The sequence below is a fragment of the Paramormyrops kingsleyae genome, chromosome 2 (assembly GCF_048594095.1).
Source record: "Paramormyrops kingsleyae isolate MSU_618 chromosome 2, PKINGS_0.4, whole genome shotgun sequence".
Classification (NCBI taxonomy): domain Eukaryota; kingdom Metazoa; phylum Chordata; class Actinopteri; order Osteoglossiformes; family Mormyridae; genus Paramormyrops; species Paramormyrops kingsleyae.
The window spans coordinates 34,006,013-34,078,101 of NC_132798.1; positions in this window are offsets into that span (position 1 = coordinate 34,006,013).

Here is a 72,089-nt window from a genome sequence, read left to right on the forward strand (position 1 = left end):
CTAGGGGATAACTGAAAAAAGGTTTCCCAGGAGAGGGCCCAAAGGAAGGGTTTGAATGTTGTGGAGGTTCATTTGAAGTAGTTTTGTTCCAGACACCTGGGAATTATGTGCAGCTTGCTAGCTATCAATTATTTAACCTCTTAGCCCACCCTGCCCCATAATCGACCCAACTGCAGCACGACTGCTAGTTTCCGAATTTCAAAAATTTCAATAAGACACATAATAACATACAAAAACCAGCCAAAAACCATCCATCCATCTTCTGTAACCACCTATCCAGTCTTGAGGGGTCTGGAACCTATGGACACAAGGCAGGGACAACCCAGGATGGGGTGCCAAACCATTGCAGGGCATGCACGCATGCACAAACACACACCACACAAGCAGGGATGCTCAGACGTCCATCTCCCCAGCCAACTCCTCCAGTTCCTCTGGGGAAATACCAAGACATTCCCAGGCCAGCCTAGAGATATAATCTGTGCATGCATCTGGCCAGGATTTCCTCCCAGTTGGACATGCCCAAAGCACTTTCCTAAGGAGGTGACCAGGAGGCATCCTACATAGATGCTGGAACCACCTCAACTGGTTCCTTTCAAAGCGGAGCAGCAGTGGCTCTACTTCGAGCTCCATTTGAATTTCAGAGTTCCTCAACCTCTCTCTAAGGCTAAGACCAGACCCCTTACGAAGGAGAATCATTTCTGGCACTAATATCCATGGTCTCATTCTTTCTGTCACTTCTCAATGCTCATGACTATAGCTGAAGATAGCAATGTAGACCAACCAATAAATAAATAGCTTTACCTTCTGGTCGAGATCTCTCTTCACCATGACAGAACGGTACGGTGTCCACTTTACTGCCGACACGGCACCGATCTGCCTGTCGATTTCCCACTCCCTTCTTTTTTCACTCGTGAACAAAGACCCCAAAATACTTAAACTCCTTTGCTTGTGGCAGTAACCATCCCCCACCAAGAGAGGGCAATCCACCGTTTTCTGATTGAGAACCATAGCCTCAGATTTGGAGGTGCTGATCATCATACAGGTTGCTTCAAATGCAGCTGCAAACTGCCCCAGTACATGCTGCAGATCAAATAACACTGCTCATTCAAGCTCAAAATCCCCTGACTACCTCAGGATGCAAGAGAAGTTGTGCTGGAGGTACGAGAAGTTATGCCAGAGGTGCAAGAAGATCTCCTGGACAGGGGCCTCCACCAGATCACTATGAGTTAGGGTCTTCCAGGTCTTCCTGGCATCTTCCACCATCATTGGATTCAACTTGCTACCAGGTGGTGATCAGTTGACAGCTCAGCTCTTCTCTTCACCTGAGTGTCTAAAGCATGTGGACACAAATCCAAAGATACAATTACAAAATCGATCATTGAACTGTGGCCTAGGGTGTCTGGTGTCAGGTGCACTTATGAACACCCTTATGTTCAAACATGGTGTTTGTTATGGATAAATTGTGGTTAGCCCAGAAGTATAATAACAGACCACCCCTCAGGTACAGATCGGGCAGGGAATTCCTTCCAAGCATTGTTATGGTGGGGCATGAGGAAGAGATTCACGTAGCGGCTCCGACAAAACAGAAAAAAAGGGACCATGAGGGGTCAAAACTAAACAAAGGCAGGAACCAACACCAGGAACAACAATACCAAGGGTAGGAAGCAACACTGGAAACTACAACAACTAACACATGGTAACTATAACTAAGGAGCACACAGCAACACAGGAAAACATCTACAATAAACCACTAAGGAACAGAACAAGAGAGGAGGGAAAAAGTGTGAGCTGATACAGCGCGCTGTCACATCCACCACATGACAAACCACCTCAGGGATGAGAACCCGAGTGAAGCCATGGGGCAGGGTGATACCTCAGCACCACACTACTTAGAATGGAATGGATCAGTGTGAGGTATTTTCCGATGGCTGGAGTGCCAATCCTGCCAAAAACCCCCAAATGTTCCCTGGACCTGCTTGCAGGGCTGGATGTAGGTTTTCACCTGTGGATTTCAGCACATACACTGCAGCTACAGACGATTCAAAGTGTTCAATATGTAACTCTTGGACAACTTAACAAAATGCACCTGAATGTGGGCCAATGGATGAGAGCAACGGATTAAGCAAATTTGGGAGTTGCCTGATCTCTTCAGGTCGGTACACCGATTATTAGTCTGGTCACTCTGATGGCTGCCACATTGAGGGAGTAGCTGTTGCTGTTGCAGATTTGGTCCTCCAATGTCACTCCTTTCAATGAGCGAATTATGATGCTGAAACTAAGGCACTCTCTGGGTATCTTGTCTGATGTCTCAGTGTATGCTCTGACCATGGTGAGTGATCAGAGAAACATTTAATTCGCAACTTCACTTGATAGTTGATGGGTGCACACGAGGTGACACTCCTCTGGTCAAGGATTACTTCAATGCAACCACTGGCACTGAGAATGCTGGCTATGAGGATTGTGCTGGTCCCCACGTATCTGGTGACCATGGTGAAAGTGGCTCCACTATCTGCGGGGAGAATGTCAACCTCGTTGAGAGTTTCGCTTACCTTGGCAGTGACATTCATATCTCCGGTAACTCTTCCTATGGGGTCAGCAGGCAGATTGGGAGATAATGGGGGGCCATGAGGTCACTGGAAAGGGTATGTGGCGCCCCCGATATCTTTGCAAGAGGACAAAGGTCCAAGTCTTTAGAGTCCTGGTGCTCCCTGTCTTGCTGTATGGCTGTAAGACATGGACACTATCCAGTGAGCTGAAACAAAGACTGGACTCCTTCGGTAGTGTGTCTCTTCGGAGAATCCACTGATTTGACTTTGTATTGAATGAGTGGTTGCTAGAGGAGTCCCGAATGAGGCACATTACCTGCATTGTGAGGGAGCATCAGTCACAGCACTACAGCCATGTGGGGCGTTTCTCTGAGGGTGATTTGGCTGGCAGGATCCTCAATACTAAGGAACCATGCGGCTGGACCAGGCCAAGGGGACACCCATGTAGCACCTGGCTGTGGCAGTCGGAGGGTCATTTCCGGAGGGTCATTTCCAGAGGGTGGGACTGTATCTGCCAGCCAGGACCAGAGATGTTTCATCATGTGGTGGGTGCAGTAATGCACTGCATCAATGCATTCCCAACCTGACCTGACCTGAGCTGACCTGACTGCAGCATTTAGACTCATTTTGAATTTGAATTATTATCATGATAATCATAACAATATCATTTACATATAATTCCACAGGTGAAGCTGTTTTACTTAATATAAATGTTTCGACAAACCAGGGAAAAAGCCAGCTTGCTGCAGCCAGTGCTAGCTAGCTGATAGCTAACTTAACCCTATCGTTAAACAGGGATTTCCTCGGCTTTTCAGTATGCTCTGTGTACTGCCCTTTCAATGCAACATCAACATTCACTGTGGTTAACATTATTAACATTATAATTGTTAACTTTAACATCATTAATTGACCTGTGACAAAATGTTTGCCACAGACATATTGGAGAAGTTGAGGCAATGCCTTCACACTGTGCAGCTTCTGGAGATATAACACTGTTGCAGAAACATGCATGGATCCTGCTCCAGTGATATAGCCTTCCGCTGGTTAGTGTGTTTATGGATCATTATATATTTTTGTATTGACAATTGTGTGATATTCCCTTGCAAACATACGTTTTGCAATCTTCAGAAGAGTGCCACCAATTTATCCAGTTATATAACGGTTATTTATTCGGTTTTATGGCCGTTATAATTTCCTGTACAGTATGAATTTTTAATATACTGTCATACGGTAGCACAGCTGAAACGACAGCTCTAATTGTGTGTATAATATAGAAGCAATGTTAGTCTACTTCTTACTTGTGAAAGAAATAGGGAGTAAAAAAGTAAGACCATCAAACCTGATTTCAAACATTAGCACACACATTTTATTCCAAATTACTCTTTTACAAAAATATTTTGTCAAACATTTTGCAAAGTTTTATTTCAGATCTACCAAATGTTTTCCTTCATTAAGCAGAAACACAATAATATTTGCAATTAACTTCTTAAAGCTAATTCACAAGTCGCAAAATTACTACAAAAAAAGCTCAAATGTTTTGTGAACATGAAACACCGAAAACAAATTTAAATACACTATATGGGCAAATGTATTGGGTATTGGGATACCTGGCCATTACAACTACAGGAACTTTATATCATTTGATTTTATATCCATAGGCATCAATGTGGAGTTGGTTCCCACTTTCCAGCTATAACAGCTGCCACTAATCTAGGAAGGCTTTTCACTCGATTCTGGAATGTGTCTGTGGGAATTTTTGCCCATTCATCCAGCAGAGCATTTGTGAGGTCAGGCATTGATGTTGGGCGTGAAGGCCTTGCTCACAATCTCAGTTCTAGTTTATCCCAAAGGAGCTTGATGGGGTTGAAGTCAGGGCTCTGTGCAGGCCAGTCAAGCTCTTCCACACCAAAGATGGCAGAGAGCTGGCTCCGCCATGGTCACGGTTGAGATCCAGGAAAAAGTCATTAACAGAGATCAAAGACAAGGAACAGAATGGACAGGTGAAAAAGCAAGGTCAGGAAAAACAAGCTCACAAGGCACTGATGGAACAGGTAAATCTACAAAGGGAAAGTAATTAATTCAAAAGTGCAATTAATGCGAAGAGCAAGGTGAATGCAAAAACAGTGAACAGCTGAATCACCAGGGAAAGGAAGATGAGAGCAAGGTATTCTGGGTACTGTTGTCCTCTGTAGTCTGGTTTGTGACAATATCAGTCTTATCACTGATGCCTTTTTGGCATCAATTAATGAATTCAAGCATTTATTAACCCTATAAGTTACATCATGCTTTCAGTGCATGTACTGTGATAATGCTTTAATTCTGAAGCCCACATAAGCACCGCTGTTCAGAGATCCAGCAGGACTTCAGAGGACAATCTCCTTGGAAAGATTCTCTTGGCCAGAAAGTGCACTGAGCATCTGACACATCTGCTATGTACATGAGCCCGCAGATTAAATCTCCCTCAGGGACTTAGAGAGGCAGTGAGACCGAATTATTCATTGACTCCAGTGAGTGGGAAAGTGAGGCGGCATCGCTGTTTGTGGTTGTGATGGGGGAGCAGTTCCCTTTACCTCATCCCACCCGTCTCCTTTATTGACTGAAAACTGAGGCTGAATCAAAACAGCTGAATCAGAGGACACGCTGAATGAAATCTATCGATTCGGCCGCAAAGATTTGCTCGAAATAATGAATCATTTGTGAGCTACACAGTAGCCCCTGAGATTAATTTAAGCAGGTTTCTAATACTCCTGTTTTTGTGTCCCAGAGTTTCTAAATTAGTGCTAGGCACACGATATTGGTCCCGCGTGATACATAACACGGACTTTAGGTTTGCAAAGGAAAAATAATAAAATCCTTTGCTAATCTCGTATCATTGAGATAATGAACAGCCAAACAGTAACAGTCGATAGCCATACAGCTTCTGAAAAGTAAGGGATTCGGAGCTGCAATTGCCACAGTGAACACTATATGATCCAAGCTGCAGATAAAAACTGCAATGCTCATATTTTAAGGTACAGATTCTAAACTCAATATCTTGACTACTGATGAGTAATCCGCACGTCATTTGCATTTCGTAATGGCTCAGCTACTGCACTTTGGCTTATTTGTCCTGGGACACCTTATCTCCCCACAACAAAAGTGAGAAACAAATGCAGACACTGGTGCAAGGCACAGCTGTAGGCACTCTTTACTAATTTGGCAATTAGCTAGGAAGCAGGTGAGCTCAAGTGAGAGAACCTGAAATTGTTCTTTGGCCCCCTCTGGTGGCCAGGTTGACAGCAGGCTTTTATCTGAAGTCATTAAATTTACATGCCTTAACCATTTTATGCAACCACAAACCAAATGATTCAAGGCTGGTATCCCAGAAGGTTTTACTTTTGGTTCCTTCAGCATTCCACACAAATCCCAGCTCTTCATATACCCAGTAGACTCACAACAAAGCTGTACAGGTGTTGTTCCAGGATAAGGGAAAGGGGTGGGGGAGAGTAGGGTGGGGGGGGCAGTCTGCATTATATCAAAACAAAGTGTTGGTTAGATACACGCCTGTTTCGACATAGTTCAGAGTCCAGTGAGCTGGTTAAAGAAGCATGTAAAAACTGCCATGTCAGTGTTCGATGAAGCCAAGAGACATGAATCATGATCATGTGCTGGACATCCATCCATTTTCTATAACTGCTTGTCCTATTCAGTGTCATGAGGGGTCCAGAGCCTAATCTGGAGGCTACGGGTACAAAGCAGGGAACAGCCCAGGATGGGGCACCAATCCATCTCAGTTCACAAGGCAGGGAACAGCCCAGGATGGGGCACCAACCCATCCCAGTGCACACTCACACTCACACTTACACATGCATACCTATGGGCAATCTGGTATCTCCAATTCACCTTAGCATGATTTTGGACTGTGGGGGGAAACTGGAGTACCCAGAGAAATCTCCACCAGAAGACAGGGAGAACATGCAAACAACACACATGGAGCCAAGGCAGAGACTCAAACCCTAATCCCAGAGGTGTGAGGCAACAGAGATGCTACATTTCAGCATCCTGTCTGGCAAGAATCACCTTTTCCTCTGATATAATGCACGAACTCTAGGACCCGGTATTGGATAAACTCTTGGTTGATGATGGGGTAAATGGATGTATGACCTTGAAGGTCGTTAAAATATACACTCACCTAAAGGATTATTAGGAACACCATACTAATACGGTGTTTGACCCCCTTTTGCCTTCAGAACTGCCTTAATTCTACGTGACATTGATTCAACAAGGTGCTGAAAGCATTCTTTAGAAATGTTGGCCCATAGTGATAGGATGGCATCTTGCAGTTGATGGAGATTTGTGGGATGCACATCCAGGGCACGAAGCTCCCGTTCCACCACATCCCAAAGATGCTCTATTGGGTTGAGATCTGGTGACTGTGGGGGCCATTTTAGTACAGTGAACTCATTGTCATGTTCAAGAAATCAATTTGAAATGATTCGAGCTTTGTGACATGATGCATTATCCTGCTGGAAGTAGCCATCAGAGGATGGGTACATGGTGGTCATAAAGGGATGGACATGGTCAGAAACAATGCTCAGGTAGGCCGTGGCTTTTAAACGAGGCACTAAGGGGCCTAAAGTGTGCCAAGAAAACATCCCCCACACCATTACACCACCACCACCAGCCTGCACAGTGGTAACAAGGCATGATGGATCCATGTTCTCATTCTGTTTACGCCAAATTCTGACTCTACCATTTGAATGTCTCAACAGAAATCGAGACTCATCAGACCAGGCAACATTTTTCCAGTCTTCAACTGTCCAATTTTGGTGAGCTCGTGCAAATTGTAGCCTCTTTTTCCTATTTGTAGTGGAGATGAGTGGTACCCGGTGGGGTCTTCTGCTGTTGTAGCCCATCCGCCTCAAGGTTGTGCGTGTTGTGGCTTCACAAATGCTTTGCTGCATACCTCGGTTGTAACGAGTGGTTATTTCAGTCAAAGTTGCTCTTCTATCAGCTTGAATCAGTCGGGCCATTCTCCTCTGACCTCTAGCATCAACAAGGCATTTTTGCCCACAGGACTGCCGCATACTGGATGTTTTTCCCTTTGCACACCATTCTTTGTAAACCCTAGAAATGGTTGTGCGTGAAAATCCCAGTAACTGAGCAGATTGTGAAATACTCAGACCGGCCCGTCTGGCACCAACAACCATGCCACGCTCAAAATTGCTTAAATCACCTTTCTTTCCCATTCTGACATTCAGTTTGGAGTTCAGGAGATTGTCTTGACCAGCACCACACCCCTAAATGCATCGAAGCAACTGCCATGTGATTGGTTGATTAGATAATTGCATTAATGAGAAATTAAACAGGTGTTCCTAATAATCCTTTAGATGAGTGTATGTAAGGAAACACCCCATGCTATACACATTGGTTTTGTAAACTGTCGTTTTTATAGTGTTTAGTGACACATTCAGTTTGTTCCTAAGCATTTTTAATTAAACACAGCGTTTCTATTGAATGCTGATGATCCAGCAGTGGTCAGCATGTTATAGCGAATGACACAGCGGAACGAGCTCCTGAGAGCCAATTGCAATCAGACACTTTCCTTCTGTGAGCTGAGAAAACCACCCAAAGATGAAAATGAAATTGATCTGCAGGACTAAAGTGGAGATTAAATTGATTTGTGACACCAGTTTAAACTGTGTTTGGTATATTTAAAGGAATTAGTTAAAGGCGGCCTTGGGGGTAGCATGGGATGTTTTCACTTATATTATAAGGTAAATGTGAGGAAATGGTACCTCATACTACTTATGTATATAAGGGAGATTGCTTATTTCAGCAAATACCTTTCTGGGATGAAGAGAGCAAAATTTAATAATAAACATTCCATTCAGGTTCCCAGTGGGTGAAGCTGGTGCCTCACACCCCCAGGCGTGTGGGTGTGATTCCTGCTTCCAGCTGTGTCTGCGGAGTTTGTATGATGTTCTGCTTCCACCCAATTGATGGGGGCCATGCCCTCGCCCACTAATTAGCACCTCGTCAGGTGTTGGAGATGCCGGTCGGGTGCTAATTAAAACATGCAGGTCATAGATGGTTCCTGGGCACCTGTATGGGTGAGGAGCATGTCTTCTTTTCTACCATTCACAATTCAGGAAGACCTTAAAGCTAGAGATGTACCGATCTGATATTCGGATCGGTATCGGCGCCAATCCGTACATATTACATGGGATCGAGTATCGGCCATGTGACCGATCCACATCCGATACTTACTTACTTTTCGGCAGTCTGTAAAAAGATATTTCTAGTTATATTGATTAGTACAATATATCTTTCCCATTTTAGATGTGTTTTTTGCAGCATTCACGCTGACCGCTATACTGTATACCACTTGCTTATACTCTCTTGGAAGATAATCAGATTGAACTGCAAATGCCTCAAAAACGCTTTAAGCAAGGTGTACAAACGAGTTGAACATAAATATGCTTCTAGTAGCCTAATTAAGGCTTTGATATATTTTTGGGATGCCTTTTTTCATTTGTATTTGCTAGTTTAAACAATATTAATAATATATAAAGTATAATTATTTATTATTTTTAAATATTAAAGTAAAAAGAGCACTTGTACCGGAATTTGTATCAGTATCACTATATCGTAATCAGATCGGAACTTAAAAAAATGTCCCATCCCTACTTAAATCCTCCCCACTGGCCTCATTGGGTGACCGTAGTGGGGGAGGGACGGGGGGGATAGCTCACCCGGCTTTTCACCCTGCAGTGTTGAACCATTGACCTACAGGTTTATATTATATGGCTTTTATACTGTATGCTGCATTGGTTTCTGCCAGTATGTTTATGGACTATTTTTTCTAATAATCTCCATGCTAATATATAGGTGAGAACACTTGCCTGTCATGTGGGAGTCTGGGGTTTCAGTTGTATACCATTTCTTAGGGCGGTGCTGTGTGGCACTGTGGGCTAGATAGCTGTGTCTGTGATCAACATGGAACTAGTTCAAATCCCAGGATTACTAAAGCATTTATACCGTTAGACTTATGAGCAAGACCATTAACCCCCCTCCCAGTTTCTCCAGGGAAAATCAGACCCCGATTTCTCAAAATATGTATGTCACTTTGGGTAAAAGTTTGTGGTATTAATTTAATTCAACCAGGGTCTAGTTTAGGGCTAACAACACATGCCCATTGGAACAACTGCAGGGTGGACTGCCTGGGTCTCTTTATGTTGTTTGCCACTGTCAAGCAATTATTACATTTTTATGGTTATTTCCTTTATGCAACATTAAAGGTGCGTAAAGGTTCTTTTAAATCCATGGGAGTCTGATGCATTGAAAAGAAAATGGTTTTATTTGTGGAAAAAAAATGTTTAATTGGATCCATTAATTGGTAATTTGAGCAAAAACCACAATCAGGAGGGCTGTTCCGAGCATTATACTCAAAGGATTCAGTTATTGTGCCGCCTTAATTATGAGATTAATTACCTATGATAAGCGGGATGGAACAGAGAGGTCTTAATTCAGTTCTAGATGTTCGTTAACATATTCAATTACATGAAAGCAAGCCATGGAACTGCTGTAATAAGTGCTGGACTGAAAACCACACATTGCTTTGACAGCAGAGCCAGATGGACTGTTTCCTTCACACATTTGCAATGTGGATCGGAGCTGTCATTATGAGTGAATTACCCCCGGAGTATTCCTGTTGCATTCTCAGAGGAGATGTTTGTCTGAAAAAAAATTAGGAATTGGCCTGAGATGTATATGGGAAAGGTTCAGTAGAAGCACATGTCTTAGGGAAGTCGATACATGAAAATAAAAGGTAAAAATGATGCCACCGTAAAATTAATTTGTTTATCCCTCCTATTTGTAAAGCCTGCTGTGAAAAAGATGCCGTTTGGTGGGACGAGGTTTGAAAACAGCGACTCTGCAACACACTCTGGCCTTTCATACAGGCATTTTTTTCACAACCAGAGCAGAATTTGGACCAGCTGCAGGGAAGTCAAATCTTCACTTAACCTGAGGCTTAGCTGAGGACAATGTGGAAATTATTACTTCAAAACTTAAAATATCTTATTCAGGACACCCCCTCCCCACTTCCCCATCAGGCTTCCAGAAAGTTCCTTGCCCCTGGTGAAAAGCACCACTGGACAGGCCTGCTGTGAATCCCACAGCCCACATAAGGGGCGGACTGGGGAAAAGCAAGCAGGCAGCAGTGTGCATCCCCTCCCATTTTGCAGATGGAAGCTACCCCCCCCCCCCCCCCCATGCACTCCACCGTCACACGCCCCCAGCTACACTCCCTAGTGGCTGCTCGCTGTGTTTCTTCCGCTACCTGACATGGAACTTAATAGAAGGGCAGAAAGTAGTGCATCACCAGCCAGTTTAATTAGTATGTACAATTAAAAAAAAAGAAAAAAAGGCAGAATTTTAATTTCCTGCAGTGAGAACTTTGCGGGGGTTGAGTGGGGGATAAGGTAAGGCAGCCATATTTTTGGACAGCTGGTGGAAGTGATCATCCTCTACCATCAGCAGATGTGGTGTGGAGATGGCCGAGCCACCGAATGCACACACCTCCTTCCTTCTGTGTGCTCTAAGCTGATTTAGCTGCTTATTCTCATTTCCTATTCTTTTTTTGCACAAATGCAACAACAGAGCCATGGAGCAGCCAAGGAAGAGCTATTCATTTGTTTGTTCACTTGTTAATTTATGACATAAAGATGTCACACAGGACAGTGGATAAAAATTACACTGATTAGCCGAATGTGTGAGCAGAACTGCCACAGACTGGATCTTATTAGTTTATCTCACCATTTTGCTGTAATCTCTTCACATTGTGGTGTGTGAAAATCCCAGCAGGGTGGCTGTTTGTGAGATGCTGGAACCGCCATGTCTGGCACAAAGAGTCATAACATGCAAAAAATGGCTTAGATGTTGCATGTTGCTTTGCTTATTCAAATCATTCTTGAAGAGTAGCTGGACTTTACATCGAGACCCAGCCACATGATTGGCTGTTTGTTGGAGCAGACTGTTGGGTATTAGTGAACAGGGATATCTAACAGAGTGCAGAGTGTATAGATAAAAACTAATGCAGATTATTTGGAGGTAACATCTTAGATATTTGCAGATGACGTCATACTTTTGGCCTAATCCAGGACCTCCAGCACTTGAGAGTTGTTGAGTGTGAAGTGGCAGGGATGAGACACGGCACTTCTAGGGTACTCTGCAAATATCTGACAATCAAATTATGAAGAGTGTATAAAAGTAGGATTGCATAGTGGTAACGCTTTACATTAACTGCACCTATAATTTATAATGCATACATAGAACATTCAGTGCACCTTCATAATGCATTCATAGAACATTCAGTGCACCTTCATAATGCATTCATAGAACATTCACACGCAGCATGTTATTATACCTTAAAATCCTAACATGCTTTAGCAGCTTTAATATACATTAATAACAACTATTATATCATTATACAGTTATAATGTGTGTTATCATACAAGGTTTGTTATTAACGTATACGACAGCTGTTAAAGTATGTTAGCATTACTGTATGAAGGTGCAGTTAATATAAAGCGTTACCAAATTATGGACAGATGATCCAGCCATTGGTGTCTAGGGTGTGATTACTGGGTCAGGGAGCTAGATCATGCCAAAAGATGATCCACTTGGATCTGTTGCATGATGCTCACCTGAGTCGAGTCAGAGCTATTTGTGAACAAAGGTCTCAATGGGTCCAAGCTGTAAGATAAAAAATGGAAGCATGAAAAACACCCAAAATGAGCCTCAAGTTGCAGTGTGCATTTAAGAGAGTGCATGGAGACGATTCAGCTTGGAGGGAAGTGAGCTGTTTATCCTCAGACAGGTTATCGGATGGGAAAAGAAACTTCCCGTAACACAAGTACTCCCACGCATGCCAGCAAAAGTGCATTGTGGGGCCCAGGTGGCCTGAAACCTGATTCCAAGTTGATAGGACTTCTAATCTTCGGCAAAGTGTGCATAAATACCAAACAAGCAATGCTCTGGGCCCATTCGCCTAATGTGTATTTGTAAATGGAGAGCGCACATGTGTCACTGCATAAACCCAACGGAAACCCAAATCCATGTCTAATTGATGCCCCCTGAGGTGGGACTTAAAGAGCTACTGCTTACTGCGACTCTTAATAAAATGGGTCACCTATATATTCTCATATTTGTATTTTAATGGGATTGATGGTTACTGCATTCTGATCCCTTCATGGCATCATAAGTCCTTACCAGATATATTTAGGTCATTTTCTCATGTTTTTTCCCTGTAATTGAATAAGTGGCTGTTTGTAATTTGTTTTATGTGTATTTTCCGAATGCTGTGTCTTCTACTTTTATCATTTAGCCTTTTCTATTATAAAATTAACAAAAACACAAACTTTGGTTACTTCCTATGGTACATATAGCCTTATCACTATACCCAGCGTGCAAAGCCTTGTCTCTTGCCTCTGAATTATGATCTATTCACTACCTATGGTTGATAGTTACTCTGTGTTTTGCTTGATTGCCATACTGGATCTCTCTTAAAGTCCCATGAGCGACTTATTGGCCTAAAAATAAACTCAACGATTGGATCTACAGCTGTGAGGTAAGGAGCTTGCACTGATTACAGTGTGTTGCTGTTGTACAGCTTTGGGAAGACCTAAAACATTGCAGTTTGGTTTCAGTCACAGAAATACATAGGGTATGCTTAAAGAAAATAAAATCCTTTAATCCACTCAGAAGGATCGAAAGATTTTTTTAAACACCCCCCCATATTTAACAACTCTCACACATGTACCTTGCCATCTCATGTACAAAAAGAATATAATCAGCCATCTGACTGGCAGTTTCTGCATCTAGTGAACAGCATGTAAGCATGCTCCTGGGTTATATTTTTTATTAAGTCACATGGTGTGGTTTCGGTTTCTGCTGCAGTGCAGGTCTCCAATCCCGCCTGTGCTTTCTTTACATTCATGCCGTATCACATCACATCACGCTCCGACGGTCCACGTCGCTCTAGGAGGCCGCTGCCGGGGTGCTTGTTAATTCGAGATTGGCCATGTTAGCAAGACTCAGGAAGCGAGCTCTTCCTCCTCAGTAAAAGTGCTTGCAGAAAGAGCAGTGTGACAATGACAGTATTAATAATAACCTTCAATGATTGCTTGTCCAGCAAGGGTAGTAAGAATGCTAATAACAATAGGAATGGTCACTCATTGGGCGGGGTGGTGCAGTGGTTAGCACTGTTGTCTCACATCTCTGATGTCATCATGAATGGATGGATGATTTGCTTTTGGGTGGGTTTTTAAAACCGCACACACACAGGATTCATGTTCAATATGAGTTTCCCCCACGCATCACATCACATGCCATAGTTCAAAAACAGACAGTAGCGTCTCATAATTACATACCATATGGGTGTGTGATCTGCAATGAACTGGCACACCGTCCAGCATGTACCCTTCTCTGTGCATCCTGATATGTTCCAGGCCCACATGATCCTGCACAAGACCAGCAGCTGTGAACGAAAAGAATGGTAAATAGTAATAAATAAAGGTTAGAACAAAATACCAGAATGTAGGCCTGTCACAATAACTACATCAGTCCGACGATACCACATCCCCAAAATAATTGTGATAAATGATGTCATGTTAAGATCATTTTATGCCACTTATATGATATAATATAATACCATAATAATGCAAGTACACCCTTTTAAAGAGCAATGAACATTTAATTCAAAAGAATATTCAGACATTTCAATGTCAAAAAATGTAAATATAGAAAATAAAACAAAACCACATACCACCACAACAGGGGTATATAGAGTTGTTTGTTTATATACTTCCTTTGGCGACTGAAAACAGTGTTTTTGCGTTGCATTAGTTTTGACGTGCTGTGGGCTTTCAGGGCCACCACTTCATAAAACTGCCTGACGCATTGGCGCTAGAAGTATGAACATCCAGGATTGCGGACGGTGCACCACTGCATTGCCTGTGCCGCAACACACGCACTTTCATGTGAAATATGAAAGTCAATTTGTACTCCACTTCTCCAGGTACCACTTTTGTAAGCTTTCGGGCTGCAGATGGTTACGCATGGCCGCTTGTGTTCATGCTACTTTTGGCTGCGGATGGTCATGGTCAGTGCATGCAGCAGTGATATTCCACCACACCAGGAGGGGGCAGATTGGAAAAACATAAATAGATGCAGTGTAGTGAAATGGGTAAATTTCCATCAACAGTTTTAAAATTATTAGTCTAAGCTTGGGCAGTACAACTCTAATGTGGCATACTGCAGTATATTGAAATCCTTACAGTCGATGCGCATGGACACATACAATTTCCGCTAGACATAAAAATCTGGACTGCACGCATACTGACCAGAGCAGTCTGCAGTCAAATTTACGTCACATCCCCTTTTCTGCAACCCAAAATGCCTGCTGGAAAGTGAAGTATGAATTCACTTTGACTAAATGAGTCAGCCATGAGCAGCGCTTGTGACACAGAGCAGACGAAATGGTAAAAGCAATACGACTAGTTGAAGCGTTGACGATGTCAACTTGACATCATTCTTACGTAAACACAATTTGCCTTTATCAAGGTCAGAAAAAAAAATATTGAGGTTATGTCAATATAATTGTGCAAAAAGTTGATAATATAATTATTCTGACAGGCCTACCTGTTGTGGCAGGGCACGATGGAGAAAGACAATCCGCAAAGGTGCTCTGACAAAATAGTGTTTTATTAACAAAACAGGACATCAAAGGAGAAACAGAAAAGAAAGGGACCACAAGAGGTCAAAACCAAACTGAAAGGAAGCAACACCAGGAACAACAATACCAAGGGTAGGTAGGAACACAGGAAGGTACAATAACAAACACATGGTAACTATAACTAAGAAGCATACAGGGAAACAGCTACAACAAACCACTGAGGACCAGAGCAAGAACATGCACTTAAAAGCACTACTAAGGCATGATGCAGGACAGGTGAGAACCACAACCAAATCATCCAATGACTAAGGGATAAAGGCAACAGGAACAGGTGGAATAAATTACAATCAACCAACACAAGTGACTAGGAAACTATCGGAGTCAACTATCATGGCGCGGCCACGTCCGGACGCCTTCCCGACAGCTCTGTGTAGACTGTGCACGTTTTTTATTTAGCTTTCGTTTTGCTTTATACCCAAACTTCGCTGGGTTTAGTTGTTTACGATAGTACGACACTACTGTATATCGGAAATCTGGCTACAAACTACATTTCAAACACTTTCAAGCTCGACCCGTCCTGGCCGTCGGAGACACTACGCGGCTCAGACGACAACAACAATGGAGGCGAAGCTCGCCTGCGGCGTAGAACAAAGAAACGTCAGGGAAACGCAGTGGGGTCCGAAACAGACTGAGACGGCAAGCACATCGCACCCCACTGTCTAGTATCCTGCTGGCTAATGTGCAGTCACTGGAGAACAAGCTGGACGACCTGAGAGCCAGAGTTACTGTCCAGCACGACATGAGGGATTTTAACATTCTGTGCTTCACTGAAACATGGCTGACCCCCAACGGCAGAGTCTAACAAGGCTGAAGGTGGGGGAGTCTGTTTCATGATAAACAGCAAGTGGTGCGATGCCAGGAGTGTTTCCACTTTCTTCAGCGGCTGTTCGCCTCATCTAGAACATCTCAGCGTAAAGTGTCGTCCCTTCTACCTGCCTCGCGAGTAGTCATCACCACAGCGGTCTACATCCCTCCCCATGTGGACACAGGTACGGCTTTGTGCAAGCTCCACGATGTGTTGTGCACGCTTCAAAACAAACACCCGGACGCAGCGCTCATTGTGGCAGGGGACTTTAATAAAGCAAACCTCAGACAAGTTATGTCGAACTTTTATCAGCATATTACGTGTCCGATGAGAGGAGTAAACACACTGGATCACTGTTACACACCGTACAAGCAGGGCTACAAAGCTGTTTCACATCCAGCGTTTGGGAAGTCCGACCACGACGCCATCTTCCTCATGCCGGAATATAAACAAAGCTTTCGATGTGAAGCTCTGGTCAGGAGGGAGGTGCAACGCTGGTCGGCCCAATCAGAAGCCACGCTGCAGGACGCGCTCAGTGACGTAGACTGGGACATATTCTGAGCCTGTGCAGACGACATCAACGAGTTTGCGGACGTAACAGTGAGCTTCATTAGCATGCTTGCTAGTGAAGTCGTCCCTAAGGTGAGCGTCACACTCTTCCCCAATCAGAAACCATGGGTTGACAGACGCCCGGACGGCTGCTTATAACGCTGGTCTCACCATCGCCGATATGAGCGCCTACAAAGTGGCTTCCTACGGCGTTCAGCGCGGGGTGAGAGACGCAAAACTCCGGTACCGGGAGCGTGTGGAATCTCACTTCCACCGGGGCGACGCACGCAGCATGTCGCATGGACTGTGCACAATAACGGACTACAAGGTCATAGACATTGCGATGGTGAGCATCGACTCTGCTCTCGCCGATGAGCTCAATGCGTTCTACGCCCGTTTTAAGGTCAGCCAGGCGGTGGGTTCTACCTACAGTCTGACAACGGACGACGGTAACATCATCAGCGATGAACGCGCCATCAGTATCGCAGAGCACGACGTGCGCGCGGCACTGCGGAGGGTGAACATCAGAAAAGCTGCAGGCCCAGACGGCATCTCTGGACACCTGCAGCGCTGACCAGCTGTCAGGTGTGCTGACCACCATCTACAACGAGTCCCTGGCGCAGTCTGTGGTCCCCACATGCTTTAAAAGGTCCACCATCGTCCTCATACCCAGGAACAGTAAGCCTTCATGCCTGAATGATTCCCGGCCTGTTGCATTAACACCGGTGGTCATGAAAGTGTTTGAGAGGATCCTGAAGGACACTATCTCCTCCTCCATCCCCAGCACCACTGACCCCCTGCAATTCACCTACCGCTCCAACAGATCAACGGAGGACGCCATCTCCCACGTCCTGCACACAACCCTCAGCCATGTTGACAAGAAACTGGGCAACTATGTGCTGTTCATTGATTATAGTTCAGCATTTAACACAATAGTGCCCAGCTGTACACTAAACTGAGGAGCTTAGGAGTAAATAACCGATTGTGTGGGTGGGTGTTGAACTTTCTCACTGGTAGGTCACAGGTGGTGAGAGTTGTGTCTCCAACAGCATCACCATCAACACAGGATCTCCACAAGGGTGCGTACTCAGTCCATTACTGTATGCACTCTACACTCATGACTGTAAGGCCACTCATAGCTCCAACGCCATTGTTAAGTTTGCGGACGACACAGTGGTGCTGGGGCTCATGTAGGATCACACATGCACATATCACAGGGCCTAAATTCCAGGTGGCCTGAGACAAGGCCGAGCCTGGTACGAGAGGCACCAAAGGGGGGTTACACACATAAACACACACACACACCGATAACCATGGAGGCCAGCACTCCAACATTTATTGCCCTTGACTTGGCACACAACCCCCCTCCACATACACTCTGCCTTACATCTCACTCACCCAACAGACGAACACCCTAAAGGAAATTTCATTTAAGTTTGGCTTTTGTATACCCTGTATATTGATTCACTCACGACTACTAGTCTCAATATACAGATACGTTATGTTTGTATGTGTCCTTAGACAATCTTAGTGTTTTGTGTGCCACCCTTATAACCATGTTCACGGAGTATCACCTATTTTACCCCTTTGTACTTGAACACATATAAATTTAAATAAATAGATAGGCATAGCTACCATTGTATTCTCATGGTATACCAGAAGAATCTGGAAAATTAGTGTAACCTAACTTTTAGAGAGTCTTCTTTGTTAACAAACCCCCCTTCTCTTCCAACATTCCTTTGTGGTCCTTATCTGATCTTGGTGGACCTCACCATGTTTCTTTGTTTCTACCATGCTATGTTAAAAGAACTGAATTAAGGTGTATTTTATCCATTCTGGAGAAGATGAATTGGCATAAGCCACACCAAACAAAATATGTTGTTTCCAGATGTGCAACTTATATTGATATTACCACAAACTAACGGCCACGCCTATCTATGGATAAGATGTGCTGTTTGTAATATGAATATTTGATGTAATATCCGCACAAAGTGTAACATCTGTTGAGGTGCAACCCAAAACACCTGTATCCTATACTGATGTGAATCAGTCACATAGATACAATAATTAATTGTTTAATCAATTAATACAGATGGTATGGCGTATGTACCTGTGAAGCTGGTATGGCATGTTTGGTGTCAAACTGATTGTTAATCATCCCTGATTCCAAATCTGGTCAGTGATTACCATAAAAGTGGATGTATCAAAAGTTATAACAGCTTAATGAAAATCATCAGTAAAGGGAGAATCAGTCGGGCCATAAATCCCAAAAGGACTGATACAGACCCCCTTCCGAAAGCCCGCCAAATGGATGGCCAGCCATTGGGCCAGGAGTCGAATTCCTGGTCATCCCTATTCATGAACTTTAGACCATAAAAATCTAGCACCTCAGAACAAAGGTGCGCAGAGAATAACCGCCAGCCCGAATCAGAACATCAGCCGGGGCAAACAGATCATCAAGCGCAGAAAAGACCATCAGCCCGGGAGACGAGAAGTCCACAAGAAACCCTCCGGTGAAGGCCCAGCTGAACAGAGAACAGCACCCAAGACAAAGCTTCACCAGGAGAGAGAATCCAGAGGGACTCCACTCCACTGCTCCAAACGCCGCGCCTTCCTGAGTGCCATCGGCTCAGCAGCTCTGCCATCAACTGCCAAGACCCCCCCCCCCCCCCCCCACTCTTCAACCAAGTAAACCAACTTCCTTTCATTCTAACAACTTAAGCTGTTCTGTTAACCTGCTATAAGACTTTAGGGTCGTGTTTCCACAAACTGTGCTTGCTTTGCAGAACAGTATTTCCCATTTAAGGTTACTCATTTAAATCCGGTCATTGCATTTTCATAATTACATCGTTTGTTCTATTCCGTTATTTCGTGTTTGTTGTGTGTGTTAGGTGTAATGTCTATCTTATGTTAGTTGTAGTGTTAGTTAGGAATAAATGCATGTCTTTTACACAACGTCAGCCTCCGTCATTGAGTACTCACACTAAGTTCCTGCCTCTGTGCGATCTTGCTACACGCTCTGAACCTCAAACTCACCTGAAACATCGCGAGACTCTCTCTCATCGGCCGTGAGGGGAGCTTCGCTACCAATCGTTTACATTACCTGTTGATGCAGCTCGCTGGACGAGCCTTCTAACCCAGGCTACTAAGCGATACTGGTAATCAGTGAATCCCATTTAAGTCTCACATTAACAGACTCACAGGGATACCGCAATTGAGTTTGGAGGAGCCGACCATTCGGCATAACGATTGGTTAATAATTAGCATTAAATAATAATTAATTAAACTTTAATTAATTTCAAACATATTGGTGGAGATATAAAAAATTACCTGAGCTAATAATTCCTACACTCATCACCAACAACGATGAGTCGGCCAACATGGCTGAGGTGGAGAACCTAGCAGCGTGGTGTCACGACAACAGTCTCCAGCTGAATGTCGACAAGACTAAGGAGCTGGTGGTGGACTTCAGCTGGTGGAGGCAGCAGATGGTCTACACTCCCCTCACCATCAACGGATCTCCTGTGGAGAGAGTGAGGAGTTTTAAATATCTGGGTGTCCACATTTCTGAGGACCTGATGTGGACTGCTCACATCCAAGTCCAGTCCAAAAGGGCTAAGCAGTGCCTGTACCACCTGAGACAGCTGAGGAAGTTCAGGGTCTCTCCAACGATCCTACGGACTTTCAACTGACTCAGAATATTACTTCCTGGTTCGGGAATAGCTGTGTTCAGGATCGCAAAGCCCTCCAGAGGGTGATCTGTGCAGCAGAACGCTGCTGCAGGTCAGCCCTTCCATCTCTTCAGGAAATTTACATCAAGAGATGTAGGAGCAGGGCCTTCAGGATCATCAAGGACACATCCCACCCCAACAACAACCTGTTTCAGCTTCTGAAATCAGAAAAGAGACTCAGGAGCATCATGGCCAGGACTGAGAGGCTTAGGAGGAGTTTCTACCCCCAGGCCATAAGGTTTCTGAACCTGAACATGCCATTGCACCTCACACCCTGATGTACATTGTGCTCTTGTACCCCTCACCAAATCCGCACTGCTACACTGGTCACTTTATGTCTTGTTACCGTTCATTTTGAACATACTCCTCTGCTTGCACTTTTAGCTTGCTTTTTGCACTTTTTCAATTTAACAACTTGCACAGTCTACAAAAGACCGGTTCAGGATGCATTTCATTACGTGTTGTACTTTGTATAACTATGTATGTGACAATTAAAGAATCTTGAATCAACAACAAAAACAGAGGGCTATCAACAGTAGGAGAGATCAAGGAGCACAAGTAAAACAGAACATAAACAAGCCACAGGCAGGGTAACCATAAACAAGACATAACATAATCATACAGACACCAGGGGATAAAATAAAACCAAAATATAACAAAGGTGAGGCAGGCCTCAGGCTAGCCTTGAACTCATGATAAGAGGAATGTCAGCCGCTGAGCTATGTGGTGGCTGGGGGAACAGGGAAACACACGAGGGGAACACCAAATGGGATGGCCAGTGGGAACTGCTGGGCAAATGGGGAAATGACACATTGGACAGGGCCAGATGGGCACTGAGCCTGCCATCCATCCATCCTGGGGGCTATGGGTGCAAGGCAGGAAGCAACCCAGGATGGAGTGCCAACCCATTTTTGGGCACACTCACACACCATTCATATACACAGGCACACCAACGGGCAATTTAGGGAAGGGGAGGGGGGTGTTGGCAGAGCAGAGCTGGAGTACCTGGAGAGTTCCCCACAGGGACATGAGGAGAACATGTGAACTTCACACACATGGAGCCTTGTCAGAGACTTGAACGCTGCTGCCAGAGGTGTGAGGTACCAGTGCTAACCACCGGACCACCATACCACCCCAAGGCCTGTCCCATGGGCTATCTAGCATGATTATCTTTTCCAAATTATGTGCTGCTTTGGAATATCACATGTCCATAGAGCACGTAAACCAAACCTGTTTATCCACCTTGTTCATGAGATGCATTGTCTCTCACTTTTTGAAAGGAACAATGGATAGAGCAGTAGTTTGAAGCATGGATGAAACATCCAGCTAGTAAGAGAAGTGGAGGGTCGGACCTTCAAGGATGCAGGAGGAGTAGTGGTGACACCCACAGGTTTCTCAACAGACACTTCAGTTCATTTCATCACTAGACCAAATCTTTTTATTTATCAGATAATGCTGAAGTGGGTGGTTACATCACAGCCAAATGTTTGGTCTGGTGGAAGAGTCTAGCTCACCAACAAAGTGGGTGTGGGGAGATGCTGAATCACTCTGGCTTGCAATGGCTGCTTCCACGTGATACTTCCTGCGATACTAATACAGACCAGTCCTGTTGTTGCTGTCTGTTTGCTAATGCTTAAATTTATGTGAAGGACAGAATCAAGGTCGCTGAGGAACTGTCGTCATGCACTGGTGATAAAAGGAGAAAAAATTTGTTCAGGTACCAGCATTTATACTTCATGAAAAAGAACAATACTGGCATTATTCAAATGTTTTGGCCAAGAAACCTCAGCTCTTAGGCTTATTATTGTGAGAGCGGTCTGTTATATAATATTCATATATTACATTTCAATTATTAATCATAATTTTAATAATAATTACTGTAACTTTCACAGTTTTCCTTGGAGGTTCAGTTTGCCTAAAGTACCACAAGGCCTGAAATTACCAATAAGAAATATATAAATGGTACTACATAAACAAAAAAAATGCAGCAATTATTTTGCATAATTTAATTGTGGTTCCAAGATATCTGGACAAAAAGCCTCGATTTTTCATCTAAGGATCCGAGGGTTAATCAACCAGGGAATCCCAGCTGGGTTCTGCAATGTGGTAACATTTCTGTTCCACAGAAATGTTATGTGGAAATATGCCAGAAGTGAGAGTCAGGAGAAAAACCAAAACCTAATGTATTCCCACATTCAGGAGGCCACATGCAAAGGGCATCCAGCCCCAATGCACAGCTTCATTTTAGCCCTGCGGGGAGTAGAGTTTTTGCAGAATTGTTTTTTTAAAAGCAATCATGTTAGAGTGCTAAGCATACTGACATTCACTATTCTGTCTGGGCAGGATGGTTGCTTTCTGGCCTCATATCTCCTGTGTTATGAGTTTGGTCCCCACTTCTAGCTCTGTGCATCTAGGCTTTGCACTTGTGAATTGGCTTGTGCCTTACATTTAAACTAAATTACGCATTGTGTCTTTTCCCAATGATGGGCTAGGATCCACGGTGTCCTCTGTGTCATACTCTATGCTTTCTGAGAATGATTCTGTACTGGATGAACAGTACAATGAGAATAAAACTTGCAGTAAAGTCTAGTTATGTATCAAAAATGAGGTCTTAAGTACAGAGCACCTGATCTGGAGACCACAAGGTCAATCCAGTGAAAATATTGCTTATCATACTGGCTTCATTATCTCATTTTGAGTGCCGACAAGGTCCCTAGGCCTGATTAGCCCTGTAAGTAAGGCTGATCCACTCAGAGATGTCAGCTGTTCCCCAAAAGGCTAGGCTGAGTCATGTAATGGCAGATTAGCATACTAACAAAAAAAACACAAAACTGATCATCAAGCTATGCAATATGGCCTAAGCATATTTAAAACATTTTATATATACTTAATTTCAAGCAACAGCATCAGCAATGTCATAAAGAAGGCACAGCATCAAATTAGATTTGTGGGTAATAACAGTTTTCAGCAAAAATAACAATCTCTGCTAATGGCTTTCATACAAATATGAGAATGTCTATCAAGTCTATCAAGCCCCAGCTATGATGTGCTTTTTTATATTATATTTGAGAAATTGCCTGCCAGTTGTGATGTCCGTAATGCCCACACAGGGTGCTGGGCAGTAAGAAGGGTCTCTGAATGCCGATAGTCACCCACCCTGCTTCGGACAGCCTGTGAGCCCAAAGCTTCTTCTTCCTCTACCTCACATTATGTGGCTGTAAGATCTCAGAGACTTTGAGCATGCAAGGTGGTTTTATTATCTCTGGATGTGTCATGAAGCATTTGTCAAACAGTCCAGCCTGGCTCAACAAACAAGGAAAATCAAGCTCCTTGTACATTTTGTTATTACATAAACATGCTCAGCGCCATTTTTTATTATTATTATTATTATTATTATTATTATTTATTTTTTTAAATATAGATACAATGGAATTCATTATGCCTGATTCATTCCTTTGTCTTCTATACCCGCTTGTGCTACACTGGGTCATGGGGGTCTGGAATGTATTCTGGGGAAAACAGGAGCAAGGCAGGGAATAACCCAGGTTGGGGCTCTTTGCATTCATATCATATTTAAACATGTCCTGAGAGCCTTCAAATGCGTCTTCTTGGTGAGGCCAAATTCATTTTAAAAAGAAGCCATTTCCTGATTTCAAATTTTGTATAGAAAACAGGGTAACGCTTTACATTGACTGCACCTTCGTAATGCTTTTATATTGCATTCATAAAACGTTCAGTACACCTTCATAATGTATTAAGTATTCATAAAACATTCATAAACATCATGTATGTACAACTTAACATCCTTACATCCCTTAACAGCTTTAATATACATTAATAGCAAACATTTCATGATTATACAGTTTATTTATTATTATTATATAATGTTTGTTATTAATATATACTGATCTGCAAATCGTTATGTTCTCTTCGAAACCCTATTCAAACTAGCTTAATTAACAAATTATAAATACCTGCCTCGTTTGAAAGCAGAAGGTCAATTTAGGACAGATACCAGAGCTCATATATCTCCATTTAGGTCTGCGTGATAGAAAGGGTCGGTGTGAGATTAAAGCAATCTCTCTGAAAGCTGATGTGGGCGAAGGTCTGGTGTCTGTTTTCTTCAGAGAAAACATGAGATGGAGCACCCCCCCTCCAGCCCAGCCCTGGGAGAATGAGACATTATTTCACGGATGGAGCACATACCCTGAGTAGGTCCGACTAACAAGAGGACGCATGCAAATATGATACACGGAGTGCTGGGGGACTCTGAATCAGGGCTTCTCCGTAGTTGTGAAGCTAATAGGCAATTAAAAATATCTGTGAATTAAATAACCTGCTAAGTTATATATCTCACCAGCTGCCCAGTATTTTAGTCAGTGCGATTGTCTATTTTTCACTCTAAATCTACATGACCACTTATTATATATTGTATTTAGTTATATTTTATGACACAGTATAAGAATTACATGTTACATGTTTTTCAAGGCATGCAATTGAAAATAGTGCAGTAATTTAGGATTATTAAGCGATAGTAAGAGTGTTTTATGCCCCCCAACTGCTAGATATGGCAAGTAGAAACATGATGACATTCCCCCGTCGGGGGAACCTGTAACCATGTAAACACATGGGTGGGGTGAGACATGAGCCTGCAGCAGCAGGAATATGAGACACTAGAGCTACATGTTTATGCACCATTTTTAAACACTAATCAGTGTAAACAAATAAATATGAACACAAAAATGATCATTCTGAGGAGGCATTTCCTCTTTTTGCTGAGTCCCCATTAGGACAGAGAAGAGATGTGGCAATTGGTAAAAGAAGAAGAATGGAACAGCTTAGGGTTTCCTCTGAGAAGGGGGCGCAAAACTTCCCCCTTGGAAGCATCTGCCCATCTTCCACCACTTACCCTGATTAGGGTCACAGGGGGGCCTGGGGTGCCAATCTATTATAGGGCACATTCAGAGCACTGGGATGCCAGTCCACTATAGAGAACATAGAGGGCACTGGGATGCCAGTCCATTATAAGGCACCTAGAGGGCACTGGCGGGCCACTCCATCATAGGGCAAATTCAGGTCACTGGGATTGAATTAGTCAATTGAATTTAGTGATCACTGGTCATTGTTGACACACCACAGCACAAAACAACAAAATGTGTCCTCTGCATTTAACCCATATGTGACATCGTGACATAGCAGGGGGCTGGTAATTCAGCACCCAGGGAGCAGTGCTTGGGGGCGGTACTCTGCTCAGGGTACTTTAGTGGTGCCTTGCTGGTCAGGGATTCGAACCTGCAGTGTTTCAATTACAAGTGCGCTTCCCTAACCATTAAGTCACCATTAGGACACATTGAGGACACTGGGATGCCAGTCCATAATAGGGCACATTGAGGGCACTGCAATGCCAGTCAGTTATAGAGCGTATACTATATATTCAAACTTGAGATATTCAAACTTGATAACACTTCAGTTTCCTGGCCCATATTTTGAAAAATTCCTCTCTAGTTTAAAGACTCAACAATATATTGTTGACTTTGTTCTGTGAAACAAGTTTGGGAAAATTAATATTTCAGAGCATCTCTGTCTGAATGCTTGTAATGGTAGATGTTTTCTATGCATGTGGACATGCCCCCAGAGCAAAGCATACAGAAGATGAATTTTCTCAATAGATGTGCTACAAGAAGCATATCTTCATTCTCCATACTTGTGTCATGTTCTTTCTGCAGTCTTTTGCTTTTCATCCTCTAGAACAACTCACAACAATTTGAAACGGTGCAGTGGCGATATTCAAATTAACAAGATGTGCCTGTATTAATTTACTTAATCAATCTCAGTGAATCCAGTACCTGCTGGAATTGGGAACTCTCATCCCAAGAAATTATTATGACACACGTTAATTTGCACCTGTCTATGCAAATGCAATTGTGCTGCTTCAAAATTTTAATACCACAAACTTGTTAGGTCAATTAATATTTGATTCTCAGCACAGTGAGAGGCTTGTTGATGCAGAAGCAGCCCGAGTGCAAAGCCAAGGGGGTCAAAACAGGGTCAAAACAGGCGAATGTCTGGAGAAAACCACATCATGTCCAATTAAAACATACCATGCTCAAAAAAGGTAGATTATATTCAGATTATGCTGTGAGAAAAGGATACTTTTTGGTACTTTTCATGGGCAGAAACCAAATGAGGTCATTTTGACAGTAAACAGAAGAAGTGAATCATGGGTAATATTGTCTTCAAATGCATGCTGTGACTCAAACTTCATTACATGTAATTAGGTCACTAATTATCAAACAAAAATGACAGTCCACATTTTCGTTGTAGTCCAACCCCTTGGATGCAGGTATCAGGTAATCAATGGCTTTAAATTTAGTGGACTGATTGGGGTCAGCAGGTGCTGAGATCCCCTGAGTGACATCTGAATCTACAGGCACTATGTAGTGAGTATTACAGAGGGTTACATAGATAATCATCCCAATGATATTCCTGGGATGGGAAAACAATGCACATCCAATTCAAAGGTCAACACTGTGGTTGCTGGTGTTACCAAGAATTGCATGTCCCATGTAAATAAGGTGGCGTGCAGGAACAATGGGCTGGCAGGAGGGGGTAGGTCTCCATACCGTGGACCAATGGATAGATCTGGCAGAGATGTCTTGAATTGTCAGATCTGCTTCATTGGTCTTTATCTTGCCTTCTTCTAAAGGCAAAAAGTTGTATTATCACTCTGCTGTAGAACAGTGGCAGCTGGGGGTCTTTCAAACAGGGTAGGCTGCTTAGCCCCCCCCCCCCCCCCCCCCCGACCTAGTTTCAATTAAACAAACATCAATAACCTACTAATGAACAAACCTTACCAATGAAACAAGAAGCTCAAAAATGCTATATTTATGTTTTTATTTACAGCGGGATGCGTACAAATGAAAATCGAAAAAATGAAACAGCTTCACTTGCTGAAAATTCACATGGGACTGAACTTGAAACGCTCTGATGCCAAAGTAAAATTTCAAAATGCTGTTCATCAAAAAGAGGTGCAGCCACATTGGCAGTTCCTCCAATCATCATGCAGCAGCCCAGCATCCTGCCCCGCCCACTGCCCCATTTACTCCCAGAGGCGCTGAGCTTCCCTGGAAATGATGCTTTGAAGCATTTGTCCAATAAATGTCCAGCTTTGCTGCACTGAAAACCGAAGTGCCACTGAAGTCCAGTGAAGCTGCACTTCAGTGGGTTTTATTGGATCGAGCTGCCATGGGAATGTAATGCATGAGAAAAACAATCAGGTTAGACAACCTGCGAGAAATTATTGCTGATTCGGAACAAACTAGCCATGAAGGTGAACACGTTCCAACACGGTAATAGCAATGTAAATACAACAGTACTTATGTTCTAGACAAGGCGGAGCTTCTCCTGCAGTGTTAGAGCAATCAGCACTGCTCTAGAAGGACAGAGATTGGGAGACAATCCAAGAGGAATAAGCGAGTGATTGAAAATCTGGCAAATGGGAACAATCTTCTCACTTTCACAATACGTATGACACCTTTTTTGTTTTTCTTTAATTACTCATTAACCGGAACATTCTTAAGAAATCTCAGGACCATTAGAAGCGAGTAGTCCCCTGATTCTACTCCGATGACCCCATGCTCCCATCCCCCCAACCCCCAAAAAGGGGGTGGGCATTAAATAGTAAGTGACACCGGGTATGAGAGATTAGACAGATATTTGAGAGCAGCAGCAAGAGCCTCTAAACTTGGGAGCAGAGATGCCATACACTGCACTCTGAACGTCTCTGAACCATATCAGGACCCTATATCTACAGCAGAAACGAGAGGCCAGGTGACACACGATAAGGCAACAAACCTCAAAGAACAACAAAGAGAGGGCAGAAGGAGGACCGGCAGGCAATTGGATCATCGTGGACCTGCCTTTATGCTGCTGGCTGCTGAAGATCTGATTTGCTTCACAGAGCCAAACACCAGTATGCCTGGCTATTTGGTTGAATTGCATCTAATTAAAACCAAACATTGAGTTAGCTCAGCGAGACACGTAAGGCCAGAGATGAAAAAAGAAAAGAAAAAATAGCACGCTTTTATCTTCTGCAGATAATTGATCATTTGATACTTTTTAAAAAACAAAATGAATCAGCACTGAATGTAATTCAGATATTGTAAACTATGCAAACAGCTCACATATCTAAGCCCAGCCAGAAGTATGAACGATATGATCAGCAACTGTGATAATGAAGCGGTTAAGTGAAATCTCTACAAAAGCTCTTCTGTAGGAGAAGTTCTGCTAAAAAAAGTGAAAATGCTTCAGGAGTTCCATGATCAAGGCAGCGTAAGTGCATGTAATCGACCTTACAGCATGGAGGAATGAATGATAGCGCCTGTCTGGGCATAATGGCGAACAGGACCATGTAACACCGCAATGGGGGGGAGCAACCGGCGTTTTATTTGTAGGTGGAAGGGAAGACAAAAGCAGCAGGCAGGAACTGAAACAAGAGGGCTGGGGGAGGGGACCAGTACACTAAAATCAAAATGGGTCTCAGGGCCCAGAAGACCAGCACTGGGAATCTGGGTCTGGATATGTTTAACGGTGGGGAAATATTAACAGTGGGGAATGGAGAGAAGGTCGTATGCAGCTGGTCACCTGACCCCACCCATTACCGTTAATGATAAATCACATTCCTGGCTGAAATGCAATTTAATTGGTAGGTTAAAGTAAAAAAAGAAACGTATTTTGGGCAGTTTTCAGCCCTTTAATGTTTAAATACGGTCTGAGCAGGTTTTAGTAAGACAGAAATTGTGATTTGCTCAAATCCCTTTTTTTAAAAAAAGTTATGTTTTTTTTGAGATGCCACTGCATCACACTCTGAGAAGATGATTGAGATCCAAGATGAAAGAGGCCAGATAACAAGATTCTGAGAAAATTCTCAGATCTCCTTCGCTGGTCTTCATCTTGCCTTCATCTACAGGCATAAGGTTCCACCTGCATTATCACTCTAGAAGGATAGAGAGATTAAGGGAAAGCTTGGATTTTCCAGGAGGAGTGACTGGAAATACCTCTCGGTCTCAACCCAGCAGCACTGACAATCACAAGCATCTACCGTAAATTAACAGCAGCTCTTTCTTCAGATGGGAAGGTGAATGCTTTGAAGAGGAGTCTGTCAACTTTGTAACATCTACGCCAGATAAAATTCACACAATCTGCCTGTGCATTTCAGAGGAGAGTTAGCGTGCACTAACCCTAACATATCAGTTAATTCCAAGCTGCTCCCGCATTAAAAAATGAAAATTTGCATTCTGTTGATGTGGGTTCCTTGGGAGTCCCGCAGGAATGCAGACCTCGATTGCAGAGCGTAGCCAACTGGAGACAACATTCAACACATTATGTAGTACAACAAGAATCTCGAATGGCATTGTTATGTGGAATTACCTTACGAGCTCTGCAACTTAAAAGTGAAGTGGAGATTCAATTTCTCAGTTTTGTCCTGGTCATTCCAGTCGCCTTCAGCTTGACAAGTTAATCTGCTCAGTTTCTTCATGCAAAAGCCGTGGAGCAAAAAAGTCAATATGGCTGCTCTCGAAACCACAGTTCAGTTGCAACGACTCAATTCAGCGCTAAATGTGAGGCGCACCCTGAAACGGCCTGTGTTACGTGTGTGTGTAAATAATACATGGACACATGAGTTGCTTTAAAGGAGACATTTGAGAGGTGTGTGAGAGTCCCTTCCTACAATGCTGAGGAATGCCTGAGATTTTGGAAGCTGTCTGAGTGGGGCTTGTCACAGAAGCTCCGTGACATTAACAGATCTGAGAGGATTGCGATCATCCCCCCTCCTCAGCTAAGCGGGCTATAACCTGTACACTAGCCATGCATCCCCATTTCAATTATGTGTGCAAGGAAACAAAAAAAATCGGGCTTACTTGTAACCAATAGGATTTCCAGACATTTTCAAACTTACTTCTAACCAATAGGACTTCCAGACATTATCAGACTGACTTCTAACCAATAGGATTTGCAGGCAGACATTCTTATTCGGCTTCTAAGCCCTTTGTAGTAGTGCTGTTGCTATGTAAGAAACACAGGGAAAGTCACATGCTGAGGCAGTAACCCAAACCACAGCAAGCTTGTGTTTTTGAACAAGACCTCTAGGATTGCTACTGTATCTCCAAAACTAAGTATATCTATCACAAGAGAGTTTTCAGGAAATGAGGCTTTCAGTAAACCCCAGTGGGCAAGAGGGGAAGCAATACATAGATCACTCAAAAGTTCATATTTCAGACAACATTTTATTTAAATAAGAGACATGTGCTTCGGTTAAGAACTGTTCAAGGTAAGCAAAGAAATCAAAAAAATCTACAATTAGCTATCAATGAAAAACACAATTAGCATGTTACAGAATATACCATATAGCTTCAAAGAGGATGAACCAATTTGTGTCTAAAATCTCAGCTATAAACTCGATTTCTGGAAGGCTTTGAGACGCCGGTTACATGTTCAGCAACTTTGATATCCAAACCTCACGAGATCCATACCTAAAAGGGTAGGATTTCTTTCTTATCTACTAGTCTGTTCCCCAAATGGGAGGATGGGATTCTGGGATTGTTTTCGCATCCCTGGCAAACTGAAGTGAGCCTGCACACTGAAATGTCCCAGAATGCACACCTTTCACAGGCTAAAAGGAAAGCAGGGAGAAGGAACTTGCCACCAAGTCACTGGGCCCATGCAGGTTTTCCAAAAGTTTCACCCTTAAGAAAAATCTGTTCTTAGTCTATTGTATTACTGTTTTTCTTTTAGTTATCTGAACCCAGTTAGGGGAGCAGCACGGTGGCGCAGTGGTTAGCACTGCTCCCTTATACCTCCATCCAGTGTGCATGTTCTCCCATGTCGTTGTGGGTTTCCTCCAGTTTCCTCCCACAGTCCAAAAGCTTGCTGAGGCTGATTGGAGTCACCATACGGCCTGTAGATGTGCATGTGTGAGTGAATGGTGTGTGATTGTGTCCTGCGATGGCTTGGTGTCCCATCCTGCCTTGTGCCTATAGCTTCCAGGATAGACTCTGGACTCCCCCATGATTTTGAATAGAACAAGCAGGTACAGAAGATGGATGGATAGATTGAACACACTAATATCTAACCTAAATCACCTTATCTGAAACTAACTTTTTCTGGAGTTACTCATTTTTGTGTTCCTAGACTTTCTCTCAGCATAACTGTCCTTGAGTTTTCATATTTACTTTTGCTTTAACAGCTTGTTGTTAAACATTTAATTCCTTAAATTCTGTGCTTGGGTCTTATTTCTTATTCTTATTTTATCTTTACTAGTTATTAAGAGTTAGGTCAGCATACTAAAATAGATTTTATTTTAATGCATGGCAGTTATAATTGGGTCAGTGTTTAGCAAAGACGCTTACAATTTTATTTGGGCTCCACGGCTTATAATTGTGTTTTATTAAATCAGGCTGATCAGTCATATTGCTTTCCATATGATACTGGGAGAAGAAATTCATTTTGAAGTTATTAAATTTATGTTTTAGTTACTCTTTATCACTGTATCTTGAGTATTAGAAAAATTAAAAATGGTATGCTGCATTGAGAATAGAGTTCCTGTATTCTTCACAAAGCCCGAAACATTTACAAAATTATTGCAGTTTTATTTTTCATTAAATTTCTAATTAGAGCGACTCTTGCCTCACACTTATAGTGACAGAGTCCTGCCTCTGCTCTCTGTGCATGTGGACTTTGCACATTCTCACCTTTTGCCCTAGTTGGAAAATGGATGAATGGATTTTGAAACTGAAATTGGATTGAGTGTTAAACAATAAAAAACAAAATGTCTAAGAAAATATTCATATTTCCACCAAATAGAACGTTCACAACACATTGACCTTAACTGGCTAAGTGGGGATAAGAAATTATGAATATATTTAGTTAGACTGGTGGTACCATAAATGGACCTATAAAATAACAACTAATTTACATTTACATTTCCTGCATTTGGCAGACGCCCTTCGCCAGAGCAACTTACATAAGTGCTCAGAAGTTTCATCAGTGAATACATTCTGCTACTGCTTCAACAGAACCCGGCTAAGAATACTATCACTCTAAAAACCCTGTTGGCAAGTATTATATTTTTAAAGAGTATAATCCTGGAAGTGCTAATTCAAGTACTTCTGAAAGAGGCAGGTTTTTAGTCATCGTTTGCAGGTAACCAATGACTCAGCTGTTCAGATGTCTAGGGGAAGTTGATTCAGCCAACTGGGTGCCAAAACAGAGAAGAGTCTAGATGCATATCTTCCTTGTGCCTTGAGAGACTGTGGGACCAGTCGAGCGGTGCTGGAGGATCGGAGTGTGGTGCAGAGTGAGATAAGTTCTTTTAGATAGGAGGGTGCTGTTCCATTTTTAGCTTTGTAGGCGAACATCAGTGTTTTGAATCTGATGCAGGGAGGGAATGTAACAATGGTGAGGTGCGGGAGAACTTCAGAAGGTTGAAAACGAGTCAGGCAGCTGCATTCTAAATCAGTTGCAGAGGACAAATGGCGCTCAGAGGCGGACCAGCAAGAAGTGAGTTGCAGTAGTTTAGTCTCGAGATGACAAGAGATGGAACAAGTATCTGAGCGACCTGTGTGGAAAGAAATAGACAAACCTTTCTGATGTTCAAGAGGAAAAATCAGCATGAGTGGAAAATATTAGCAACGTGAGAGGAAAAGGAAAGGTGATTGTCCATGGTTACACTAAGGTGGTGACTGAAGGACAAATCAAAGTGTTGTCCAGGGAGATCGCAAGGCCCTGGTGTGGGGATGGATCAGCTGGTATGAATAGCAGTTTAGTTTTGCTGGGGTTGAGTTTCAGCTGATGAGCGGCCATCCGAGATTAGATGTCTGCCAGACATGCAGAGACGCGAGTGGAAACTTCAGTGTTTGAGGGAGGAAAGGAAAGGATAAGTTGGGTGTCGTCTGCATAGCAGTGATAAGGGAACCCATGTGGAGATATGACTTCACCAAGAGATCTAGTATAAAGGGACAACAGAGAAGGACTAAGAACTGAGCCCTGAGGGATGCCAGTGGATAGTCTGCATGGAGTAGATGTGGATCCCTTCCATGTCATTTGATATGACCGCCCTTCTAGGTAGGAAACAAACCATTGCCATGCTGAGCCACGGATTCCAAGACTCATACGGATGGACAAGAGAGTCTTGTGCATGACCATGTGAAATACTGCTGAAAGGTCAAGGAGGATGAGAAAAGATGACAGTTTGGCTACTCTGGCAGCATGTAGCTTCTCAGTGACAGCCAAGAGGGCAGTTTCTATGGAATGAACTACTTTGAAGCCAAATTAATTAGGATCATGAAGGTTGTTCTGAGAGAGATAGCTGATTGCAAACTGCATGTTCTTGGATTGCTTACACTTCCTCTCAGCTGCTCTTCAATTGATAAGTAATGCATCCGATAGCCAAGGAGTAGGGCGAGTTGTCTTCCTGGGTTTGGAAGATTGTGGGCAGAGGTGATCCATAAATGAAGAAAGTGAGGAGAGATTAGTGTTGATTGCTGACTCCAGTGGTAGGGAGGAAAAGGAGTTAGGGACCGGAAGGTATGGTACAGGTCAGGAAGCAACAGATGAAGGGGAGACAGAGTGGAGGTTTTGTCGAGTGGGGGGAGAGATATTCAAATCTGGGTTTAGGCAGAGTGATTGTAAAGGATATAAAATGATGATCAGTGATGTGAAGAGGGGTGGCATTAATGTCAGAAGCTGAAGATGGGCAGCTGAAGACCAGATCTAGGGTGTTTCCTCCTTTGTGTGTGGGAGAGCAGTCGGTATATGACAATGATGAGAAGGTTGATTGGAGAAGAAGCTACAACTGCGTAGAATTCAAAGGATGAGATATTAAGATGGGACAGAGAGAGGGGTGTGTACCCCCAATTCCGAGACAGCAGCAGACCTGTATCACCACCCCTTCCAGATTCTCATGGAGTGTGAGAGAAAGCATAAGCAGAGGAAAGAGCTGCTGGTGTAGCCAAGCTCTGTGGGGAGATCCAGGTCTCAGAGCCAGAAAGTCAAGAGAATGATGGGAAGCAAGGGCAGAGATTAAATCAGCCTTCTTTACAGCAGACTGACAGATTCACAGCCCACCTACCACCCTTGCATGAGACTGGGACAACAGGGGAGGGTAGATAAGGTTGCTGGTGGTACGGCCTCTGGGTCGTGGATGTGATCTTCTGTGTGTAAGAGATGTGAGGACCGAGATTGAGGCACATGTCTGTAGTTCGGATTATAAGTTTAAGTATGGCTAATGGAGCTCTCATAGAGCTGGTAGCTAATTGCGCAAGAGGAAAAAGACACCAGGAAGAGGAAAATACACCAGTGGAAATTTATCACTTACAATTTAATTTATGCTCGGGGATGGACATAACTAGTACGCAAGTACGCATTCACCTTTAAAAATGATACATGCGACAATCGATTGTAGTAACAGTGTACATGCGTACTTATTTTATGTGCATTTGCACTGATATGAAAACAAAATATAATGCATTTTAATCTTTATATACTAACTCTACTTCATTTGTGGTATACTGGTTAAAATGCAAGGTATTTTCTTGTCACATGCATTTGTGCTTTTACAAACAATCGATTGTCGCACATATCGTTTTTAAAGGTGAATGCGTACTTGTGTACCAGTTATGTCCTTCCCTGGTTATGCTGTTAACTGTTGTAGAATATTCACTGATTGTTTCCAGAATAAGCTCTGGATTCCCCCAAAATGTTTTAAATATTTTATAGACAAAATACATTGACAGGGTGGTGTCAGTGTTATTAGATATAATTATTCAGGGTGATAAAGCCAAATTTGAATTTTATTTCTGGTGTTAAGCTCTTTATTTCGTTTATTGTGTAGAGCTTGCAAGATAAATAAACAGGGCAGAAAAAAATAAGGGCTCGGAGATCATTTTCCTGCATTATGGAAGGGTCCTGTTGAGAACTTTGGGTACTTTGCGTGACAGATTTGTTAAAACATTTAGAGTCACTGAGATCCAAAATCGCTTTTAAAATAAACTATTTCTCATTAACTGTACATGCTAATTAATAGACGTAAAGGCTCCTGCGACAAAAAAATGACCTTTGATAAAAAACCTTTAGGTCCAAGGTCTCATTACTGGATGAGTGGGAAAAGAAAACATGATCATTTAAATAATTCAGGTTGTATGCATTTAGCATGAAGTGCCTTTGAATGGTCCTGATTAAAGTTCCTCACATACTGTAACAGACTTTAGTGAAGGACATGAATTTTCATCACAGGCGGTGATATTAAATACTCATATTTGCACTTGATCATATTGTCTGTAATGGACATTATTGGGATTCTATAAGACTGTCCTGATTTTGCAAATGCTAAAAGTTTGGAAGGTGACCAGTAGTCCAATCATATCACTGTTAGACCCTTGAGCAAAGTGTCGGACAAAAGTGTCTGTTATTGTGAAAATTTTCCATCCATCCATCCATCCATCCCTGAGCAGGATAGGTTTTACATCAATTTCTCATCTATGGAGTAATTGAACAATTTATAACCAAGCAAAACCTTCATACATTTATATTTATGGCACCACTAATTATCATTTATACTAATGCATGGTATTAGGGTCATTTAATTACCTGCTCATTGAGTAATGAAGTATTCTGTTTTTCATATATACATAGGAGGCTATGAAGTAGGATTCCCCTCTTTTTCCCAAAGCATCAATGGTGTGCAGAGTGGCTCTCGTCCTCACTCAGACGTGACACTGGTGGTGTCCAGGCTCTCATCCTCACTCAGACGTGACACTGCAGCTGCTGAGAGAGGCTCGTCGTCCTGATGATCCATTTTGAAAGCAGGAATAGACAAAGTCAGCCAAGTGCTTCACACTTCCTTCGTTTTGGCATCATCCGTGTTCCCTCTTGCCTCAGTATGATCCAGTGTCCCTGTGAATTCATCGTTCCTTTCATGCTTTCATGTTGGATGTATGAAAAACACAAACTTACCAGGATACATAAACTGATAAATCATTTATGGTAAATTTAATGGCCCCGACTAACTGAGCATGTCTGAGCAAGTTTATTGTTATTTGTGTGTATTTAACTCAGATCTCTACTAGTTCAACACAGGCATGATTATGCAAGGAATTCAGTCTGTGGCAGTCAGTGTGGAAGACTTCCTTGCTGCTTTGTGTGATTAGACTGTGTATTGAGTTTTATTTTTTTTTACAATTTTGCAAATGTTATTTTAATTGACACACTCATTTGGTGAAAATGGTGTTGTTTGCATTTGTGTTGATAGTTGGTTTTGACATTTGTTTCTTGGGGGTAGGAACCCAAGACCATGTGACCAAGCTCACCTGAGCTGAAGGTGCTGCCATCTACACCAAAAACACATCTTCTGAATTACCTTTGAGGGCCTTTTTGGTTTTACTGCCTTTAACAGCAGATTTGCAGCCTCTATATAAATCCAGGAGTAAATAAACTTAAACACGTAAATAAACTTAAAGTTGTAATTAATATTTGTACTTAAATCTGATTGTCATAAAGCTGTTGATTAGATTTCTATAACTACACATGTAGTGCCAGCCAGGCGAATGACAGTAACAAATGAATATCATATAGTTCTCTGTAATTTTAAGTGAGTGAGGGTTAATGCATGACAAGCCATTTTTAAACACATGGGTGCGGAGGCAGAGAACCACCCAGCACTTAGACTGGTCACTACAGATTTGTTTGACACGTTTGCACCTAAAGATATTTTGCTGAAAACACATGTGATCCACAAATATTTCGGTGATAACTTTGCATGAATACTTTATCTCAAAGTTTTCTGAACTATTGATCACAGGTTTTGGAATGAATGTAACCGCACCACTCGGGAAATGCGGATCCAGATGCTGAACAAACAGGTTTTAATGACAGAAGGCAGGAATCACGATCAGGTATAATAGCAGGATCAAACAGCCAGCAGATCTATGATGGGGGTGCAGGGAAAGGTAATCACATGAGCACATACCAGGGAAGCGGGACACACTCACTCCAAGGGGGTGGGATTGCATACACCACGGGTGTCAAACTCCAGTCCTGGGGGGCCAGAGCCCTGCTCATTTTTGGGTTTCCCCTCATTGAACACACCTGATTCAAGTCCTTGTGCTAATTATCACATAGCTCTTGAGCTGAATCATTTGTGGTGGAACAGGGAGAGAACTAAGCTACACAGGGCTCCGGCCCCCCAGGACTGGAGTTTGACACCCCTGGCATACACAGTGCTGAAAAAAATGGAAGGGGAACACAGGCAAATCCACACAAGACTATACTCTCACTCTGAGAGAAGCAGGAGAGTAAATGCTCAACTAATTTTCGTCAGACACTAATACCTTGCAATGAGCTACTGAAAAGAACTGGTTTAAGTAATCCTCATAATTAGCGAACAATCAGCTGCAGCTGTGTGGCTGCGGTGAGGGGGTGTGGCTGCAGTTAGGGGGGTGTGGCTGCAGTTAGGGGGTGTGGCTGCAGTGAGAGGATGTGACTGTGGTGAGGAGTGTGGCTGCGGTGAGGGGGGTGTGGATGTAGTGAGGGGTATGGCTGTGGTGAGGAGCGTGGCAACGGTGAGGGGGATGTGGCTGCGGTGAGGGGATGTGGCTGCAGTGAAGGTGGTGTGGCTGCAATGAGGGGTATGGCTGTGGTGAGGAATGTGGCTGTGGCGAGGGGGTGTGGCTGCAGTGAGGGGGGTGTGGCTGTAATGAGGAGCGTGGCTATGGTGAGGGTGCAATTGGGTAAGCCATGTGTGTGGTAACTGTGGTATAAGCAGGTTAATGGACTAACCTGGACAAAGCCGTGCATTATGTGTTTTCAAAGTCACTCCGTGGCACATCGAGTGACTCTTTGCCTCCTCAGCTGTCCTTTCAAAAACTTTTAATGAATGGCTTGTCACACATTAACCCTTATTTATACCACGGAACTGTTCTATTCTCAAATCTGATTGGTCAGATGGATGTTGATCAATTTTCTACAACTGCACAAGTAATGTCAGCCAGGTAAATCACATTAATATACATGATTATAATGTTGAATTCCAACTAACATTACTTAAGACGTAGCACACAATTTAAAAATAACACACTGCGTATGTTGTTCCATAGCTTTGCCTCCACAGCCATGCATTTACAAATGTATAATGCATAGCTTGTAATGCATTAACCTTTACCCGCGATATCCTACATCTATTCTTTTAAAATCTATTTTGATCTAGCCGTCTAGGTGTGGAAGATAAGAAAAGGTTGGTCCAAATCTGAACATCATGGAATTTTCCCCCTTACAGCCAGAGGGGCTACAAGCAGTAGCCCCAGTTCATGTGAAACAATTTCCATATGTAACATCAAAATAAGTAAACTATTAAAATGTATAACTGGGATTATCCCAATGAACAAAACCCCAGCTCTATGAATTCAGAAACCAATGGCCAGGGCTCTGGAGAATTTGAATTATTTAAACCACAAAAAAAGTTTTGACTATCCATAATAAAATGCAAAGCCTTTATATGGAATTTTATATCTAACACAAAGTTTAATTACTGAACTAAAGGTTGGAATTGATCTTGAAGCAAAGTCCTGCTTCATCTCCTGTGTTGTGCTTCACAGTCAGTACATGGACTCTGGTGTGAGTCCAGCTCCGTGCATCGGCTCACAGACAGCCTAGACTGAGCAGACTTGTTTACTAACAACCATACTGTATTAATACAGTCATTAATGGGCAGTTGGCCATGGAACAGAAGTTGCGAACTGACCATCGGATCTAGTTTCGACTTTGAGGATCAGGCTTTTCTCCTCACAGTGTAGAGTGACCCCTCCTTTTCCTCTCCAAAGATGATAAATCCACCTAACACCCTTGTGAGTGATGACCAATAGCATCATTGTTGGCTAGTAAACAAATGCCCTGTACATCTCCATCTTGTCCTCGGCACCTTCTCCGTACTGGAACTTTCCATGACTGGTTGTGCCTTAGGCATTATTTAAAGGACAAAAAAGCTAATGTATGCCATCTCCTTGCCTGCGGTACAACCTTCTGCACGTTGTTCTGCTAGAAAGACTTTGCAGCTCTGCATATCTGCATGAGAACTCCCGCGACATGTTCCGGGAATGCTGATGAGCTTCTCTCCTCACCCCGGCTGCTTTTTCATCTTTACATTCAGGATTTAGTTCAGGCCCAAAAGCTCACTGGGTGGCACAGATGTACATCTGGTCTTTCACAGAACCATCTTTCTGGGAAAATGTACTACAGTGGACTGCAGTGGTGTATATCCCTGTTCTACACATAAAACAGGCTTTTTTTCACACTCATTCTGATATTAGATTTTCTAGATTTACTATTATGTGACACTGGGTTGCAATATTTTAAAAATGCCTGCATTTTTAGTATTAAAGTGTAGTCTTGAAACATAAAAAAAGACATTTAAAAAACAACAGTGTGCATGTATGTGTGGTGTGTACATGTATATACATGTGTGTGTCTGTGTGTGTATGCAAAGCCTGTACATGGAATTTAGATATAATTTAGATATGAAATTCCATGTACAGATGTTGCGTAATTTTTATATGTATATATGTGTATGTGTGTGTGTGTCACTGTGTATGTATATATAATTATATAATTATGAACCTGGTACAAAAGCTTCATAATTCAAGAGTGAGGGTGTATACCTTTTACAACTCATTTAGATGGCTGATTAAGAAATTATGGCTATCCATTACCAGTGCATGTTTATCTAATATGTAGTGCCACTGTGTACTGCATCTTGATCTGATATTTCCAGATTGATTAGGGGATCAGGAAGACATATTCTTTGTTTCAAAACTAACCATCCAATCATGCAACTTATTTTTTTTTACTCACAGTCACCAATCATTCATATTCAAAGAGCCAAATCATGTTGTAGGTAGAGAAGATCAGAACATGCAAGTTTTGGAGAATATTCCACCAAATCATGTTCCAACCCAAATCAAATGATTTCCATTTAATTATCAATGACAAATATTGTGTCTTCTGCAGTTAAAGTTAAATTTCTGGGATGTTGTGTAAATACATTGCTTTACTTATTTTGTAGCCTTACAGTCTAGACTAAGCATTTGAACACAGACTGCCTGTTGGGATTATCCTGAAAACAAAGTTTTTCACGATGCATTATGCATGGAGGAGATACATAATGCATAGCTGCCTCCTTTGTATTCCAAGGATTTATAATTCTTCAGATGCTTTTGTTAGGGGGGACATCTGAATGCCCGACAGCCTGGTTCCAGCCTGACATTTTAGCTGTGGTAGATCTACATACCCTAACCTAGCAGTAAACAAAGGGCGGGGCTTGCTGTCTCTACCCGGATGAGGTGGATCTACATACCCTAACCTAGCAGTAAACAAAGGGCGGGGCTTGCTGTCTCTACCCGGATGAGGTGGATCTACATACCCTAACCTAGCAGTAAACAAAGGGCAGAGTTTGCCGTCTCAGCCTGGCTGAGGTGGATCTACATACCCTAACCTAACAGTAAACAAAGGGCGGGGCTTGCTGTCTCTACCCGGATGAGGTCGATCTACGTACCCTAACCTAGCAGTAAACAAAGGGCGGGGCTTGCTGTCTCTACTCGGATGAGGTGGATCTACATACTCTAACCTAACAGTAAACAAAGGGCGGGGCTTGGTGTCTCTGCCCGGCTGAGGTGGATCTACATACTCTAACCTAACAGTAAACAAAGGGCGGGGCTTGGTGTCTCTACCCGGATGAGGTGGATCTACATACCCTAACCTAACAGTAAACAAAGGGCAGAGTTTGCCGTCTCAGCCTGGCTGAGGTGGATCTACGTACCTTAACCTAACAGTAAACAAAGGCTTGCTTTTGCCAGTGATCAAAAGTTAGTTATGTATATTGTAATCACATGCAGTTTTCCTGCAATATCAATAGCAGAACTTTGCATCCCAGGGGTGTATTTGTAATGAAATTATTTTAAACTATTATCCCTTACTGCTAGGGGACATTGTAGCTTGGTAAGTGCTCCTGTTGCTTTCCACCTCCAGGGCTGTGGGTTTGAATCTGAGATCTGAATGTGTGTCTGTATATATACACACATTATATACAGATATTAATTTAGGGTGCTTTACTTATTGAATAATGAAAACCATACAACTATTTCTACTCATTTTTAAATTCAATATATCCCATAATTTAAAAATTTGAATAATGGTGCATTCATTTCAAATCCAATTACTCAAGAAGTACATTATTATTATTATTATTATTACTACTACTACTACTACTACTTCTACTACTACTACTACTAATAATAATAATAATAGCAATAATAATAATGTACTGCTTGAGTAATTGGGTTTGAAATGTGGACCTTTTGCCCTATTGGCATCTGTTCCACCTCGCTCCTGCCTTCTGCCCCCATTGCTGCTTTTTGTGAATATGTCATTTCCTTTTTGATGTCTTACGGCTGCTTTTATGTTCCCCTCCAAAGACAGTAACACGAGCTGTGTGTTTACACACTGCTCCCATCTTTCTCGAGAACAGACATACTCTGTTTATCAAAGTAGAGGGAAAAAACTAAAACATCTGGGCTGGTTCTCTTGCAGGTGTGCTTCTCCCCATAATCAGTCCCAGTCCCTAAGAGGTCTATCTAAAACCATATGGTCAGCCAGCTTTTAGTTCCCACCAATTCTGATATACCTACACACTTTATGGCATAAAGGCTCTCAGGGATATATTTATTTTTCAGTATCTAGTTCTAGATATTCTCTAGTTTCTTCTTCATAATTCCAGCATATCAGGAGTGTTTGGACGAGGGCTGACCTTTCTGACTACACTGCTTAAAAACTAACAGTGCGGTAGGAATTGCACACTGTGAAACCCCTTGTTCATTCAGACACAGTCTACTAAGTTTGAACACGTCCACCTGACAGTAATAGTGTTTCAGTAGAGTGTGACGACAGCATATTAGAATGCTGGGTTGCTCCATTCCCTTTAAGCTGTAACGGGGTGACACGATTACAAGGATTATGCCCCTAGTGCTTGGGCGACACTCATTTTCCTCTCATCTTAGACTGCATTAGCGTCCATCAACGCCTCACTCTGCTTGTTCCTGGAGTTCAAGACTAAGCCTCAGCTGTAGCGTTGGTTCATTACAAGCAGGCCCTTTGGATTATATCAGCGAATCATCAACAAAAACATCACATGTTTCTTCGTGCCACAGGGCTAATATACCGGAAATAAAACAATGCCCTTTTATGCTAATATTAAACCTAGACACATTTTCAGATATTGAGTTAGGCCAAAATAAAGGAATTTCCGGGATAAATTATCTTAATAGCCCAGGGCTGTACTGGCCATAGTTTTTCCGGTGGGCCGGCAAAAGTTATCATGGGAACCCCCACCCGGGGAAACGTTACATTTACCATGGGGCCGTGCATGACCCCAAAGTCCAGGGTCTATTTTTAACCCTAGTCCACCCCTGTAACAAGCCACTGAACCACTGGGGGATCATAACAGTCTTAGAGTGCCATGCTTGATTATTGCCAACAAGTCAATCTTCAAGACATTTGTGTCAACTGCGAAATCCAACCCCCCATCAGCAAAATGTACCATTTTGACTCGGTAACTCCCCAGATTTTTCTCTTTGTATAAGTGGCTCTCACAGTACCACTGCCATAGACAAGAGCCATAGATCTTATGAGAACTCACTGTTGTTCTAGATTTGATGTGCTCACTTGTTTTCTGAGGTGCTGTTCAGACAATGTCATAGTTTACATAACAATAAGCCTGAACTGGTCTAGTATTTCTCTTCTGGTTTTGTGACAGTGTGAAACATTATGACATGAAGCATTATGGCTATGTTTCATGAAACTGTATAAAATGGGTCAGGAGATTTATCTGGTCATACTCAAACTGAAAAATCAGTCACTATAATGCTACCTGTAGAAATTCTGCGATCGTGGTCCACTTTTCTAATATTTATAAACTTTTAAGGTAGTTCGTTATATGAGTGCAGAGTTTAAGAGGCAAAATCAGATTTAGTCAAACGAAAGCTGTAGTCTTAAATTTATGAGCTTTCTCTTGATTATTTCAATTGAGTCTGCATCCAGGCCTGTATCAAAATCAGTTGAGAGATATTGCTAGGCAACCTATCTTGATGACACTGAACGTTACATTAAATTCTTATTTTATCATTTCACCCCATTCTCACACCTAACAGCATTGAATTAGCTAGTACTATACATACACTATATGGACAAAAGTATTGGTACACACCTCTTAATCATTAAATTCAGGTGTTTCATTCAGACCCATTACCACAGGTGTATAAAATAAAGCACCTAGGCCTGCAGGCAGGTTTACAAACATTTGTGAAAGAATGGGTCATTCTGAAGAGCTCAGTGAATTCAATGTGGTCCCTTCATAGGATGACACTTCTGCAGTAATTCAGTTCATGAAGTTTCTTCCTTGACAGATATTCTACGGTCAACCATAAGTGATATTATTTCAAAGTGGCGCATTTAGGAACAACAGAAACTCAGCCATGAAGTGGCAGGCTATGTAAAGTAAAGTACTTGGGGTTGCCAAGTACTGTGATGCATAGTGTGTAAAAATCGCCAATGAATTGCAGAGTTCCACAATTACTCTCGCATTACTCCAAGCACAAAAACTGTGTGCCGAGAGTTTCATGGAATGGGCTTCCATGTCTATGCAGTTGCATGCAAGCCTCACATCATCAAGTGCAATGCAAGCATTGGATGTCGTGGTGTAAAGAACACCGCCACTGGACTCTGGAGTAGTGGAAACATGTTCTGTGAAGAATCATGCTTCTCTGTCTGGCAGTCTGATGGACGAGTCTGATGAACGTTACCTGCCTCATTGCATCGTGCCAACTGTGGGAACAGTTTGAGGAAAGCTTTTTTCTGTTCCAGCATGAGTTAGGTGTGGAAGAACTTGACTGGCCCACACAAAGCCCTGACCTCAACCCCATCAAACACCTTTGGGAGGAACTAGAATGGAGATTGTGTGCAAGGCCTTCACTTCCAATATCAGTGCCTGACCAAATGCTTTTCTAGATGAATGGGCATAAATTCCCACAGACACCCTCCAAAACCTCGTGGAAAGCCTCCCTGAAGGGTGGCAGCTGTTACAGCTGCAAAGGGGAGACCATCTCCATATTGATGCTCAGGGGAATAATTAGAGATGAATGGATAGGGTGGCTGAGTCTTTACTGATGGCAAACTATTCATGACTTAAGCCAATAAATACACATTTATTTGGGGGGTGGTAAAAAACAGGCTTAACAACACCCCTGTCGATGCCTATGGATTTAGAATGGGATGTTATAAAAATTCCTGTGGGTATAATGGCCAGGTGTCCCAATACTTTTGTCCATATAGGGTATCACTGCATTGTCAGAATTTTAGGTTGGTGAGGTTTGTTAACGAGTCCAATTAACATAATGCAGACTTAATTGTGATATTTAGATCTCCTGAAGGTGACCAATAGACATGAGATGAAGCACTCTGCCTTCCGAACGCTGTGTAGATCACACTGTTCAGGAGGTGATGTTTTATTACTTTTCATTAAATAATCAATAATGGACAGTCCAATTCGGCAGACAATTCCAGTCCTTTAGGCAAACCCATTCTGAGTCAGGACAGGTATCCACACAACAAATCTATACCAGACCATTGGTGTATTCTGGTGAGTTTGTAATAGTACTTATATTAACGGGGCAGACTTGGGGAATTTTTACTTAAAAATGCACCGTAAAAAGATTAACAACAAGACCGTGGTCCTATACACCTTGTTTTTGGACCCAAGCAAAGCTGACAAAGATAATTCTACCAAATATCACACTATGAGCAGCAGAGGCTCAGCAGTTAACACTCAGTTAGCAGTCATACGAACAGGGTCATTGATTCTCAGCCTTGTCCATTGAGAGCTTGCATGCTCTCCTAGTGTTTGCATAGATTTCTGACAGGTTCAAAAACATAGTAATCGAGTGTGATTCGCTGCCTTATACTTCATGGTACAGGTTCCAGCCTCACTAAGACCAATATATTAATTTATTTAGCAGATGCTTTTGTCAAAGTCAGGATCAGAGGACAATGCTGGCCTGTCGATTCCCCTGAGAAATTGTGGTTACGGGGCTTGCTCAGGGGTCCAATAGTAATATGATCACTCTGCTGACCAAGGGAATCAAACCCACAAACCCCTAACCCTGAGCTACACACCAGCCCACTGGTACTGGGCAAGTACTTATCATTATAAAAACCTGGTGTCCTGCCCCGATCGTCCGCTCCTTCCGTGTGCCACGCCCCCTCATTAACCCTGTGTGGATTCCCCGTGTTTACCAGCTGTTTCTGATCATTGTCATTAGCCCAATGTATTTAGTCCGTGTTTTCATTTGTTTCCCCAGTCCGGTCATTGTAATGTCAGCCTGTGTTTCTGCCTGTTCCCTATGTTTCCACTTCGATTAAACCCCATATTTGCCCCCCGACTCCTGGCGTCCTGCGCTTTTGTCTGCGCTCCGGGCGCTCTCCGTTGTGACAGAATGACCGGACTCGCAGAGAAGACACCTCGACTCAGCGAGGCGGAATACATTAGCCTCGTTAATGAGGTGACATGCAACAGCCCGAGATCTTGGGGAACCCCGTGGCTCACACCCTGGCTTCTCGCTCTGGAGACATCCTGGAAAGGATTTCCCCGTCAAAGGACCCGCACCTCACGGAACAGGTGTGGGACAACCTGCGGCAGCTGCGAGATGGGATGGCTGAGACTAAGCTTCAGCTGGCGGCCACAGTCTGTGGCTTGCCTTCCAGTCCTCAGGTGGAATTATCAGAGGTACCCCAGATTCCACCCGGCAAGGGACGCATAAAAAACCAGAAACACAGAAGACGGGAGAAGACGCCCAAGCTCTTTGTAGGGGCTGTCTCTATCTCCGTTGCCTGCCCTACAGTGTGTCAGGAAGAATGCCTCCTGATTCTGGATCCGGCGGTGTTCGGGCATGCCGCCCGAACAGACGCCCGAAGCCCGTCCGCCTGCCACTCCGCTGCCAGTATCGGCGGCTGGCCCCTTCCTCTGTCCCCGGCGATTGCTGCGGCGGCCCCTGCTGGCCCAGAGTCAGCGGTTGCTGCAGCTGCCCCTGCTGGCCCGGAGTCGGCGGTTCATACGTCGCCCGAGGCCCCTGCTGCGGCTGCTGCACCACCCGTAGAGGTGCCATTCCCCGTGGTTCCTGATTCGCTCCCCGTGGTTCCTGATTTGCTCCCCGTGGTTCCAGTCCCTGCTCGGGGTCCCATGGTTCCCATGCCAGTGGTGAATGCTGCTCCCCTGGAGGCTCCTGTACCACTGCCTGAGGTTCTGGCTGCGCCTGTGGTTCCTGGCTTGGTGGTCCCTGCACCGCCCTCCATAGTTCCTGGCCCGTTGGCTCCTGCACTGCCTCCTGGGGCTGCCATGCCCTCCGAGATTCCTGCTGCGTTGCCATCCTCCGAGGTTCCTGCTGCGTCGCCGCCCTCCGACGTTCCTGCTGCGTCGCCGCCCTCCGACGTTCCTGCTGCGCATCCTCTGCCGCTGCCCGAGGCCCTGGCTACACCAGCTGCTGCACCGACTACAGCGCTGCCCATTGCACCGCCCACAGCTCCTGCTACGGAACCGCCCACTGCGGCTGCACCACCTGCTGCGGCTGCTCCGCCCGGGCTCCCGGCTTCGCCTGCAACTGCGTTGCCCGCAATCCTGGCTCCAGGTCCTGCCCAAGGCAGGTCCTGCCCTGCCTTGCCTCTCCAGGTCCTGGAGGGGCAAGGGCGCAAGGTGTCCTGCGCTTTTGTCTGCGCTCCGGGCAATCTCCATTGTGACACCTGGAAGGTTTAATTGTGTTTCTTTTGTCCTTTATTTATGCACCATAAATGAGAAATAAGTAAATGAAAATCAAAAGTGCTAGTAAAGAAATCGTTCTTGTTGATCTTTTCTGGTCAAAATTGGCTATTTTTAGTATGTAGGAGGACAACAATGGATGAAAGTCAGATATAAAGGTCCCTTCATTTATTTAGTAGATGCTTTTGTCCAAAGTGACGCACATGAGCCTGGGGTCAGATAGCAGGGTCACAAGCACCTAGAGCCCCAGGAACATTTTGGGTTAAGAGTCTTGCTCAAGGTCCCTGTGGGAACCTGAACCCATTCACAGCAACAGAGATTACAAATCTGTGCACAAGTGTACAAATCTGAAATTATTGCTGGAAAAATAAAATACAGGCTGACCAGGTCACACACAGCACTACATGTTCAAAATGGTCACATAAGAACAGTACTGGCTAAAATGTTACTCACCCTTCTTCTTCACATTGTCCAAGACTAGGTTGTAAATGGTCATGAAGGAACACTGCCACCTACTGTACTGGCATGATAAAGGAGTATTGTTGTAATGTAAAATAGAGATTTTCAACCTTTCTTAAAAGAGGCAGCACCAAATGAAAATAGACCAGAGCTGGGAACTTCATACCGCTAATGCGTGATCATTTATAGTACCAGTCAAAAGTTTCAACACACTTACTCATTGAATGATTTATTTGTACTATTCTCTACATTTTAGAATAATTATGAAGACATCCATCCATTTTCTGTAACCGCTTTTCCTATTCAGGGTTGTGGGGGGTCCAGAGCCTATCCCGTAAACTACGTGTGTAAGGCAGGGAACAACCCAGGATGGGACGCCAAGCCATCGCAGGGCACACACACACCATTCACTCACACATGAATGCCGACAGGCAATTTGGCAAGTGGGGGGGGAGGGGGTTAATATTTTTTGCTCCAAACGATTTCATAAAGCAACTGTTCTAAGAATACTCCAGGGATCTAAAACATACAGTCTGGAGCATCAAGTTCTTGCTATAAGTGCTTACAAGGTACATTAATTATAACATTTAGTGCTTAAATGTGATTTAATTTAATCACATTTACATCCATAATCTTGTAAACAGAACTGCAAGTTCTTAATCTTAAACATAATAACATTACCTGAAATGAAAAGGAAAATATTATTTCTCCAATGGAATTCTTTTAGTGTACAGCATGTTTATAAACACTGCACAAAAATTATGAAGTGGAAATGAATTCAGTATGCTAACACAATCAGACTTTAGCACTATAACCTCATAGCTTCAAGGTATGGGGCTTGATTGCCACCCCCAGGTCTGTATGTAAAACGCCTGACTTCTGCTTCTGTGCAGGGAGGTTTGCCCATGCAGTCGCAAAGTACACACTGGTGCCTCTAAATTGGTCATAGTCTGTGTGCCCAGGTTGTCCCCTACTTCAGGGGTGGGCAATCTTTTCCGCAAAGGGCCGGTGTGTATGCAGGTTTTTGGGATAACCTTTAGGTCAGCTGTTCAAACCCAGGTGTGAGGACTCTTCAGCCAATCAGTCCTCTAATAAGTGACCTAATCAGGGAGTTGCAGCAAAAACCTGCATACACAGCGGCCCTTTGCGGATAAGATTGCCCACCCCTGCCCTCCTTCCTGCGCTGTGCGTCCTTGGACAGGGTCCAGGGTCCCTTGATAAGCGCTATGGAAACTGGTTAGATTAATATTAGTACATAGCATAATGAAATTTTTGGTTTCACCAGCAAGAAGAGCTGACATATCTTCTTAACTTTAATACTGCCTGACATACAGAATTTAGTAATTTCCCACAACGTTATTACCTGTATCTCCTCCACCAAACCGTCCATCAAGTACACACCTGGCCAATGTCCAGCTATCACCAGCATGAAGGTGCAGCTTTCCCCTTCACTTCCTGCTAAGCGTACAGTATCTCGTAACATGTTCAGATCCCCATTGCCTGCTCTCCTAATCTCCCCCTAACCCTGTCCCTGCCCATCCCAAGCAAGACCTCCACATTAGCTTCCTGCTGCTAAAACAAGCTCCCAGCAGAGCTCCAAGCTGGTCATTTTATTTTTTCTGCAAAGGTCTGGCGTTATTAGACTGCCGTTTTATCCACAGAAGTGACACTAGTACAAAAACACTCAGCCTTTGCAGGGAACTGAATAATACTGATCAGAAATGTTATGTTCTCTCCTGCAATACTGCACACCTGTACTTACTAAGATCACAACACATAAAACAATTAATTACAACACAGTGTTAAATACAATTTATTTTCCTTTTACATCCCATTGTATAGGAGTGAATATTTCTCACAGAGTGAGAAACTCTTAGAACAGGGGTGCCCATCTCCAGTCCTGGGGGGCCAGAGCCCTGCACATTTTTGTGTTTCCCCTCATTTAACACACCTGCTTCAACTCCTTGTGCTAATTACCACATAGCTCTTGAGCTGAATCATTTATGGTGGAACAGGGAAATAACTAAGCTACACAGGGCTCCGGCCCTCCAGGACTGGGGTTGGGCACCCCTGTCTTAGAACATAAGAACATTAGATATTTGCAAATGAGAGGAGGCCATTCGGCCCATCAAGCTCGTTTAGGGAGAACTTAACTAATAGCTCAGAGTTGTTAAAATCTTATCTAGCTCTGATTTAAAGGAACCCAGGGTTTTAGCTTGTACTACACTAGCAGGAAGACTATTCCATACTCTAACTACACGCTGTGTAAAGAAGTGTTTTCTCAAATTCAGTTTAAAATGCTCTCCCGCTAATTTCCACCTATGGCCACGAGTTCTCAGGTTTCGAATCAGTGGTGGAGATTAATATCAAAAAACAAATCATTATTCCAAGTCAGAGTGCAAATCCAGTTAGATCAGGTGCTAACAGAGTACTGGGGAAAATCCATAATCATAATATGGGAAATCAGAAGAATGGGTCATACACAGGAGAAGCCAAAACTACAGCACAAGATAATGTAGGATGGCAACTGGGTTACAGTTACTGTACAAGGTAGGTGTAAGTAGTGAAGCTGGTATCATGGCACAGGTGAGTGCAATCAGGGAACTAGATTAGTATGATAAAGATGCGGATGGTCACTGTGAAGATGCGGTGAAACTATTATGATATAATACCACACATCCCATAATAATTGTATAGTACATGAAGTGTTTTTCTCTTAGCCTTTCCTGAATCCTTGTGAAAAGAAATGCTGGAAAAGTCTGATATATCAATCAATATATCAATCCTCATGTGAAACAAGAAAACTGAAAGCAGGCATATTGGTTGTGAAATTAGATTGTCTGCGTCAAACCAACAGCGTCACTGAATTACTTTCAGATAAGCTAACTGGGAAAGGGCATTGTTTAAAAAGGATCTGAATGGGGATTGATGTTACTGCAAAGGAATTTGGGGAAAGACACAACACATGAGAAAAACAAATCCTCACATGAGGATTGATATAATTTCATATATGGCAGTTGTGTGTGTGTGTGTGTGTGGGGGGGGGGGGGGCGGTCGTATTTTGTTTGGTTACTTATGGTTAAGGTTTGGGCTGGGTAGGGGTTAAGGTCGTCATGTTGGGATTAGAGTTTACCCCAAATAAATGAATGGAGAGTCCCCACAAAGATATAATTACAAGTGTGTGTGTGTGGTTACATACATATTGCATAGTGGGAACTAGCTGTACCCACAATGTGATTAAAAACCCATTATTTTGACATTATGGGGACCTTTTTTTGGTTGCCACAAGGATAAACTCAATTTTATGAAGATCTGTGAATGCAATCAAAACAGTAAAAATGCCAATAGTCTTGTATTTTGTTTGGTTACTTACAGTATGGTTAAGGTTATGGCTGGATAGGGATTAAGGTAGTTATGTTAGAATTAGGGTTTTCCCCAAAGAAATGAATGGAGAGTCCCCACAAAGATGTAAATAGAAACCTACAGGTGCATACCTGAGCGTGTGTTTTTATTGTCCTTTCGAGATGTACCATATATAAGCACAAAAATATATATAAGAATAACTAAGCCCATTCCAAACTTGCTTGTTATGATATCAAAGTTTTCATTAGGGATGACTGAGTCTAATCCCATGAATTCTTAGAAAATGTTTCCCACGAGTGCCTCAAGTTAGACATTTAGTATTTGGAAACTTAGAAAAGACATTATTCTTGTTTATCTTTCTTGGCCTAAATCACAATTTGTTGCCCTGAATAACACATTTAAAATTAATTTTAAATTTTATCAGTTTTATTCCAAATCCCACTGCCATTTCAAAATGATTTCTTTGTTTTGATCCAGCTGGTCCCAAAGCATTTTCCAGTTTGTGGTTTACTTTTCTTGCAGTACATAAACAAACTTGTCATTAGGGATGATCGAGTCTGTTCCCCTGCAGACTTGGAAAATGTTCCTCACAAGTCTTTCAAGCAGGAAATTTAGTGCTTGGGAACTCAGTAAAGAAATCATTCTTGTTGCTCTTTGCTGGTATAATTCAGTTGCTTTTATGATGTGGGAGAATGTGTGCGGATGCTAGTTAGATACAAAAGTTAATTTATTTATTTAATGGATGCTTTTGCCCAAGGTGACAGACAAGTGAGCAGAGCTTCGGGTCAGAGGCCAGCGTCAGGCAGGATCCAGCATCCCTGTAAAAACTGCGATTTAGGGAATTGGTAAAGAATTCCAAGAATCAGTTTGATTATCTGGATTATAAATAACACATCTATATATAATCTATAGTCCTTTGTCTTCCCCGCTCTCCCTTCCTTCAAAAACAATAAATACAGCATCAGAAGGTGGTTCCTTCCCTTTCTAATTAAGCCAGTGATTATCTGGCTCATACAAATGGGAGTTAGAGCTGGCTACCTTCACTACAGTTGACAAGGAGACAATTAGTGCAAAAGTGTTTGTAGTTAAACGCAGTGCTTTACAATGAGACAATGTACACAGCTGCAGCTGTTGGATAATGGGTTGGAAGCTTGTATCAGTCACAAGTACAGGTTTCAGTTATTGCTGCATTATTTCAAACATGTGGGTCGACAAAATTAGACTGTAGTACACAAACGTTTGTTGGCTCTGCGGTTCAGTGGGTTGTGGGTTCAACTACCCACTCCTAACTCTGTGCGTGGGAAATTTGCACGTTTTCCCTTGTGGGTTTCCCTCTGCAGTCCAAAAACTCCCCATGTTTGAATGTATTCCCTGTGGTGCATTGGTACCCCACACTGTGTGTGCCTTACCTTGTGCTTCTTGGGATGGGCTCCAGGGTCACATTGACCCATTAGTGGGTAAGCGATTATGGAAGATGGAGGGGTTAGATGAACTGAAAGCAGGCACACTGGTAGCGAAATTAGATTGCCTGCATCAGATCGACAGCTTCACTGAATTACTTTCAGATGGGCTAGCTGGGATGCCAAACTCCATGAGGTTTATATTGATATACTGGCTGGTTGTGTTCCAAAAGAGTGGTTAGCCTATCACCTACCGGGGTATCACATACTTTTAGAATGTATGAGTATAAAAAGCTGTAAAGGGGTCAGATATAAATGGGCATTTATATATATATATTTATTTATATAAGTTTATCTACAGTGACATACATGTGAAAGCTTGGGGTTGGAGAACAAACAATGTTATGAGTGTCGCTCAAGGGCCCAAAGGGGTTACACTACCACTGCCAGCCATGGGATTTGAACCCACATCCTCACACAGACCCTAACCTGCTGACACACACCACTTTAATCTCAAGAGACACGGCACAGTTTTTAATGTGTTTTATACTTATATAATGTAGAGTATGATATGCTAATCTCTTTTCATGCACCTCTGCTACATTTTTAATCATTAGAGGATACTTAGTGCACCAGCATGACGTATTTGTGATTAGAGGACACATTCATCTGGTTTTGTGCATTTTACACTATTTATCATTAGAGGGCACTCTGATCTGATGAATGATAGATAAATGATAAATCCTTTATTTGCCATTTGCACATGTATGAGTACAAATGCACTGGATTTCTTCTCTTCACCTATCTTCATATTTTGGGGTCACAGCACTGACACAGAGAGTCATAATCATTTCCATCCTTGCTGTTTAAATCACTCCTACATGGGTTCGTGACAAATTTATGTTGGAATCACATTGCGATATTTAAAAAAATTCCAATACCATCCTGTTATAGTATCTTATACAAAATAGTTTATTTATGCTATCCTGATCTTGTTGTATCCGTTCTTCCGACCAGATCGCAATTAAAGCATGTGTCACTTCATTTGTCCACATTAATTTTATTGTTTTTTTTTTTGATCTGTGACGTAATTAGGCAACCAGTCAACCAATACTATCAAACTGAAAGAAGCCATACTGCCACCTATTGTAGCGGAGTCGGACATACTTCAGTCAGTAAATCGATTCCCCTCCTGTGCATATATACTGGTACAAGGACAGTAATCTGAATAAATATTAATGCTGTAATTGAGCAATAACCGTAGCTCGACTTCGCTGTATATGTAAACGTATTGGCTAATCTGTTTTTTACATTGTATTATACATGTTTATCATTAGAGTGCACACTGATTTTAGTACCTGCATCCTATCATAATATCATAATGTAACGACGTAGGCTGGGCTCCTTAAATGAAGTTAACGTCCTAACTCTACTTACATGGATAAGAGCTGGATCTGTGTATCACTGGCATGGGCTTGAATGAATGTGTTCCCACCTTCAGCCCACCCCCATTTCCTCTCACTATGCTAACAGACAATGCTGATAGGCTAACATAAAAAAGTAATCAAATTTATTTTGATTGACCTCAGTGGTTAGTTTCTCAGTCAGAAAAAAATTTAAAAAAAAAACAAACAGAACAAGCAATCAAACAAACACAAAAAAATGCAAAGAATTAACTCTTACATATCAGGCCGCCTCAATGCAACATGAATTAGAATAAGATTTACCATGAGAGATACCTTTTCCTCACACCGGTGGAGTCTCTAAGTTTAAAGTGTCCTATGACAGTACGATAACCTTAGTTCTGTATCAGTTAATAATATAACTGGTTTTACCCCATGAACATTGAAATCACAAATGCAGCATAAGGCTGTGCTCTTAACTTATCTGGTGCATTTAGGGGAAAACTATCTAACTTAACACAGAGACTATCCACATGTCAATTCAAACTCAACTGTATACTTATTCAAACTTTCCTTGTAACACCAGAACACCAACAACAACAACAACAAAAAAACACCTCACAATAGTATTACACAGTCCATCCAACAGCTTACATCCCGTCGTATAGTTCACACAACGTTTGTGAAACTTTTTCCTTTTTAAATTTTAGAGTCCCATTTAAGTGGGAGAGTAGCCAAAACCTAATTGTAAAAGTCTGATCCGCGCACTCAGCGCTGATGTGGATGAAGTCGAGTGGCAGGAAATACTCACAGAAAGAAGGAAAGAGAACGCGGACGACAACTGTGTATGTTAGCCGAACAGATTCACCGGTGGTTCCTCCATTACTACAGCAGAGTTCGCAAGCCTTTGTCCATTTCCCTTGTGCCTCAGAAGTCCTTTCACGCTCGTGCTGTTCCCGCTGCAGCTGCTCTCTTTTCTATCATTTTTACACAGCCACACGTTAATTTCCATACACCCCCCAGACTACCGCCAGTTCCATTAGATCGCTGCCATATCTCTCTCCTCTTTTTTTTTTTAAAATTCGTTCACAGTTCTAGACAGTCACCGATTCACTAGGGAAGCATTCAGTCATTAGTGGGAGGGGATTTAATCCTGAGGAATAAACCATTCTTTCACAGACCGCCACATTCCCCCCTTTCAAACCCTGCCACTAAAGAGACTTCTCCACAGTTCTCAACTGGTAGGTAGTTGGGCAAAACATTCATCATCAACAATGGATAGCATGGGTTACAAACATCATAATGGAACAATCATCGTGCAGAAGAAGATATAATCATGCCCAAACTTATTTCGTGATATAGTCCCTGAATCTCTGAACCTCTGACCCACCCTCTACAATCACCTGGTTCTCAACTAAAACTGACTGCCCACTCTGTCCCCCATCCTGATCTATGTTTGGAGTGTCACCATGTGATGTATTAGGGGTAGAGGTGTGGTGAGTCTGAATGGTGTGGGGATGACTACCGGGCACTTGCACTAAATCATAGATATCAGACATGGACTGATACTGGGCCCTTCTGCATGTATAGGGAACTGTACTTGAGCTAGGGGCTTCAAATATGCATGGCTTCATCTGATCTCTATGCACAACTCTATTGGGGCCACCAGCCTCAGGCCTAATTGTGAACACTGGCATATCAGAATGGTTTGGGCCACTACAAGATACAAGATAGGGATCTGACTCCCACAAGGTCTTGAATCTTGTTCCGGCCCCTTGGTTGGTGGTTTCGTAAAAGGACCCAGTCTCCTGGTCTAATGAAAGCCCCACGAGCCTTGCGGTCATATACCCTCTTGCATTTTCTAGAAGCCTCTTGTCCTGCTACCCTTGCTGTCTCAGCAGCTGCCTTTAGTCGTTGGTGATGGCTAAGGACTCAGTCATCTAGGTTGTCAACACCGCTACCCTCCAAGTCCCTGCCTCCTAGAATGTCCCTCAGAAGACAAGCATCCCTACGGAAAAGCAAGTAAAAGGGGGCATACCCAGGGGAGGAATGGATATGGCTATTATATGGCAGATGCTCTTTCCAGTTTTTCTTCTTTTCTGCTGGATGGGACCTTAACATTTCATGCATCGTGCGATTAAAACATTCACACTGGGCATTACCCTGTGGGTGGTAGGGACTCGTTCTACTTTTTACAACTCCATAAACACGGCTGAGCTCTTTGATTACACTGGCCTCAAAATTTCGACCTTGGTCAGCATGCAGACGAGCAAGACAACCATAATACACAAACCAGTGCTTAATAAATGCGGCGGCTGTCGTTCGTGCGGTTTGATGTAATCCATGAGAAGCACTTCTAGGGGGGGCAAAACATTTGTGCAGGTCATTGGGGCCTGCGCCTTTGGGAACACATCTCTTGCCAGGGCACAACGTTTGCCTTGCTGCACCCAACACTGTACATCTTTAGCCATCGTAGGCTAATAGTAGCTGCGCCTCAAAGCCTCGGTTGTGCCCCTCTCACTGAAGTGACCATCATGATCATGCTGTACCTCATACACCAGCTTGTGTAATGACTCGGGCACTACACAACCTCTTCTCCATCTCTGGGGTCTCGTAAGCACCGAAACAGTATGCCGTGCTATAACTTCAATGGCTCCCACTCTCCAGTCAATCTTCTTTGTTGCCAGCTCATCATACGCAGCTCCTGTTTCTTAGGCTTTTTGTGCACCTTTATGGCTGTCAACACTGGACTAATGGCAGGATCTTGTAGCTGAAGTTCCTGAAGCTTGTTCCAGCTGTACCCACAGACTTGACTTTTCAGTCTGGACTGAACTGCTGCATGTGCCAACTTCTTAGGCTCGACTCTCCAAGCAGGCCACAAACAGGCGTGCACCTCCTCTTCCTTCATAACCAAGAAATCTTTCCCTGTGTCTTCTACCTCAGGTTCTGATGCCACTGGGATACAGGATAGTACATCTACATTTTGGTTCAGCCTTCCAGGCTTACAGTGCACAGGGTTTCCGCGGGTCTTAAAAAAGTCTTAAAAAGTCTTAAATCACTTTTCCGTGAATTAAGGCCTTGAAAAGGTCTTAAATCAGACCAGCAAGTCTTAAATTCATATGATTATGGCATAAATTTTTGTGAGGGATTGTTTCCTCGTGTGTTTTGATTTTAAAGAGAAGCGAAAGCGTAATTTCTGTGCTACATGGCTTAGATCGCTCAATATTCATTGAACGGTAGATGGCGTTATGTGCTGCTTCATCTGTCAGTAACCCGAAGAAGAACTTGACAAGCATGCGCAGATGAACCCTTTCTTCTAAAGCGCGCTATTTAGACATGTACTGTAGTGCGATTGGAAGGCCGAAGAATACGTATATTCTTATGATTCTTATGATTATAATATAATATTATAATTCTTATGATTATAATATATTCGTATGAATTTCCCTACGATATTTTTTTTTTCCTTAAATTTTCTTTATTTGGTCTTAAAAAGGTCTTAAAAAAGTCTTAAATTTACTCTTAGAAAACCTGCAGAAACCCTGAGTGCACCTCAACGTTGAACTGTGTAAGCTGGCCCACCCACCTTTGCTCCACTGCGTCAAGGTTTGCCATCTCCAAGTACCGCAAGGGGTTATGGTCTGTGATTACAGTAAACTTAGAATAGAGTAGCAGATCCTTCAATTTTTCAGTGACTGCCCATTTAAGGGCAAGTAGTTCTAATTTAAAGGCACCATAATTCTTGTCATTTCTCTCAGAACTTCGCAGGCCTCTGCTGGCGAAGGTTATCACCCACTCAACCCCTTCTTGTCTTTGGCTCAGGACCGCCTGAAGGCCCAGGTTACTCCCATTGGTTGTGACAATGGAAGGGAGACTGAAGTCAGGATATGCGAGGATAGATGGGGCCATCAGACACTTCTTCAGGCCCTCAAACACTGCCTGACATTCTTCACTCCACTCAAAATGTTGCGGCAGGACCCTATCACTACCCCTTTTCATTTTACCCATCAGGGCATACAGGGGCTTGGCTAGCTGTGCAAAATGGCGAACACACCGCCGGTAATAAGACATGAAGCCCATCACTTGCCGGACTTCTTTTACCAAGCATGGAACAGGCCAATCCTCCAGGACCTTTACGTTCTCCATATCCACTCCATATCCGTACCCCATCAGCAGACACAAAATGCCCCAGAAATTGGACTTCAGGCTTGAGTTTTAGGTCATGTTCTCGCAAGCGCCCAAAAAGATCTAACTTTTCAATAGGGCTTTCAAAGTCCTTGGAAAAAACAAGGACATCATCCAAGTAAATTAACAGGACCTCAAATACCAGATCCCACAAGACTGCATCCATCAATTGTTGAAAGGTTGCTGGGGCATTGCAGAGGCCAAATGGCATGCAGGTCCATTGGTACAGCCCAAACAGTGTGGTTACAGCGTTTTTTTCTTGTACGGTCACAGCCACTTGGAAGTACCCTGCAGTGAGGTCCAATGAAGAGAAAAGGCGTGCTTGGCCCAGGGCATCAAGCGACTCCATCCGGGGGAGAGGGTAAGCATCCCTGTGCGTCAGACTGTTAAGCTTTCTGTAATCACAACAGAAACACACAGACCCATCCTTCTTCATCACAACTACTGCAGGTGATGCCCAAGGGCTACAGCTCTCTTTCAACATACCCTGTGCAACCAGGTCTTGTACATGTGCTTGACCTCCTGAAACACATGAGTTGGGATTCTGCGATGTCTCTGTTTGATTGGATATGCACTAAGGCCTGGCTCTGGAGTATCCTGGTTCTTGAGCTGTGGATTTATTGCAGCCCTGTTTGCCTCTGTTGCCTGATTGGTGTGTCTGTGCGAGCCCTCTCATGTAATTCCGCAGATATCGTATTGGTAAGTTCTTGCTTGCTTACAAGTGGGTAAGTTCTTAATAATACTATCACACTGCGAGGTGTTGCCAGCCCTAAAGTGTTTGTGGATAGCGCGTGTTGGCTAACGCACTAGACTCGACTGTTGTGGTTAGGTACTGGGCGCTAACTTGTTTCTGCGTGCTATAGCTGGTTGTATCACTGAAGCTCACTCTGGACTAAGACTGTTCATTCACCTTTTCAAATGCGTTTCATGATAGTGCTATTCTGGCTCATATCGCTTGGGTCATGGTTAGACCGTCAGCGCTACCGTGAGCTTCGCTACCAGAAGCCATCAAACTCAATGAACATGATTTTTAAATAGACGTCGGAGTTTCTCATCAGTCTGAGAAGGAAATGTATATATATATATACATCTCTTTTGGATCCCATCTGCGGGTGTGGTACCATCAGATTGGAAGCATGCTAATATAACACCCATATTCAAAAAAGGGGATAGAAGTAATCCAGCAAACTATAGGCCAATCAGTTTAACTAGCATTACTGGAAAAATAATGGAAGCTATAATTCAAGTGAAAATGGTAGATTACCTAGATGCAAATAACATTATAAAGGATAGCCAACATGGATTTAGGAGAGGTAGATCCTGCTTAACGAATCTGCTTGAGTTCTTTGAGGAAGCTACAAGTGAAATTGATCACAAAAAGGCCTATGATGTGATTTACTTAGATTTCCAGAAAGCCTTTGATGTTGTCCCCCACAAACGGCTCTTGTTAAAGCTTAAAGCTGCAGGAATTTTAGGAACTGTGGCAGCTTGGATCAAAAACTGGCTAACTGATAGGAAGCAGCGAGTAGTTATTAGAGACACTATGTCACAGTGGGCCTCCGTTTATAGTGGGGTACCGCAGGGTTCAATTTTAGGACCACTATTGTTCCTAATTTACATTAATGATATTGACACGAATACATACAGTAAACTGGTTAAATTTGCAGACGACACTAAGGTGGGCGGGGTAGCAGATACTAATCTAGCAGCAGAGAGGCTTCAACGGGATCTGGATTTAATTAGCGAATGGGCTGATACTTGGCAGATGAAATTTAACACAGATAAATGTAAGGTAATCCATGCAGGGAGCAGAAATATACAGTACAGATATTTTATGGGTTCCACTGAAATAAAGGTAGCTGATTACGAGAAAGATCTCGGTATGTATGTTGATGCTTCCATGTCCCACTCTCGCCAATGTGGGGAAGCAATAAAAAAGGCGAACAGAATGTTGGGTTATATCTCTAGATGTGTGGAGTTTAAGTCAAGGGAGGTGATGTTACACTTATATAATTCCTTGGTAAGACCCCACCTAGAATACTGTGTGCAGGTTTGGTCACCATACCTCAAGAAGGACATTGCTGCCTTAGAAAAGGTGCAACGAAGAGCTACGAGAATGATTCCTGGTCTTAGAGGAATGTCTTACGAGGAGAGGTTAGCGGAACTGAATCTGTTCAGCCTTGAGCAAAGGAGACTAAGGGGGGATATGATTCAGGTCTATAAGATTCTAACGGGTCTGGATGCTGTTCAGCCAAATGACTATTTCAATATTAGTCTAAATACTAGAACTCGTGGCCATAAGTGGAAATTAGCGGGAGAACATTTTAAAACAAATTTGAGGAAGCACTTCTTTACACAGCGTGTAGTCAGAGTATGGAATAGTCTTCCTGCTATTGTAGTGGAAGCTAAAACCATGGGTTCCTTTAAATCAGAGCTAGATAAGATTTTAACAACTCTGAGCTATTAGCTAAGTTCTCCCCAAACGAGCTTGATGGGCCGAATGGCCTCCTCTCGTTTGTAAATTTCTTATGTTCTTATGTTCTTAAATAATATGGACTACCTGACACTCTTTTAGAGCACCAACATGATGACATCATTCGCCGTCGCCCTAAATACTGCCACAGGGGCTCACGTAGGAATCTCTCCTCATCATCATTTCAACAACATTGACTCCATTTGGAACTGGTCCCGCGATATGAACAATTTTGCTTCCAAGCGAACTGTGGATTTTAACAACTTATGCCTAGTGACTATCACGAAAGCTGTTAATAACAGCCAAAACCTTTGTAGTGCAAAGTTTGCCTTATACAATATAAGATCTCTTAATAAGAAAGCTCTTTATATGCACAATGTGATTACTGACATGGGTCTTGACTTCATGTGCTTAACTGAGACTTGGCAAACCACAAACGAGTTTATGGTGTTAAATGAAGCTACTCCATCTGGCTATAAATTCATAAATCAACCTCGATCAACAGGTCGCAGGGGTGGGCTTGCTGTGTTGTATCGCTCCTGCTTAAAAGTTATGAGTGAGTTATGAGTGTGCCTCTTCATGATACCTCCTTATTTGAATGTCTTGCTCTAAAATTCATTGCAAATATACCATTGCTTATCCTACTCATCTACAGGTCCTCCTAAAACATCTATCACATCCTTTATCTTCATTGACCCATCTGTATACATCTATTTTGTTTCTGGGAGATTTTAATATACATATTGACTCAAATACTTGCAATCTTGCTGACAATTTTCTCAATATTGCATTGTTTTGATTTTATACAACATGTAAACTCTCCCACTTACTCAAAAGGTCACGCACTAGATCTTGTCTTTTCCCATGGCGTTTCTCCAACTGATCTCTGTCTTAAGGACCTTTCTGTTTCTGATCACAAAGCTGTTTTATTTAATATAGTGGTTCCTAAGCAACACCGTCATTGTCGTACTACACGTTCCATTACCTACAGAAACATCAAGAACATTGGCTGAGCTTTTAGATACATTACATTCCCAATTAAATGATCAGGCTTTTGGTAACATAAGCCTTGACGATAAAGTGATACTATACAATTCACAACTTTCCAATGTGCTTAACCAGTACTCTCCCCTGAAAACACGCTCTGACTCATTTTTACATTCTGCTCCATGGTTCACACCGGAGCTGTGCAAAATAAAGGCAGCAGGACACCAATTAGAGAGACGTAGCAGGAGTACTGGCCTAACTGTACATGCTCAAGCGTACAAAGATCACATGTTAGCTTATAAGGATTCCCTCAATAAGGCCAAATCATTTTATTATTCCTCACTTATTGCAAATGATCATAATAATCCTAGGGCTCTTTTTTCTACAATCAATAACCTACTCCAACCTCCTAGATCTTTACCACTTTCACCTTCAGTTAGTCTCTGCTGTGAATTTCTTAACTACTTTCAGAACAAAGTTAGCTCTATTTATTGCCAGCTCCAGACATCATCTGTTACAGCTAACCTGAATGAGGATCTTACATAATCAGCTCAGTTAACTAAATCGTTCTCTGCTTTTACACCCATAGATGAATTTTACCCATAGATGATTTTGAAACAAGGTCTATGACCTTGTTTCAAAATCCAAGTCCACTACATCTCTTTTGGATCCCATGCCCACTCAACTAGTGAAGTGCTGCTTGCCTGCCCTTTGTTCGCTCATTGTACAGATAATAAATTCATCCCTTCTTACCGGTACTGTTCCTAGTTCCTTTAAAACTGCAGTCATCACTCCTGTCCTTAAAAAGACTGGGACTGTAGTTGATGATTTCTGTAACTACCGTCCTATCTCCAACCTCTCTTTCATTGCTAAACTGCTTGAGCGTACTGTTGCCTTACAGCTACAGGATCATCTAACGAACAATAGTCTATGAGAAGTATTGCGGTCTGGTTTTAGACCTAAGCATAGTACAGAGACGGCCCTAGTCAAGGTCGTCAATCATTTGCTGGTTGTGGCTGACACAGGTCATGTCAGCCTCCTCCTTCTATTGGATCTTACTGCCGCATTTGACACAGTTTGTCATAAAATTCTACTCAGCCGTATCGAAACTCTGGTAGGCATTAAGGGCATACCATTTTCCTGGTTCACCTCGTATTTTACTGACAGGGAACAGTTTGTGTCCATTGGTAGCTTCAGGTCGCACAGGGCACCATGCACATATGGAGTCCCCCAGGGCTCTGTATTGGGTCCTCTTCTTTTTCTCATCTATATCCTTCCCCTTGGCCACATTATTCATCAGCATGGATTAAATTTTCATTGCTATGCTGATGACACACAAATTTATATCCATTGAAAGCCCTCTAACTTACTTCCTTGGTAGGTTGTCTCACCGCCATTAGCACCTGGATGACACAAATTTTTCTCAAACTCAATCAATTTCTCTTTTACGCTGTGATTTGTTCTTATTTTATTTTTAACTGTATTTCGGTATGAACCTACTATCTTTGTGGGGCATGTTCTTGATTACTATTGTATTTATTCTTTAATTAGTGATTTTATTTTATTTCATGTACGGTGTCCTTGGGTGACATTTTAGGTGCCTTAAAAATAAAATGTATTATTATTATTATTAGTGGTATAGCCATAATCACAGTCATTTTGAGAGAATACAGCCTGGTGCTTCTCCAGCAGTTGGTTGAGCAGATGCGCTTGATCTGATGTGAGACCCTGGAGATTGGCTTGTACAGGAACAGATAGTGGTGCTTGCCCAGGTAGTTTGGATTCAGCCCTGGCTTCCCCTAAAAGCGTCCTTACATGCAGTTTACCCATGGCCTCTTCGAATGCCACCACCTCCCTGGGTAACACCTTCCGTGGTTCACACAGCTCAGCTCACACATATATATATATATATATATGTGTGTGTGTGTGTGTGTGTGTGTGTGTGTGTGTGTATATATATATATATATATATATATATATATATAACTCATTGTGCCTGCTTATGTGTGTTAGAGGGCACACTGACCTGTTTCGTACAGAAGCCCTGAAGGGCAAAACACACCAACAAATACAAAACACAAAAGCAAATAAGAAAATATGCCAGCAAATACACACCAGCAAATATAATAACTACATTCCTAATGAAAACATTAGCGGCACTGAAAACAAAATGTACTGAACATCACAGGCTTGTTACTGATTGGAGGGGCAGCCTGTCAATCAGCCTACAATCAGAACTATAGTTAATGTGGTACATCTTTGGGAAATTTTAACATGCCCTGTTCACGTGAACACAAACTGCTTTTTCTGTATCATTTCACTGCAACACTGCATCACAACTTATTTTTCTCATGATCTCAACATATCCTAAATTGTTTTCTTGAAATCACAAAATAAAAGTTACACAAGTTGTAATTAAACATGGGAACAGCATTTGTCTAGAGTAAGAGGGAAGTGGATTCCTCTAAAATGGTGGTTGACAACATCCCTGCCGAACCAAGGGGGGTCCGTTCTGATCATGGATCAGTTACGGTCTGCTTACACCACTAGTATATTTATAAAAATTATAGTGGTAAAGTTAGATAGAAATTTGCTGTAGGCGCTTGACAGTCATCTGCTACATGAGATGGTTGAGCTTAAGGAATACAATTAAGGTTCACTTGTTAGGTTATTTACGGGTGCCGTTTTCACCACATTTAAATGTTTTTTTTGTTTTGTTACGATGGACCTTACAGCTAATCATAAGGAGGTGTAAAATTTACGCTGGAACTGTCGGTGTGGTGTAACATATTACTGCTTAGTAGTAGGTAAACTCGAACATAGGGGCAGTTTACTTCCACAGTAGGCTGGTGAAACCCACTGCAAAAACTTGTAATTGATAATTTACCTTTGTAAATGTTAATTATGAAAGAGGGAGACAAAGAGGATCAAGTAAACAAAAAGGTGAGAATATGGCATGCCTGTCACGCCGATCCTCGTGTGTGCCACGCCCACCTCATTACCTCGTGTTAATCCCTGGTTGTGACCACCTGTGTCCTGTTATTTCTGGCTAGTCTGATGTACTGTATATGAGTCCACGTCTTCCTCTGTTTCTCAGATCTGTCATGTGTACTGTTCGTGGAAGTTCGTGCTTTTCTACCCTGTCGTCTCCAAATAAACCCCGTTTACGCGTCCATCCGGCTGCTCTCGCCTGCTTTCATACTCGCCCGCTCCACCAACGTGACAATGCCTTAAATGTCAGACTGTTATTCCACCTGAGTAAGAATTTTCTGAAACTTGAAAAATAAAGCAGCATGTACAGACAAACCGAATAACAACCGCTTCATTTGTGGTGCCTGTTGAAGTTTTGCTCCGTATTGTGTCTTCAAGTACAGGTCAATGAGAAATCTTTTGAAATCTCTCTTAAATCATGATCACTTTATTTACATACATCATAGAACTCAGTGAAAGTGAAATTCTTCTGCCACGGTTACAGGGGAGGGAACAGGTGCATGGGGGACAACAGGACAAAACAAACAGTGTATAAACAGTGCAATAAGAGATGGTACAGTGCAATGTGGGGAGTGGAACAATAAATATATACAGTTTGCATAAGTTTGTACTGGTTAGGCAAAGTGCAAAGACCACTGATAAAAGTGCAAACAGTACACTGAAATGTGTGAACTTCTCCACCGTTTCTGGCAAGGAAACAAGTTCTCCTGCGAGTAACGGACGTGGGAATGGTTGACCTAGTGAGTAAGTAAAAGAACAACACAGAAAGTTAATCAATGTTGAAACAAATACATCTGCAGTTTACCTATAAAACACATTCATTTAGGTGCAATGAAACCAGATTTATTGTAACGACAATGAAACAGACACAGCACCGTAAGGTTAACATTATACCCCAAAAGAAAGTGATGGCTTAATGTTGCCATTACATGACGAAATTAAGATAACGATATATAATAATAAATGATGAGTTAGCAAGTGATTTATACTTGTACTAATCCATGAATACACCAAAGTATTTCGTCCGCTTCAGAGTCACCACCGACAGTTGAAAACCATATTCACGATGTCATCATAACTTTCAACCAGAGGTTCAAATCGACTTCAGTGTGTATAGCCACTTCTGTACCTGTCGTGTTTTCATATTTGCTATTATGTCTCTGTATTTGCTGCCGTGTTTTCATATTTGCTGGCGCGTTCTCTTATATGCTGTTGTGATTTTGTATTTCCTGGCATGTTTTCTTATTTGCCATTGTGTTTTCAAATTTGTTAGCGTGTTTTAATTTTTGCTGGTGTGTTTTGCCCTTTAGGGCTTCTGTAGGTTTTGGTACCTGCGTACTATGTATTTGTCATTAGAGGGCACGCATGTATTCTGGTACCTGTATACTATGTATGTATCATAAGCAGCCACGCTGATCTGTTTTTTTTAAATGTGTACTATGTGTTTATAACTGGAGGGCACGGTGATCTATTTTTTTAACCTGTGTACTATGTGTTTATCATTGGAGGGCACACTGATCTGTTTTTTTTTATATGTGTACTATGTGTTTATCATTGGAGGGCACGCTTATCTGTTTTTTTACATTTGTGCTATGTATTTATCATTGGATGGCACTCTGATCTGATTTGGTGCACCTGCACTTTGTATTCATTTTTACAGGGCACTCTGATTTGTCCTGGTAGCTGCATACTATGTAATCATCATTAGAGGACATGCTGATCTAATTTTATATTTGTGCACTGTTTTTTTTTTTCATTAGATAGTGCACTGATCTGCTTTGGCACGTGTATATTGCGTATTTATCATTTGTTAACGTGCTTATCTGTTACGTGCTTATCTGTTTTGATGATAGCATCTTGGCTCAGGACTGAGAATCACTCTATACAGATGGACTTGGAAGCAAACAGCAAGTTTATTCAGCATTGGGTCTATGCACACCAGCCCCTTTCCAGGGAGACGTAAGGGTTGGGGGACATTAGCATCACAGTAAATACGTAAGTCAAACAGCTGACAGAAAAGATCGATGCTTCAAGGAAGACCAGGCAGAAAAGAAAGTCAAACATCAGTGGTGGTTACTGGAATGTGGGCCGCGTGTAAGCATTACAATCAGGCTTACTGTAGAAAAACACCAATATATTGAAATAGATGAGAACAGGGGAAAACTGCAAAGCATCACTATTGGGTGATCTAGGTCATCTGACTTCCCCCAAGTCTTTCCTGCAGCCTCGCATCCCAAAAAGGCAACCTCTCGTTGTTTATGTCACATGGTTGTGTTTTCCATTTCTGTTTATCACCCAGCAGCACTCAGGCCCATATGAGAGGATAGATTTAAGGCAGATATTGTTCTGAGGCTGTGCTACTTGGACGTCCAGATGGGATTAGACCTGGAGGAGACACTGGGCTTGCTTTGATGCGTTTTGTGTCCTCATGACTTTGCTGATGTGATTGCCCAAACATGTGAAATAATCAGCTGTCCCAAAGGCAGAATCCCTAGAATTTAGAATCATTGTTTTGCACTTTTTGAGACACATGAGAATGTTCAGCAAAAGTATATACAGTATATAATAGTAAGTGTTCTAAGCATATGTAAGGTAGGCTAGTTGAGGCTATGATGTTTGGTAGGTCAGGTGTACTGTATTAAAATGCAATATTTTCACTTTACCGCAGGTTTATCAGAACGTAACCCTACTGTATACCAGCCCCATAGGGCGGAAGCGACATTCTAATGCTTGAGATGATGGTTAACTTATCCAACAGTTTCTCATAAATCATTTTCATCAGTACAACAGCAAATGTGCCCCCAAACAATGAGGGAGAAGCCTACCCACACAACGGAGCCATTTACTGCCATGATGTTGGCTCACGTCCTCCCATCCTGCCAGCAAAAGATGTCGGCTCACTAGGCCCCTTGGGCTTTATGCCCTTCACCTTGCTGCACAGAGAAAACTCCACAATATGGTCCAGAAAGGGGGAATAAGGAGGCGGGATATCTGTCTATTGCAGGCAAAGAGCTATTCACAGATGTAAAAAGGCTTGTGAAAGCTGACGTTGTCTCAAACTAGTGCTTTCCCAACAGTAGGTTGAAAGAATTTCCAACTGGGAAAAGTACATTATTATAGGGACCAGTGACAGGGGTGTGGGCAAGAACATCATCATCTGATAAGGCTTGAGGGGACTCTAATCCGGACTCTTTCACATCTCTGTAGTTTCCTTTATGCTGAAACCAGCTTTATTAAATTAGACAAAGATGTGGTGATTCTGTGGCCTTCAGCGGCATTATTCTCTGCAGAAAGACATGTGGAGCTGCCTGTACTGTAAATTACACCGAGTGGGTTCAATTACCCACAGTATTGCAGTATTTTCCTAAATATAGTCATGTGGTTAAGAAGCAGGTCTTAGCCAGGTCATGTTGCTACAAACCTAACATTACAGAATTTTGAGGAGGGTTCACCTCTACATACTGTTATCTCAAGTCTTTATTTCTTTAAAAAGGAGGTGTTCTGCCGTGGTTTCATGTGGATTTCATGTCAGTCCGCCAGAAAGTAAAGCTAGCTATGGTTCATCCTGACAGATCTGGCCAAGATCTCCTGGAGATGAACTGTGTTGTTTTTTACACATAGCTATGTCAACAGTGACTGCCTCCCAGTCAGGGACAAGCATGTATCCTGTGGCCTGTGCGTGTAGGCTGTGCAGTTCTGTGTATGACCACCGGAAGTGCTGCTGAGCAAAGTGAGGGTCACTGAAGAAAAACTGCCCACCAGGAATATCACTGTATGTTACAGTATCATTGTGACAAAACAGGCTTTCATTCTTCAAAGTAACTAGTGCAACAGGAAATTGACTGAAATGCCCTCATCGGTCATCGATTCCTATGTTAGTGTAATGTTGTTCATTTAACACTGTAATTCTTTAGCCCAAGCTCTCGCAAGGGACAGATTACGGACCGGGCCAGCGGGGCCGCTGCCCAGGGGCCCTTGGGGTGCAGGGGGCCCGTGGGGCCCCTAGCCCAAAACAATTTGCAACGCTTATCAACAATGTATTTTCGTTTGTCTATTTAAGAGGGCCTACATTCTTTGATCCTCTGCCTACAAGGGCCCCTGACCCTATAGGGCCTCTGATGGAAACATGGAGGGAGGGCGTTTGGCTGCCAAGGGCCCTTGAATTGTGGTGGTTGTGGTGGTGGTGCTGGTGGTGGTGATGGTGGGGGGGGGGCCCTCGCGACGTTTTGCCCAGGGGCCCACACAACCCATAATCCGTCCCTGGCTCTCGCAACCACCTTACCTACATCCACCATCCTGTTACAGTCATAGCCATAAAAAGAAAGTAAGTCACTGTATGGGGTAATTAGCAGCTTGCTGCTCTTCTATAGTGATTCCCTTTTGAAGCATCATCAAATTCCTCAGAGACAGCCACGCTGTTAAGAGAAAGTGCCCGTGTTTTTGTGCATTGATGTAATTTGCCTGTGTGTTCTGAGGATGAGTCACGCAGTATCTCTTCGGTACCTCCTCAGTTCCTCCCCTCACTAAACCATGATTGATGGCAGGATCAGTAACTGCCGTATCTTTCACTGGAGCCTTTTCTCTCTCTGGCAGCTTCCCTTATCTACACATTGTGGACGTTCATCCTCTTTAGCCTTTATGTTGCACTCCTGCTCCTTGCTTTCCCAGCAGCTTAGTCATATGCTGTTCCACCAACCAGGGCTGTGTCCAAAATCAAATACTTACATAGTAGGTTCTGAGCAGCCAACTACTGCCCCATTAATGGATTATATACTGTATATATGCACGGTCGCCATCTCACACATTACCTGTCCTGGATATTTACCGATGACATAGCTTGACCTGGAAAGGGTTAAACACTGTTAAAAACTATAAACGAAAAAGAATGTACTCAGTGACAAAAAAAAGTTAATGGTCCAATTTGGATGTAATTTGGGACACGTGCAGACCAGCAATGGGTATGGTGGGTTCACCATCCCATGCATAGGTTGCCATTCACACCAGCGCAGAGACGGCTGTGCTTGGAGTGGTGCCGTAACCGGGAGGCATGGACTGATGACGAATGGGGCCCTACCAGGTTCAGTGATGAATCTCAGTTCTGCATTACCACGGATGACCGTCATGTGCGCATATGGTGGCACTGAGGGGAGAGGACCAATCCTGCCAATGTTGTGGAGGAGAGTTACTCCTGGCATCATGGTGTGGGGAGCCATAGGGTATGACTTCAGGTCATCTCTGGTAGTGATTCGGGGGTCCCTGACAGCACAGTGTTATGTCAGTGACATCCTGCGTCCACATGTCTTACCCCTCCTGAGACCAGCTGTGGGCCAACTTGCCACAGGATTGGATACAACGGCTGTACGACTCCCTTCTGCACCATATCGTCACATGTATCCAGGCCCGGGGGGTTGTCACACCCTACTGACATGGGACCAGCAGTGTGCCCATACTGCCAACTCTGTTGTCCATTTGATCTGATATTATGATCATTGCGATACAGTCACATGATCTTTCACCATGTGCAGATTCACTTAATTTCCACCACTATATCTGGGGGCTTAACTTTTTTTTGGCGCTGATTGTACCTATTTGAGTCAATTTATGTAACTGGGTACTGTTTCTTAAATTTGTACAGATATGGCACTTCCTCTTACCTGTTGACAGAAATGTCTGAGCAAACAACTTTCTTCATCTCTGGCCACTTCTCCAATGGCCTTATGAGATAGTGTGGTGTGTTTCAGCTGCACACTTTGGAATTTCACAGAATGTAGGTATGTCAGCTACTGTAGGATTCAGACTGACTTCACTTCACATGCTGTATTTCGTCTATATTTTGGCAAACAAGTATGCAATTTCAAACTAATCTCTCACCATCTTTGTTATGTGCTCTCTCATCAGTTAGGTCACGTGCTCTCTCACCAACTGCAACATTTAATTTAGCGGCTTTTACACGACTGACTCTTAATTTCTCTTCATTTCCATTTTCTATTGTGCAGCAAAGTGACATCCATCAACTGTAATTCAACAGTAATAAATTATTGTTACTTTCAAAATTACTCAAGTTCTGTAGGAGGGTGATGACTATATGCTGGAAAAGAATCAGTATGAGATTTTATTTAGGGTTTTATTTATCCCTTAATTATCTTTGATGAACATATAAATAGTTTGTAGGGTTGATTAATGCTATGAGATATGTTTGATTTAAAATAATCTTACAATCAAAAAGATTACTACAGATATAAATAAGTTTTACTTCCCTGATTAATTAAACCAATTAAATACATTTAGTGCTCATTAGTAATGAATTGTGTTTGAGTTGAATGTGCATGTAGTAGTTAGACATAATTAGCTACATTGATTATGTATTATACATTATCTGCCCTATTACAGATGTGAAAAGAGGAAACAATTCTAGAACACTGCCATATCAAAAAGTAAAACGGAACACCTGAAATAATATCCTTTTGTGGGGAGAACAGATGGCTGACACATGGAATTGTTTTATGTTTGATTTCCATTTTATTCGTTCTTTTGTATTTTATTCTCTGTTCACTGCATTGGTGGAAGAAAATTATCAGAAATAACCTGAACGTAAGACAGATGTCTGACCTGTGATCAGAGGAATAGAAAAGGCAGAGGAGAGAGACTGATGGGTAACGTCTTCACATAAACAGAACTGATGATGGCCATTGATGATATGAAGAACAGTCAACATGTCTTATTCTAAATTCTATTTACACTTTTGAGGAGCAGAAGGGGTGTCTCTAGATTTGATGTGCCAGAAGAGGTCAGCGTTCTGTACAATTTCATTGATTTTGTCTGGAGTATCTTAATTATGTTGACACCTGCGCCTTTACTGTTACTGTCAGTCCCACTCTCCGCCCAGATTGAAATGACTCTGAAAAATTCATGTAACACGCTGTCTACAGTGCTACGCTGTTCCCATGTCTTTGAAAGATAAAAGCGTTAAACTGGAGTGGCACATGAGGGACATAGGTAACCGCAGAAATTAATCTGAATTGAATGTTGCCAATGCAACTTAAGCCATGTTCTTTTGTTCATGTTCCTGCAGGAAAAACCAAAAGGAGGGAAAGTTGTAGATATTTTTTCACGGCCTCCCTCTTTTATATGCTGTGTGGGTGCTCTTCAAGCTCTGTGTTACACTGTTTCTCCAGCTATTTGAGTCTCCAGAGCTATTTGTAGACATATCTTGTGGTTGTTCATTTGTTCCTTAATAAAAATGGCTTCCTGCATATATCCTTCATAGGACAAAGTCATATCTCACATTTCTTACTGCTACAGTACATGGGTAAAACATTCACATTTCCCCTGATGAGTTCTGTATTTCCGTCCATCTGGATGGATGGATGGATGGATGGATGGATGGATATTGCCTTGGTATTTTATTTAAATCCTAATCTATTAAAATAAATCAATAATGAAAAAAAAGAATCAAGAGTTCAGCAAGAACGTTTGAAACATACCGAAGAAAGAAATAAGTACTCACCCCTCCT